Genomic DNA, 72089 nt, shown 5'->3' with positions numbered 1-72089 from the left:
TTCAATGTACTTCAACAGATACAATCAATTCAACATCAAACAACTATGGATTGAAGGGCTAAGAACATCAAAGAGGGATTCAGAAAACCAGAAATTATTAGGTTTAGGGAGAATTGGGGGGGAAATAGGATTCGAGGTTATTTAGAGAGGTAAAAGGAGAGTGAATTTAACCAAGTCCTAATCTCAGAGAAGGAAATGGATTAGACAGAATGATAGGAGAGAGATTTAGAAAACAAGAAAAATGGAAAAACAAACATTTAAATTTAAAAAATTAAACACTTAAAATTCTGTAAGTATAATGAAATGATATTGAGAGAACAAACGGATAGGATGAAAGGAGGGGAGAGATAAAAAGGAAACGAAAAATAATAAATAAGAATTCTTAAAATTGGAATACTTGAAAATTATATAGGTATAAAGAGATAATACTACTATTAAAGAAGTTAAGTCTAAGAGGTTATGAATTAAGTAATAAATTTCAGGATTAAGTATGTACACAATGGGGGATAAGGTCTAATAATTGACAACAGGTATATATCTGGAGATGAGCATACCAGCTATTAAGTCATGCAAAAAGAAAGAAAAAGAGAAAAAAGAAAAGAAAGAGAAGAAGAAAAGAAAAAAAAGGACCAAAAGGTCAAACGAGATTTTTTTTAAAAAAACAAAGGACACACACATACACATATACACCTAAAATAAGAAGTATAAGAAAAAAGTATAAGAAAAAATTTTTAAAAATAAAAATTTTTGGAGGGGGATCTTCTATCTCTCCTGTGTCCGTAACCAGTTTTTTGGTGGAGATTCTGGTCTGCTTGTGGTGTTTGGTTTTCCTGGGACTTGACTAGTTTCTTAAGAGTTTGTTTGAGCAGGCAGACACCTCTCCCTTACCCAGGACTTTGTGATCCTCCTCCTAGGCTAGTTCAGTGGGAGGGCGATCTCCTTTGAGTATCACAAATGAAGGAGATGGTTGTTTCCTCTAGTTTGGTGTTGCTGTGAAGAGTCTAAGTTCTGGGTAGGATTGAGGCCTATCAGCAATCAGTAGCTTTTCCCTGAGGGGCTAGCTCCTGAAACACTGAAAAAGCTCAGCCTGGAGCCATTCTCAGGGTTTATTTTTACTGAGTTTGAATCCTTTGTCTAGGCTGCAGTGGGGAAGGGCAGCCTCTGGCTCTGTTTACTCAGTGAAGATAGTCACTCCTCCTGGGGTGGAGCTTGTGCTGCCTGGGCAGGGTGACTTCACCTAGGTGTTGCTGAGCCTGGCAGGTCAGGTCAGGTTCCTGTTACCTGCTAATGACTCTAAATATTTTCTTCCAAGGACTGGGTTGGAGCTAGCTGCTCCGCCCGGCCTTTGTCAGTATTAAAGATGGAGATCTTCTCCAGTAATGGGGGAGGAGCTGCCTTCCCACAATGCTCTGTGAGAAGGAGTAACAAGGTCTTGGTTCCTGGGCCATCCCTGGTCTGCGATTAGCAGGATGAAGATTTCTGCTCTTTGTCAGTTCTTGCTGGTAATGAGTATAATCCACTCACATGCCACGTCTGGTGCCTTTGTCCCAGACTTTCTCTGTTGGTATGGCAGCCATTGCTGCCTCCACAGCCACCTCAGCCATGGCTGCTGGCAAGTGCTCCGATCTGTCTCTTTGACTGGATCTTCCTTCTCTGGCCAAACTCTCTGTACTTTGATGGCACACTTGGTGTGATTCTCTAGCTTAGGACTGTTCACTGGAACACTAAAACTGCTATCTATGTAAGAGCTTGTTTAGCCTCTAGCTTCTCCTCCACCATCTTCCTCCAGACTCTGTTTCATTTTATTTTAGTATTTTTAATAAGTTTTTTATTGTGAAAACACTGTACAGAGGAGTTACAATTATAGGAGCAAGGTAATGAGTACATTTCTTATTAGGTTTAAAAGCATTTTTATATACAACCTGATCAAGTTTGGCATCTATATATTACCTTTATATGTTATAGTCAAATTTTCATGATTCCTCTACTAGTTTTTGTCCTTTCATTCCACCAAGACAACTCTCCTTAGCATCTCTTTAAATCATGTCTAATGAACCAGCTACTATAATCATTGGGAAAGACTTGTCATGAATATCTCAGGGTTGCTGGGATATGATTATTATTCTTTGATACCTGTTCTCAGTTATCATCATTTCCTTGTTTTTATATTTATGTTTTTATTGCTAACTTTCCTTATTACAATTAATTGTTTAAAAGTAGTATATAATCTTATTCATCACAAACCTTATTGCCTGGCTTTGATTTGGAACAACATTAAGCAATAATGGTTATATCATATTATATATTATATGTAATAGAGTATTAATATATACATGAATTTACATGTTATATATCAATATATTATTAATACTAACACATATAATATACTATATAACATAATGATATATTGTAATATATAATATTAAATGTAATATATGTCATTACATAGCATTTTAATAATTATAAAATAATAAAGAATTTCTTATGTATATGTGTCAACTTTAGAAGCTACTGGTCTACTCTGCAGATCTCAAACTTGGCAGATATTGCCTGAGCACATTTCTTTATCTCTGTTCCTCTGCATCCCTCTTTGTAATTATCTACCTGGTCTGTCACTTACTCATTACCTAAGTATATATACTATATGTAGTATATGAATATTGAATATGAAATGTATATGTAATATGTATATAATATAAAAAGTTCATCACTTTAAATTTTGTTTGTACATTATAAATGCATATAATCAATTTTATATAAGCATAAATATATGGCTACATAGTGTTAAGTATATTAACATACATGTAATGTGTTTAACATGTTGTACTAGATAATTTTCTCTGCATTCTTTGGACCAATTCAGCTAACTCACCACATCAAATGATTGGTTATAAAAAATTAATTTAATCTTCAGTGATGTAATGAAATTCAGCTGCCTGATATGGTTGTGGAAATTTATAAGCCATGCCTACAATCAGAATCTTAAACTGTCTTTTTTCTTTACAAGCTTATAAGTCAAACATCTGGCATGTTAAAAATATACAGGGATCCCAGGAAGAAATACTTTGCTGACACATGAAAACAAATTATATTAAACAAGGAAATGTTCAGTTAGTTAGCAAGTATTGTAACCTTCTCCATCCTTCTGTTTTCCAGATGACCAAAATTTTCAGAGCATGGTCAATGTCAGCCTAGTGACTGAATTTCTTCTGGAAGGCTTTGCTGAGATGTGGGAGCTCAGGCTCCTGCTTTCCATGTTCCTCCTGATGATGTACCTGGCCACCCTTTTAGGAAATTTTATCATCATCACTGTCACTACCATTGACGAGAACCTTCACACACCCATGTACTTCTTTCTTAGAAATCTGTCCATCACAGACATATGTTACATTTCCATCACTGTCCCCAATGCCTGTGTCAATACTCTCACTGACAACAGGGCCATTTCTGTGGTGGGCTGTGCAACTCAGGTCTTTCTGGTTGTTTTTTGTGCATGTGTGGAGATTCTGTTCCTCATCATCATGGCGCATGACCGCTATGTGGCTATCTGTCAGCCTCTCCATTACCCTGTTATCATGAGCCACCAGTTTTGTGTTAAGTCCACACTGGTTTCTCTACTCTGTGGTCTCACATATGCAGCTCTTCACACTGGCAACACATTCAGGCTGTCTTTCTGTCAGTCTAATGTGGTCCATCAGTTTTTTTGTGATATCCCTTCTCTGCTGAAGCTGTCTTGCTCAGACACCTTTAGCAACAAACTGCTCAATCTCCTTTGTGTCATGGGGATGGGTGGCAGTAGCTTTATCTTCATTGTCACATCATATGTTCGTATATTTTCAACTGTGTTGAAGTTCCCAGTCAAAGAAGAGCGTGGGAAAGCCTTTTCCACCTGTGTACCACACATTATTGTAGTGTCTGTTTTCCTTATTTCTGGTTCAATTGTGTACCTAAGACCTCCAGTAATATCTGAAATGTTCCAGGACATGATTTTGTCTGTACTTTACACAATAGTCCCACCCTTCTTAAATCCTGTCATTTACAGTCTAAGAAACAAACAGGTAAAGGAAGCTGCAGGGAAAGTAATATTAGGAATGTTGTATTTAGGAAAATTATAACAATGTATTCTAGATTTATCTTGTGATGTCATTGAGTAAGATAGAATTTTTAAATATTGTGTTTGGGTTCTGTGTGTGATGGTCTACTCTCCATCCCAATATCATTCTACTAAGTCCTGTGCAATCAACCTTATGATTATTTTCTACTAAACTTTTCATTTGTCATCCAAAAACTAAATACATATGCTTAAAAATAATTATTTAATTGTGCATTATATGTCATATAATATGACAATCTGACACATCATATAAAGTGTAATGGTAGAATTAAATAAAGTAATATTTTTATTTGATAAACTAAAATATAATTTAAGGATTTAACCCTATTCAGATATGAATGGCTAGATATACTTATTTCAAATAAGTATTGATAAATATGCTTATGATTCATGCAATATTTAACTATTGACAACACAGATATTCAAAGATCAATCCCTAAACTTTATGGTCCTTTGTTAACTGGGTAGAAATTATTATATACAACAATCACTGCAACTACATCTAGACAAAATGTACATTAATCTACTCACATTGTTCTCTTTTCTAATTATTCTTAGATATAAATATTATACATCTACATATGTTCCCTAAATGTGGTTTATGAGCACAATATATTGTTTCAGAAAAATTACTTAATTAAACTTAATTTAAATTCTATTCTGTGTGTGAAATATTTGGAGCAGGAACAATTGGGAAGGAACCAGTTTGAAATACTGCTTGGTATCTGGCCCTGCTCATGATTGTTCCATTCTGCAAGTGATCACTCCTATTGCACACAATGTATGATCACTGATTTGTTTTATAGCAAAGAGGGTTCCAAAACTATTTTGTACCACTTGCAATTATTGAGGAACCATCCTAAAAATGACATTTCAAGCAACAACTCCTTATTGTTTCATACATATGAACAACTTATGATGTATGTTTAAAAACCTGGGAATTGGCATTTAGCACAAACACCAACTTCAGAAAGGAGTCTCTGTAAGTCAAGAGTCATTCCTAATTCAGGCATGCCTCACTTATCCATGTATAGCTAATTCTGGCCTAAATGTAGACCTTATCAAAGGCCACATCAGGACCCTTAAGTCATCTTACTCATAAGGTCTGTTGCTTTGATGTAATGTACCCTACTTTCATTTTAATAAATTCATCTTCATTTGTAACTATTACTTTGTGCTTGCTCAATCTTTTGTGTGACACACGAAAAGACCCAGATCCATCTCGTGGAAAAATGGCTTTCATTCCTGAAAACCACTATTCTGTCACATCATTAAAACTCCAAAGTACTTGACCTATATGTGTTATTACTTCCATAGTTGCATGAACCTTCAACCAGTCAAAAGTAACTCCAAAAATAACAAATGTTTGTCTCTCCTTTCTACACCACACTCATCCATCTAGATGCTCAGAAACAAGGAAGTGAAATATTCATTGAGGGCAATGATAATAAAAAACATTTGGAGAGAAAAAATTTATAAGCTATAGCTTTCATCTTAGATATTATTAGCTCATGGATTATTTGCTCTTTAAAGGCCATGAAATTTTCCATAAGATAGGTACTTGCAAGAGGATAGGGTGTGGTAGAGGCACTTGCAAGAGGGTAGGAGAGAGGTAGAAGAATAAAGTGGAGAAGAGGGAACAATGCGAGCAAGAGTTCATTGCAGGCAAGAATTCATTGTATATTCTACCATAGAATTCAGCAATTTAAGGGAAGAGGTCTGCTGAAGGAGGTGAAGACGTTGAAGTTATGATGACACAGATCAAGATGCATTGTACACATAAACTGCTTTGTTAAAAGGCAAATGAATATATAAACTAAAATTAAGTAAGGCAAGGCCTTGGTTGGGAGGGGTGGGTGAGAATATTGAAAAGGGTGACAGTGCTCAAGATGGACTGTATTCCTAAACTGCTTCAATGTACAACTACTTATATCAAATATTCAAAAAACATCTAAAAATCTAAACTACTGAAATCACAAGGATGTTTCCTTGTTCCCAGAATTCTGATGCATCTCAAGATTCTATGCTCTACAGAAAACATGTTCTTTCACAACAATGGCATTATGTTCCTGTTACTGAGGTCTAATGTTCTGGTTCACTTGATAATCTCTTGCTTATTCCTTTAAGCACAGATGCCCTCTATCTTTTTCTAAGCACCATTCTATTTCTAAATTGGGCACAAAGTCTTTGCCACAGAGGAAAGTTGAAGGTGCTTATAGCTCAATTACATGTGGCAAGCTAAAGTCACAACTAGAGAAAAATGTAGCACATCTGTGATAGTGTGAGGAGGGATACTGGGATGGAGAAATGCATAGTCAAGGTACACGGGACTGCTCAGCACTGCTTGTCTTGCTCTGTTCATACAAACTCAGTTGGTCTCATTGCATGATATATTCTTGGAGGGCCAGAGAAAATTGGTGAATTTATTCTGAATCATATTTCATTTTCAACAGAAAATCTTCTGGCACAGTGCCTCTGGTGCCAATGAACATCCAACTGAGAGGACATAGAGTCATTAGGGGAACCACTGTAATACCTTTCTTGGTTGGCAACTTTGTATAAAAAAATACAGACAAGAATTCAACTAAACAAATTTGCTTGATCAACGGGTTACTTTCGAAGTTGTTTTGGAAAGAATATTTATGTATAGGTAAAAGTATGTGCATAATATTGTTATTCACGATTTGTGTGCTATATGAATAATGAATGTTTTCATTGTTTTTATCCATATTCTGAAATTTACGTGAACATTAAATCCTATGACAAAAACTTTATATATATTTTTATTTCAGTTTTGTAGACTATCTTAAAATATATGGGGAAAACTTGGCAAAAGATCATTCATGTTGATATGTACTTTTTTATTTGCATATTGAAATTTTACACACTAATATAAAAATTAAATGCAGTAAAACTTTTAATAGTTTATCCCTGTTAAAGTTACACTGAAAATATTGGGGGTTTTTCTTTTCTCAGACTGTGGACATATTGTCGGGTAGGATGAATTATATTTTCCTTGTTATAAATATGACAGAATATTAAAATAAAGGAAAAATGGTAATAATTTTGTCAAAATTTGAGATCATGAATTTCAGTTATTCTTTACATAACAATGGTAAATTTCACAATTGCTATTAACACTGGTAATATCAATACGAAAATAACCCTCCAAAGAAAAAATTCATTGGATATAAAAACTACCTAAAATTGGACCTAAATATTTGTACTTCTAAGTCTGTGTCTGATAACAATGCTCATCAGAACTCTTGTTCCATTATGCAATATACTTAATTTGAACCCATACTAATTAGGTAATTGTTTTAGTTCAGATATCTATAATACCCACATAAGTAATTGCTAAAACTGCACTTGTCAGTAAAGGGAAGATTAGAGCTTAGTAAATTCAAGAAGAATATTATGCATTCATTTTTATGATACAGCAATAGATTAATGGGTGTTCTAATAACCAGAACAGCAGTGATATTCAAACAGGAATGTACACCTTGTTAGATCAACAATTCTGCTCAGCCAAGTATTCTTCCTATGTGAGGAAATTTCCTTTACCAGTCTCATTCTTGTCATTCAATTCACAGTATTTCAAAGAATGGAATACTGAAATTAGGCATAGTGATAATTCATTAGGTAGCTGTATTGCCTTTACTTATATCATCTAATACAAAACTCTTCATGTCATTTTAACTCTGCTCATTTCTTAATCAGTATGCTTTTTTCTTTTTTTGGGTGGGTGGCGTCCAGTAGTGGGGCCTGAACTCTGGGCCTGGGCGCTATCCCTCAGCTCTTCAGCAGAAGGCTAGCGCTCTACCACTTGAGCCACAATGCCACTTCCAGCTTTTTTTTTTTCTGTTTATGTGGTGCTGAGGAATCGAACCCAGGGCCTCAGACATGCAAGGCAAGCTCTCTACCACTGAGCCACCTTCCCAGCCCCCAGTTTGCTTTTTTCTATGCTTACATTTCACTTTAATTCATTAGCATAAAATTTATTACAAACCTTTATTTATTAGATACTGTATAAGATATGTGCCCTAATTTTTATTTTAAAAAACTATTTTGAAAACAAGTTTTTCTGAACAATTGATGTAGACAGTGTTAAGAAATATGATGACTCTTCTCAGATTCTGTTTATTCTTTCAAAAATATCTCCTTCACTTGAAACCTTGGTAAGCATACCAGTGGTTCAGTATTAACCTTAACGAGATGAAAAAGATAGCTTATTATCACTAAGTTCTATAATTGTTTCAGATAAATTTTATAAACAATCACTTAACTTTTACTGTATAACTACAGTATAATACTGTGGGGAATAATAGGGAAAAGGAAATCTTGAAATCATTTATTTTATCTCTTCAGCTATGAAACATTTATCAGGAATTAAAGCAGATTGCCAGTATCATTAATAAGTAATTCTTTATCAGATACAAAAATCTTTTACTCCTTTTAGCTTATTCTAGCAAAGTCATAGAAAATAGTCATTAACGGAAAAGTTATATATTAAGGTTATTTCATGAAATTATTAGTTTCAATTAATCGCAGACTGCTCTTACTAACTCACAAAAATGACATAGATTCAAAAATATAATTTGCAAGATGTGATATACTAGCTTATTTCATAGAAATTTCCTTGAAATATCCTTAGAATTAATCAATATGACCAAGGAAAAAATTCAAACTCTAAATGAAACAATGATAATTTTCCCTGTATTCTCACAGACAAGAATCAAAATGATGGAGGCTTTAACCAATATGACCACCGTAACTGAATTCTTGCTCGTGGGATTCCCAGATGACCAAGTACTGCAGAGTGTGTGTGTCACCCTCTTCTTCCTCGTTTACTTGGTTGCATTGATGGGGAACCTTCTCATCATCGCCCTCACCTCCATAGACCAGCGTCTCCAGTCCCCCATGTACTTTTTCTTGAAGAACTTATCCTTGATTGACATCTGCTATATCTCAGTCACTGTCCCTAAATTTATTATGAACTCTCTATCCAATACTCATTCAATTTCCTTTTGGGGATGTGTCTCACAAGTCTTCCTTGTTATATTTTTGGCGGGTACTGAGTTTGCCCTTCTCCTAGTGATGTCCTATGACCGCTATGCTGCCATTTGTCATCCCCTGCACTATGAGGTCATCATGAACAGAGGCACCTGTATGCAGATGCTGACGGCTGCATGGCTCAGTGGGTGCCTATATGGATCCCTTCATACTGCAGGTACTTTCTCTGTCCACTTCTGTGGTCCCAATATAGTGCATCAGTTTTTCTGTGATATTCCTTCATTACTTACGCTTTCTTGTCCTGGGGAGCAAATTCTAGAATATATATTCATCATTGTTAGCTGTTGCTTTGCTTTCATATGCTTTGTTTTAATGATTGTTTCCTATATCCACATTTTTGCCATCATTCTAAGAATTCCTTCTGCCCAAGGCAGACTCAAAACCTTCTCCACCTGCATGCCCCATCTCACTGTGGTAAGCTTGTTTCTTTCTTCTGGGTTTATTTCATATTTAGGTTCAACATCTCCATCCTCATCATCACTGAACCTCTTCATTTCTGTCTTCTATTCTTTGTTACCTCCCAGCCTGAATCCTGTCATTTACAGTCTGAGAAACCGAGACATGAAAGTGGCTCTGGGCAATATTCTTGGTGGAAAAATGTATAGCAAATAAATGACATTGCTACTTAAGATAGTATGTCAAAACTAGGGTTATAGGAATTATTAAAATTATCAGATGCTTGCTACATCATTTTGTTGCTGATAAACAAAATGAAACATTTTATTTTTTGTGAAATTAAATATAAGCAAGGTCTTGAAAGTTTCCACTCTAATAAAAAATCCTATACTTTTTAAATCTATCTCACTTCAAATTTAGAACAGTATTTTTAATTTTATAGTCAAGTTGACTAAGAGCAGACACAATTTGTTCAATAGTTGTAGTACAACTTGAATTTTCTCTTTCTTTCCAATTTTGGTAAGTCATGTAATTTTTTTTGGGGGGGAAGAGAAAATACCATTTAATATTAATATTATAATGCATCAACATATTTTTTATTTTCCTTAAATAGTTGCACCAAGCAGTTGTCATCCAAAAAATGACCAGCATAACTTTTATAACATCCTCTTCTATATTTTCCAGCTTGTATTGCTTCTTTATCTTTAGTACCAGCACTGCTGTTCACAATTTTATTTTAAAGGCTGATTTGCTTTCAATAATAAGAATGGCACTTTCAAGAAATATTTGGCTTTGTTTATTCTATAGATAGTGTGTTTGTTTCCCTATTTATTATCATTATTCGCATTGTTTTAGTATTTAGCTTGGATTATTCTTAAATCATGGATATTCAAAATAGTCTTGATATGTTTCAAGTCAGTAATTATCTGGGCCCTATAATTTAGTATGTTTCTTATCACTTCAGATCAATATATGGTATTTTTGTGGTATCTTTTTTTATCATTTATAGAAAATGTGCTTCAATTCTACATGATATATATGTACATACATGATACATGTATAAATACATAAATGCATATATATAAATGCATGCAAGCATGATGTCTTTATTATTTGGGCTTCCCTAAATTGTGCAAAATATTCCACTTTTGGGCATTTACCCAAACAATCACAAACAGGGCTATACTAAAGCTGTCAGCACAACTATATTTATTGCAGCATTATTTACCATAGCTAAGATATGGAACCAACCCAGAAGTCTCTCAGTAGATGAATGGATCAAGAAAATGTGACACACACACACACACACACACACACACACACACTGGAATTCTATGCCTCCATCAGAAAGAACTCACATCACCCCATTTGTTAGGAAATGGAAAGACTTGGAAAAAATTATATTAAGTGAAGGACGCTAGACCCAAAGAAACGTAAGTCCCATGGTTTGCCTTATTTGCAATAACTAGTACATGTGTAGGACAAGCAGAAAAGATCAAAAGCTATGTACATATGACCATATAAGATGATGTTAAGCGAAATGAACCCCAAGACAGGAACACAAGTGTTTTAATTTCTTTCTTGCTATTGTTTATAATGTACCTATAATGTACTATGTGATTTTTTTGTTTCTTTGGTATGTTCCTCCCCCACAGTATAAACCCTTTTGTCACTGTATTTGATTTGGTGCCCTGCATCTTGTATATACAGTTTTCTAATTTGGGGAGGGGAAGGGGAAAAACAAAATGCTTAAAAAGGGATACAGGTCGATCCATTGTAACAATGAGCTGTACAAGACACTATGTTATAACTTTGCTGGGGGTGGGGGAGTGAGGGGAGGAGGAGTGGGAGGAGAAGTTGGGGAGGTGGGAAGGAAGGGATGATAGGGCAAAAACAAAGGAAGAGGCAACAATGTTCAATAGGAAATGTACTCATTACCTTACTTGTCTAACTGTAACCCCTCTGTACAGTATTTTTACAATAAAAAAAGTATTAAAAAAGAAAGAACAGAAAAGCAGCATAAAGGAAGTGATAGTAGAAAGAAGCAAAGGAGGGGCTAACAATGTTGGACAAGAAATGTACTCATTACTCATGTAATTGTAACCTCTCTGTACAGCATCTTTACAATAAAATACAATTTTAAAGAGGAAAAACATGAAAACAAAATATGGTGTGTTTTAAATTACAACACATGATAAATAGTTGAAAAAATAAAGAATCTTTAGTTTGGGGCAATGATGCTAATACATTTCCTAGAGAATCTATCATTCCACAGTTTTAGCCTTTCTCCATAAGTTAAGACTTTTCTTTACTTTTTCTCTCAAAATTGAGAGAGGCATATTCCTTTCTGCATTAAGAAGATAACTTTTTCCAACTTTGTAGCATAAATCTTCACTTGTTCACTGTTTACCTAAGTGTTAGTTACATTTTGAAATAACAAAAGAGTAGAGGGTAATAAGATTTATTTTTTTTAGTAGAAAAAATTATTCCAGGTGCTCCTTAGAATAGAATGAAGATTACTCAGTAAAAGTAGAATCTCAGTAATATTCACCTCCTCACTTTTTGGTGTATATCCAAGGAAAATGATGTTGATGCATCAAAGTGAAGCCTGCACATCATATTTACAGTAGCGCTCTCCTTAACTTAGTAACCAGCAATAATTTAATGGATAAAAATATGGAGTTTGATTGTGTCATTCAAAGAATGGCATCCAAACATTCTACAGAAAATAAGTGGGACTAGAGAACAGTTATTGTGTTTAGTGAAATAAGCCAAAGGAAGAGAGAAAGCCAAGCACCAGTGGCTCACATCTGAAATCCTAGCTACTTAGGAGGCTGAGATCAGAGGATTGTGGTTTGAAGTCAGCCTGGCAGAAAAGTCCCCATGAGAGTCTTCTCTCCAATTAACCACTCAACAACCAGAAATGAAGCAGTGGCTCCAAGTGGCAGAGTACTAGCAAAGATCACAAGGACAGCCTTGAAAGCCCCAGGAGTGAAGAAAACAATAAAATAAAAAATATAAAAGAAAGGGTGCACTTTTCTCTACCATTCCTTTTTCTTTCTTTCTTTTTCTTTTCTTTATTTCTTTTTTTTTTTTCTTTTTTTTTTTTTTGGTCATGGGGCCTGAACTCTGGATCTGTGCGCTGTCCCTCATCTCTTCAGCTCAAGGCTATTACTCTACCACTTGAGCCATAGCACCATATCCAGCTTTTTCTGCTTATATGGTGCTCAGAAATTGAACTCAGGGCCTCATGCATGCAAGGCAAACACTCTACCACTGAGCTACCTTCCCAGCCCCTCATTCCAAATTTTAATGTCTATCCAAATGTATTTCTACAACGACTTGGAGTTGGAAAGCATGTTGGCCAGCTGTCCATAGTACAGGAGCTTGAACCCTAGATATAAAAATATAGTTTTATAGTAGAAAATTTGATAGAATAAGGATGTGACTATAGCTTATCATCCTCTAATACACACATATACTATATATACATATATATATGAAACCTCCAAAGACAAAATAATGATAAATGAAAATCTCAGTTACCTTGATTTGACAAATACATACTACATATACATACTACACATACATAATGAAATTAACCACACTTTATGTGGTGCATATATAGGTACTACATATATAAGAATATTTAAATTCACAAATGCATATTTTTATCATATATCCAATAATAAATATTTAGGAGATGGAAATGTTAAATATCTTGACATTATCATTATAAACTTAGAGATTATAATTATTGTGTTGGTATTCCATAATTTTGTATAGTATAAATAATTAAAATGATTAAATGCTTCCATTGTTTAAAATTGCATTTATATTTCTTTCAATTAGTGAATGAATTGGGAACTTTGATAAATTTAAATTGATTTTAGGAGACATTTTGCAGAATCATATTGCCCTACTAATATTGTTTATTCGTTCTGTTGAAGTTTGTTTTTAGCTCAGTGAGAATTAGTGTTCTATAACATTTTCTACCACTATTATTGTGTGAAGGTATGTGTTTATATTAAATGTTTAAATTTGTTTCATTGCTTCAAATCATACATATGAGGTTTTTTTGGGGGGTGGAGGGGTCCAGTCGTGGGGCCTGAACTCTGGGCCTGGGCGCTATCCCTCAACTCTTCAGCTCAAGGCTAGCACTCTACCACTTGAGCCACAGCACCACTTCTGGCTTTTTTTTCTTTTTGCTTATGTGGTGATGAGGAATCAAACCCAGGGCCTCATGCAAGCAAGGCTAGTGCTCTACCACTGAGCCACCTTCCCAGCCTCCATATAAGGATTTATGACAGTGTTGACATGTGATTAAGGAAAACCTTCAGCTCAACCTCTAATAAAAAGTTAACCACAGGGCTGGGAAGGTAGCTCAGTGGTAGAGCGCTTGCCTTGCATGCATGAGGCCCTGGGTTCGATTCCTCAGTACCACATAAGCAGAAAAAAAAGCCAGAAGTGGAGCTGTGGCTCAAGTGGTAGAGCGCTAGCCTTGAGCTGAAGAGCTGAGGGACAGCGCCCAGGCCCAGAGTTCAGGCCCACGACTGGAAAAAAAAAAAAAGTTAACCACAAAAGTATATTTTCAATGAGCTCTCAGTAATGACATCTGTTTCATTCTTTTTAGAATTTTTTAAATTTATTTATACTTACTATTTCAATAAGTTTAAGTACTTAAGATGAATGCTGACTTTTATAGAGAGGGATTTTTTTATTTCATTACAATGATAATTTTCTCTTAAAATATTTTATCTTTTTTTGGGGGGGGGGTCCGGTTGTGGGGCCTGAACTCTGGGCCTGGGCGCTGTCCCTCAGCTCTTCAGCTCAAGGCTAGCGCTCTACCACTTGAGCCACAGCCCCACTTCCTGCTTTTTTCTTTTTGCGTATGTGGTGCTGGGGAATCGAACCCAGGGCCTCAGGCATGCAAGGCAAGCGCTCTACCACTGAGTCACCTTCCCAGCCCAAAAATATTTTATCTTATAGAATTGTATTACCCACCTGTTCTAATGCTAAGCAATCTTTTATAATTCTGTATGCAGTAGACATAGGGATTTCTGAAATTTGTATTTGACTTAGTTTTTAGGACCTTTCATTAGCTAGTGTACCTTAATTCATCAAACACATTCACACACACATACTTACATGCACATGCATATACAGAATTTTCTCATTCTGTAACAAGGTTGTAAGTATATTGTTATACTGAATATGGCAAATTAACATTTACTGAGGTTTAAAAGTTTGTATTATAGGAGATAATCACTTTGATACTGTATTCAATTTTTACATACACACTTGAGAATCAAGAACACAGAAATCATACCATGTTCTTAATCCACTTCTGCATAGATTCATCTTTAAGTATTTGGATATTCAAATAGCTTATATATCTTAATATTACATATGTTTTTCCTTCTGTTGTTTACTTAACATTATGGTAATATTTGACCAAATGTATCTTGCAACCTTGTTTGTACTTAATTACTTTCTAAAAGTATTTATTGACAAATACATACATAATTATGTTAGGTTTATTAGGCAAATTTTGAAGAACATGACTTCATTCTGTACTGTAAGATACTTTTCTATTTGGTGTCATATTGTGTTTACAAGAAAATATTCTTCAGGTCATTTACAGCTTTACATACCTTATTTTTAGTTAATTTTAAAGTATTTGTTAATTTTAAAGTTAATCTGGAAGTGGCACTGTGGCTCAGGCGGTAGAGCGCTTGCCTTGAGCTGCAGAGTCCAAGGACAGTGCCCAAGCCCAGAGTTCAAGTCCCACGACTGACCAAAAAAATAAATAAATAAATAAGAAATAAAGTTAATCTGGCTGAACTTCTTGGAATTAGTTATGCACTAGATAGCTGTTGTTATGATGATCAAATTTAAGCTATTTCAGATCTTTATAATGATAGACCAAATTTCAATTATAGTTCTTTATAACTAAAAGTCATACATTCATGGTCTTTTTCTTTACATATGAAGTGAAAAAAAAACTAACTATAGATACACCTTCATATTGTGAGATTCTTATATTACAATGGTAATATTCTAATCTAAAAGAAAGTATAATAATATATACAATATGATTCTTTAATTAAAGTAGTTAAAACACTTAAGAGATACAAATGAGCTCCAACTTTGTCACAGAATTTAGAACATGCGAATGGACCCATTGGATTACAGTAATGTACTGGGCACCCTTTGATGAGTCTCCAGTCAGAAGTCAAGTGAAACTTTCTGGGGCCCTAGAGAAAAACAAAAACACAAAAACCCCACAGCAGTAGCAAAGATGACAGGCATGCAGGTCAGGCCTAGCTGCACTCACTGCACTCACTCTTGGTAGTGAATGAGGCTCCATAAAGAACGTGCATCATGGCCCCCATGAGAACTGTTTGTTCTCATTCCTTTGTGTTCCCAAACGGTGATGCAAAATGAACTAAAAATTATGTCACACCAATTAAAAAGGGACAGCATAACACTCGCTCATATTCCCCCTCATGCCATGGATTGTAGAAGAGTTCTAACATTATCACCTTGAATCGTAACAGGTGAGTCTGAATACAACAACTGCATATGATGGTTGAAAAGCCAGTGGGAAAAGGAGTCTCGATCAATGCATAAAAAAGTACAGGCAAAAAAACAAAAACCTTTTTCTGTGTGTACAAACCGTCAATCAAAGAGCTGGGCTATATAAAATCTAAATGTCTTTTCAGCTGTTTCCTTTAGTTAATGCAAGATTTTTAAATTAATTTTATACATTATAGTTAATAGGTATGGGATATAGGTAGATAATTTCATGCTGTGGACATATGAAATAACAAATTTTCTTGGAACATGAATCTTTGTGTTAGGAATTTTTCAAACCCCTTTCCATTTCCCCCATGTTCTCCTAAGACTCAATGCCATATTGTTAAATTTGTCTACCTTTAATCTATAAAAGCTCATCAAGGTGACTTTAGGAATGATGGTGTGCATTGTTTTAATATAACACAGAGTGCCACGCCGACTCCAGTGGAGTCTGCTTAGCATGGGAAACCATCTATCAGACCAAGATAGGGGCTTCAGAGACCTATCTCTGAGTTCTGGGACTTCACTGAAGTCTACCTCAGAGAATGGAGCTTTACAGAAACCTATCTCCAAGTTTTGGGACTTCACCGAAGTCTACCTTGGAGAATAAGGCTTCTAAGAGGCCTACTCCTGGAAAAAGGCTGGCAAGCCCCTGGGAAAGATGTGTTTCTGCCTTTCTTTTCCTCATAAGAGTGCCTATTAATCTTTTACTGTTTCTGCTGTTCATTGTACTTGCTCATTGTCAACGTTCCCTTATTCAAAGTTCTTTCTTAAGAGTGTTGACGACTCCAAAATCTGATGAGTGTCTTAAAAATATGACTAACTCACCAGAGTTAAGTGCTACCCTGCAACCCCTCTTATGAAGGCTAGTAGACAAGTTATAAGCAAATATAAAAGTATTGGGGGTTTCACAAAGTCACTCCAGCAGAAGGAATTGTAAGAAATTTACAAGAAGCTGTAGGCGCGGCTAGAACAGAAGGAATGTATGGCACTTGCTGAGATAACTACTTAGGAGAAAGAACTTCCTGGTACTCTCATTTTCTGAGACTTGCTAGATCTAGGCCTCCGTGACCTTACTATTAAAGAAGGAACAGGAAAAATCTTGTGGGATAATTAAGGCCTCTAAAGAAATAAGGTAATGGTTAGTTGGTGACAAACGTCGAAACCCATTATATTTCTTAGAGCTAAGCCGGAAACAAGTGCCTTTCAGGCGACCAGCTGGTGACCATCCAAGAACGGAGCCTTGCAGCAAGATTGTATAACCTTTTGCCCCTTTCTTATGGAGACTTTTTGCTATAAAAGTTTGTTATCCTCTGCATTAAATCGCACTCAGCACTCAGCATCCACTCCTAATGTGTGTGAGTTGTCTGTTTGCCATCTCCCCATCCTATTCCAGGTTCCTCCCCTAGGTATCCTCCGTCGTCCCGACAGAACCAGGTCCGCGGCAGGTGGCGCCCAACGTGGGGCTGAGGCTCGGAGCGGGGCACGAAGCAGTCTCTTCAGTCAAGGAACCTTGGGAGGTAAGCATTTCTCTCATTTCTTTTCACCTGGAATAGTAGTCAGAAGCTCGTTGGGGTGCTGCAGGCCCCTCAGTTGTGGCTGAGAAAGATAACGAGTAAATCATGGGGAGTTCATCTAAGAATAAGGATAGTTTGTCTCTATTTTAAAACATAAGCTAAAAGCACGAGGCACAAAAGCCTCCACAGCAGCAGTGGGAGAACAAACTAATCCTTGGTTCCCGCAGGAAAAAGGGAACCATTGAAAAAGTGAATGTAAATCTAAGTTCCATAAAGACGGAACTCCTCTTCAAGAGGAAACAAAAGGACAGAGGGGCAACCAGCCCCTCCCCAAGAGAATAAGAAGCAATTAGATCATTTGATACAATTTTCATATTTCAGGAATGGTGAAAGCCTGCAGGTGGTCTTGGGGTTGGCGGAGAGTCTTGGCGGACGTGCTATAAGACTGCCAGCGGGGCCAGTGGGAGACGTCCCCTGGACCCCTGGGTGGGGCTGTCCTCGAGATTGGGTAGAGGGGGTTCGAGTCCCCCTGACTGGCCGATTCTCTCTGATTGGAAGCCCTTCTGGACAGACTGTCGGACCAGCAGTCTGACGCCCTTGCTGTCTGTCTTGAGTGTGTGTATATGTCTTCTGTTAACTCTAATTTGAATCTTAGGCACGCAGCCATGGGGCCGGTGGATGAGGGGCTTACTGATCCCCTAGACAGGAGGAAGAGTGCGCATTTCCCACTTAATTGCCCCATCCACCTTTTTAGAATTCCAGGAGTGCCCGGACCAGATCGCCCCCCTCCCCAGAGAAAGCGTGACCAAGTGCGCGGACATTACCAACCCCCCGTATGCGGCATGAGTGTGTGTGTGTGTAATTTTAACTTCTCTTTCTTATCTCGGTTTTATTAATTTGGACACTCCTTGTCGCAGAGATGGGGCAAGGACAAAGCAAGCTTACTCCTCTCAACCTCCTGCTCAGTCATTTCAAAGAGGTAAAAGAGAGGGGGTATAATTTGAGTATAATTGGAAATCTCAGAAGAATCTAAAAAGAAAAATTCTCTAGAATAAGTAGAGGGGGTTCGAGTCCCCTGGTAGGTGGTGAGATGTCACCCCATTCACTGAGACCTGATTTTGTCTTTGTGGCCACTTGTTTGTCTTGTTTAGTGTGTGTGTTCGTTTTATGTTTTCTGAGGTAGGGAAGTTTTGGGTGAGTGTGGCAGGCTCACTCAGCAGACTCTGGATTCAGCTTGCTGAATGAGAACAGCACAGAGATTCAAAAGACTAATTAGTGAATTGCCTTGCTAGACAAGCAAGCTCTGGGAAAATGAAGCCCAACAAAGGTACCTAGTTAAAAAAAAAAAAATACTGTCTTAAATTTTTGTTTAAAAACTTTAAATAATGTACGTACAACTGATTTTGATTTTTGCGCGCTTTAAGATCTGTGTGTTTTGTGTGTGTCTGTGAATGTGTTCAAAGATAAAAATTGTCAGCATGCTGTAACAATTGGGTGAGTTTAAATTTAAAAATTCAAAAGGTTATGAGGTTTGGACATTACCAAAGATTTAAAAAAATCTTCACATTGTTTTAAATGGCTTTGTAAAGATTCTTTAACTTGCAAATTAGAAAATCTGGTATTTTAAAAACTAATATTTTAAAATGCATGAGACTGTTTATACTGTAATCAAGTTATCTGGCTTAACAAAAATGCATTGGCTGTTTGGGATCTAGTTCCCTTGGCAAAAATTTGGGGATATATATTAGAAATTAAAATGTAAAGGTTAGTTTAACACGGTCAAAGATGTTACTTGTTCTGTCTGTCTAAAAACTGTGTACTTCATTCAAGAACCAAGAGAAAAAAAAAAAAACTTAGAAACCAACAGAAGACCTTTAGGGGTAAGGGGTGAACAAGCAGAAGTGCAGTTCAGCTGGACAGGCCCTGGGAGGAGTCCATGCATGGTGAGGCAAGCTGGCTCAAACGCAGTTCATCTAGCCCTAAAGAGTCGGATTGGGTGTGTGCCCATTCCATAGAAATTAAAAAAAAAAAAAAGGCATAAAGAATAGTGTTAACAGTTGTCGGTGTGCAAGTATAAAAACTGCATCTGTCAGAGATGGCTACAAGACTAAGCCTTCTGAGCCTTCTGTGTCTATTAAAAAAAATATCTGGTTAGTAAAAAAAAAGTTATTTTGGTAAATTGTCCTGGGCTATTGTTTGAAAATCTTAAAACCCAGCTGACAACTAGATGTCATCAGTCATTTAAATATATTTGTGTTACCCCATTGCCTTATAATGAGAGCTTAGATTGGGAAGCTACCAAAGTGCATTTACAAGGAATCTGGAGGGACAATAGCTTAACTCATGATATAGGACAGCTACAGGAAGGCATCTCAGCCCTTAGTCAAGCTCATTTGGAAACCGCAGGGATAAATTCTTTAGCAGAAGACTTACAGAAAGGATTAAAAAGTCTTAATCCTTTAGATTGGTGGCACTGTTTAGTTACATTTGGAGTCATAACACTAATTGTTATATGTATTCTTGTTGTCTTTCCAGTCCTCTTCAAACTAGTCTTCCGCTCCATCTCCTCTATACGAGAAGAAATTTCTCTGGCACATCTAAAAAATAAAAAAGGGGCAAATGCCACTCCGACTCCAGTGGAGTCTGCTTAGCATGGGAAACCATCTATCAGACCAAGATAGGGGCTTCAGAGACCTATCTCCAAGTTTTGGGACTTCACCGAAGTCTACCTTGGAGAATAAGGCTTCTAAGAGGCCTACTCCTGGAAAAAGGCTGGCAAGCCCCTGGGAAAGATGTGTTTCTGCCTTTCTTTTCCTCATAAGAGTGCCTATTAATCTTTTACTGTTTCTGCTGTTCATTGTACTTGCTCATTGTCAACGTTCCCTTATTCAAAGTTCTTTCTTAAGGGTGTTGACGACTCCAAAATCTGATGAGTGTCTTAAAAATATGACTAACTCACCAGAGTTAAGTGCTACCCTGCAACCCCTCTTATGAAGGCTAGTAGACAAGTTATAAGCAAATATAAAAGTATTGGGGGTTTCACAAAGTCACTCCAGCAGAAGGAATTGTAAGAAATTTACAAGAAGCTGTAGGCGCGGCTAGAACAGAAGGAATGTATGGCACTTGCTGAGATAACTACTTAGGAGAAAGAACTTCCTGGTACTCTCATTTTCTGAGACTTGCTAGATCTAGGCCTCCGTGACCTTACTATTAAAGAAGGAACAGGAAAAATCTTGTGGGATAATTAAGGCCTCTAAAGAAATAAGGTAATGGTTAGTTGGTGACAAACATCGAAACCCATTATATTTCTTAGAGATAAGCCGGAAACAAGTGCCTTTCAGGCGACCAGCTGGTGACCACCTAAGAATGAAGCCCTGCAGCAAGATTGTGTAAGCTTTTGCCCTTTCAGGCGACCAGCTGGTGACCATCCAAGAACGAAGCCTTGCAGCAAGATTGTGTAACCTTTTGCCCCTTTCTTATGAAGACTTCTGTTATAAAAGTTTGTTATCCTCTGCATTAAATCACACTCAGCACTCAGCATCCACTCCTAATGTGTGTGAGTTGTCTGTTTGCCATCTCCCCATCCTATTCCAGGTTCCTCCCTTAGGTGTCCTCCGTCGTCCCGACAGAACACAGTCCTCGGCAACAGAGGTAAATTAAATCATATTGACAAAGAAAAGAAAAACTCATTAAATATCCCTACTATTTGCATATAGAATAATTTCATAACCAAATAAAGTAGAAACAGATGAAAGTGACATACTTTTGTGTTATTTATGTGCATGAAGATAATTTTTTAAAACTTGACTTAACTTCATTTACTACACATAATATGTCAATGCTTTTTGTATTTCTGAATGGATTTGCTATGGGTTTAGAAAATTCTGAAACACAATAACTCAATAAAATGCTATGTATAGGAACTAAATTCCATAAATATTATAATGTATATGAAACAATGAGCCTTTTTTTAGAGATAGAAGTATCTTGGAAATTATAGAATCTAAGCGTTTCACTTCATTAGACTCAAAGAATGAAAGAAAATCTCTTACTATTAGAAAACATTAATGTTTCAGAAAGATAGTATTAAATTTCATTGCGGTTACAAGATTTAGGTTCCATATTTGCCTTTAACCATTTCGTGTGGATTTATTTCTTAAGATTTTCAATTTGTAACAGATAAGGCATTGGAGGAAGCAAAATCAGTCCTTGGTCTTGTTGAAATGTAGCTACTCAAGGCAAAGATCAGGAAGAGGTAAATTCAAGAAAAGCACAAGGAAAAAATGAGACCCCTCCATCTCAACAAATAATCTGGGCATGGAGTCAAACACTAGAAATCTTCAATAAGCAAGAAGTGTGGGTAAGAAGCTGCATCTTGGACAAAATGTAAAACCCTTTCCAAAAAAGGATGAAGTGAAAAATAAAGGAGGCTGAAAGTGTGTCTCAAGTGGTAAAATAACTACCTAGCAAGAAGACCGTGAGTTCAATCTCCATTCCTGGCAAAGACAGAAAGAAAAAGAAAAGGGTTATTTGAATTTTTTTTACAATATCATCACCATCTAGGTAGAAATAATTCCTAAATATAAGCCCATGGAAAATATAATTGAAGATACCATAAAGATCCTGAAAACAAAATTAAATCTTATTTGGATTTAATATATATTAATACATATATATTACAGTTGGAGAAATATCTATAGGGATATGTACTATTAGAAATCGGAGGGCCAACAGAGAAGGTGAATGAGGGTATATTCAAGTATGTTAAACACATGTGTTCTTTTGAAATTGTAAGAAGGAAAGATAATGGATGGGGAATTTGATGAGTTCATTCTATGTATGAATGGAAGAGACTCTCCTTTACAGCAAACACATGCTATAAACGCTTTTTTAAAAAGTGTTATAATTTATATCAACTTCTGCAGGAATGTAAAGATTTCATCCTCAAAACAGCCTGACCCAGGGACTATCCCTACTCACTCTGCTTGCAAAGAAAAGAGAGTTTTCAGCTTCAGGAAAATCAACTATCATCAGCGTCAATTTGCTTAGTCCTTAGATAAGTGATAAGGTTCAATCAATAGTCCTGGTGCTTTAGGTTGGAAAAGAGAAACTTATTGACATTCACCTGTATGCCATACTTGAAATTTAGGACTCATGAAGCTCTGTTTTCTCACCTAGAAACTGAGAAGATTTGACAAGTTGGAAAGCTATCAGTTGAGGTAATTAGTAAATTATCACTTGGGGATTTTTTAAAGAAAATAAATGGCCTATGGAAAAATATTCAATTGCAACTACAATTGTCCTGTTTCCCTAAATACATTTTTTCATACATGTGACTTTCTGAAACACTGAAGTGTTCATTTATATTGAAAGATAAATGTCTACTTTGAGACACTGCCCACCATCACCAAGATTCTTTTTACTAGAACTACTTTTATTAGCACCTGGGTTTATTTATAATATATACATCCATCTTTATTCTAATAAAACTGGATGTATTATGGTTTATTTGTATTGGTATGTGTATATGAAAGAGAAATAGCATGTATATTAGAACATTTACAACATTTACAAAAGCGCTCTGTTGGGAATGGTTAATATGATTTATAATTTCAGCCTATTTCATAAGTTTTTCATCAGTCAAAAATAATATTAAGGGGCTGGGAAGGTGGCTCAGTGGTAGAGCACTTGCCTTGCATGCATGAGGCCCTGGGTTCCATTCCTCAACACCACATAAGCAAAAAGAGAAAAGCCAGAAGTGGCGCTGTGGCTCAAGTGGTAGAGCACTAGGCTTGAGCTGAAGAGCTGAACGATAGTGCCCGTGCCTAGAGTTCAGGCCCCATGACCAGACCCCCCCCAAAAAAAAACAAAAAAAACAATATTAACACTAAAATGGTATATTCAAATGATTATGTCTGTATATATGTGTATATGCATATATGTATACATACACATATGGAATAGAGAATGAGATATCTTTTTCACCTTTCACCCTTAGCATTTTAATGCATTTGTATGTAAAATATGAAATTACTTTTTGAAATGTTTTTTATTCATTTTTACATAGTTTTAAAGCTTACCTTTACATAGTTATACAAGGAAGTTTATGAATACTTGATCAGAGAAGGGAGGGGTCAACGTGAGTGAGAACATTGATAGGGGTAGCATTGCTCAAGAAAATAACTTTATTCTCTATAAAATTATTGGTAAGTGTTAAATACAGAACTAAGTGTACAGTTGTTTTACTAAGGATAAACGAATGATACAGGAGAAACCTGATGAAGAAATATAAAACTTTGTCAAATCCAATGTAAGATAATTTTTCAAATACTCTAATTGGCACATTCACCATTGGTTATTCTAACACATGTAGAAATAGCACCTTCATATTTTTAAAATGTTGCATATATTTTTTAAAGTATGGAAGTGCTATAAACATTATGTTCCTGGACTATTGCAGGAATGAAAATGTTCTGCTAGAGAGGAGGAATGTCATCAGCCTAATGCTGTGATCTTTCTTCCTTTGCAGTGACTATCATGTTCAACTACTCAGTGGAAGTGAACTTCCTTCTCATGCAATTCTCTGACAGTAAGCAGCTCCAGATCGTCCATGGTTTTCTCTTCCTGCTGATCTACTTGGAGGCTCTCATGGGGAATCTCCTCATCTTCATCCTTGTCACCATGGACAGGTGTCTTCACACCCCCATGTACTTCTTCCTGAAGAATTTGTCCTGCCTTGATGCAGGCCTCATTTCAGTCACAGTCCCTAACCTCATTCTGAACTCTTTGACCCACAGGAGCCTCATCTCTTTCCCAGGGTGTGTGTGTCAGGTCTTGTTGGTAATTCACTTTGTTGGGTCTGAGCTTTTCCTACTGACCACTATGTCTTATGACCGCTACGTGGCCATCTGTCACCCACTACACTATGATGTCATCATGAATAAGGGGATTTGTATGCAGATGGTAGCCACTTCTTGGATATTTGGGAGTATCTTTGGAGTGCTGTACTCAGCTGGAACCTTTTCTTTATCTTTCTGTGGCTCCAGAAAAGTCCCACAGTTTTTCTGTGATGTCCCCTCTTTGCTGAAGATTTCTTGCTCTGAGAAACATGTTACAATTGATGTTAGTGTGACCATTGGGGTTATATGGGGGCTTTTCTGCTTGGTGGGCATTGGGATTTCATATGCTTACATCTTCAGTACAGTGCTGAGAATGCCATCATTTCAAGGTCGGTCCAAAGCCTTCTCCACCTGCATGCCTCATCTCATAGTTGTCACCACATTTTTGGTGACAGGTGCCACTGCCTATTTGAAGCCAGTCCCTGATTCTCCACATCTTATAGATTTTTTAGTGTCTGTTTTCTACTCTGTGATGCCTCCATCTTTGAACCCTATAATATACAGTCTGAGAAACAAAGAAATCAAAGCTTCTCTGTGGAAGCTTCTGTGGAAACTACATCACTATAAGTGTTATGAGTGAAACAAGATTTTACTATCTGGAAAGGCTGAATGACATGTATTTGTGGGCATTGCTTATACTTGAGTAGGTTTTGTGGTGTAATATAAATTGTATATTGTTATTTTAAACAAATGCTTTATTTTAAAAATCTAGAATGAGATTCAGATGTGCACCACTATGAAACAATTATCTCAGGGCCTACCAGACTGTCTCGAGTAGTCCATATAATTCAGACTTCAGGGGTCATATGGAAGATTCTCATGCAAGAACGCTTTCCAAATTCTTGGAGCCTAGGAATATATTGCTTCACATTCAAAGGAAACTTACAGATGTAATTAGAATGAAGTGATTGTGATTGGTACATTATCTAACAAGTCACAATACATAGAATAAGAAGACTTTGCTCAGAGTGAGAAATGTATCTGTAGGAGGGTGGACTTACACTGCTGGCATTGAAGTGTGATAATTGTCATAAGGAACAGAGGAAGGATAATCTCTAGGTCTAAAAGAGGTAAGAAATACTCTCCACTAGAATCCTCTGAAAGGCAATCCTGCCATCTGTTCAGGACTTAAAACATATTGTGTGCTATATTCAAAATTAGAGAATGAGAAAGTAATGTATGTTTAAGACAAAGTAGATTATGACAATAGCAGCATAGACAATTACATAAAAAGCTTAGATCATAAGTGATTTTCAGTGTCTGTTTTCTACTCTATGATGCCTCCATCTTTCAACCTTATAATATATAATCTGAGAAACAAGGAATCAAAGCTTCTCTGTGGAAGCTTCTGTGGAAACTACATTACTATAAGTGTTATGAGTGAAACAATATTTTACAATCTGGAAAAGCTGAATGACATGTGGGTAGGCACATGCAGAAAACTAAAAGTGGACCCCAGCCTGTCACCGTGCACTAACATCAACTCAAAATGGATTAAAGACCTAAACATCAAACCTGAATCTCTGAAACTACTGCAGGACAGAGTAGGACAGACACCTGAACTTATAAGCACAGGAAGGAACTTCCTGAACAGAGTTCCAGGGTCACAACAAATTGGAGAGAGACTCGACCAATGGGACTACTTTAAATAAAAAAGTTTCTGCATAGCTAAAATTATAGCAACCAAGCTAGAAATACAATCACCTAACTGGGAAAAATATTTACCAGCAAAATATCAGACAAGGGGTTAATATACAGTATATACAGGGCACTCAAGAAAATAATCCCTTCCAAACCTAACAAACCAATTACTAAATGGGCAAGGGAACTAAAGAGGGACTTCTCAAATGAAGAGATTAAAAATGGCAAGGGACCCAGCCATACCACTTCTAGGCATCTATCCTGAACAACAAGAGCCAGTATACAAGAACACATGCACTTCGATGCTTATTGCAGCACTGTTCACAATAGCTAGGATATGGAAACAACCCAGGTGTTCCACCACAAATGAATGCATCCAAAAATTGTGGTATCTATACACAATGGAATATTATGCAGCCATTAGAAAGGACAAAATAATGGCATTTGCAGGGAAATGGATGGAGCTAGAAGAAATCATCTTGAGCGAGGTAAGACAAGTACAAAGAGACCAACAGCACATAGTCTCCCTGATAAGTGGATGTTAAATCCAAAATGTAAGATGATGCAACAAAATTAACAAGGCTTAAGAAACAAAGGACTTCCACTCATCTGGTCGAATCACTACTGAATAACCCATCACATATATGGTATAAATGTGCACACCAGAGGGAAACCAGGAAGATGGCACAGAACTAGACGGAATCAGGGAAAAACATACAATAGTGGGACCCATCAGCTGCACTGGACATTGATCAAAATAAACTAAGCAACTCAATGGCAGTGATGGGAGGGAAGGAACGAGTGGGAAAGAGGGAACAGCTGATGCTATGCAAAACAAAAGAAATGTACATGTCACCCAATGTGGAGAAAATGACTATATTGTCAAAGCTCATAGAACTCATAAATGTTACAGATCACAATAAAAAAAAGAAAAACATAGTTATAATGAAAGAATAAAAACTACTTTTCAAGAACACAGAACCCTAAATTAAGGAAGAATATCTCTCTTTATAGCTTGATGTAGACTTGAAATTTTTTTACAAAGGGAAAAAAGTCAATTTTAACTGACAAAGAAACATTCCTTCTGACATACACCAAACATGGATGGATCCAATCTCATAAAGTAAGTACATAAATAGACCCCAACATGAAAATAGTGGGTTACTTTAACTATGAATCCTTACTCACAAACAGATACGTCACTTGGGACAAAAATTTAACAAGGAAACCTCACAAATAATACTATAGATGAAATGGAGTTAATAATTATCCACAGAATATTTAACCCAAATACATTCCAGGGTAAAATTCTCTAAAATAGATTTTATGTCTTAGAACACAAATCGTATCTTTATACAATGAAACATAATAATTTCCTGGATTTTATGAGAGCATAATGGAATAAAACAAATCCAAAAAACAGACTTTACATGAAATATCTAAACAAATACAGACTAAAATTTTCAATGGTAAATTATCAGTAAGTCATTGAAAAAAAAAGAAACTAAAATAATCGTAAAATCAATTTAAAGTGTTAGCTTATGTTAACAAAACCATTTGAACACAACAGAATCAGTGTTAAGAGGAAATATACCTGTTATCTCTAAAAAATCAGAAACTCCAAATGATGTAACTCAAGTATGTAGAAAAATAAGAGTAAGCCAAACCTAATATAGTAAACAAGAAAAAAAGGACTGAAATTTTGAAATGAAAACTAAATATGTTTTTAATTAAGACAAAAGATTGGTTCTTTGAGAACAACCAACAGATTGGCAAATCCTTAGATAAATCAAAGGAAGATAGATAATCGAGCTAATAAAATTAAAGGTTGTTTTTTAAAAAATGATCTCTCTTGTGTAGCCATATTTGTCTTTGCAGGCAAATTAAAATATTGAAAAAATTTTAAAGTTGGAGAAAGACATTGCAAATACAGGGTATCTTGGACTAAGAAGGTGAAAGAAAATTCACATGTAGCATAAACACAGGAAGCCTCGGATAACAAAAGGCAAAGACTAAGATGAGATACACATGGGAGGCAGATTCAGCCTCCGTCCTTAGGCATCATAGTGGGTACACCTAATATCACCAATTCTAGCTGGTGACCTGAGATGCTATCACTGTTCTAAGGGGAACATCCAGACACAGCGAGAGTCTCATCAAAGTGAGCTCCATAGTTGCTCATAACACTGGCTTCCTCCATTAGAATTTTCCTAATCTAGCTTCCACTTAAATTTTTCTTTGGTTAGTCACTAAACAAATGAAAAACAGTTCACAGTGTACCCACTGCACATATCCTCACTGATTTATTTCCAGGAAATTGAAAAAACCCAAAAGGTGTGAATTTTATACTCTTATGTGGAAAGTGCTTTACTAGATTCAAATATGTGCTGTCTGTTTTGGTTAAAATTATGGTGTTAGGACCATAGGCTTTGGAAATTATCACTTGCTTTTACTTCTTTTAGTAACTTCAAAATTGTGCATATATCCATCTCTCTATATTTCTATTTCCCGATTTCCTAATCAGTCAAAATAACCTTTATATTCATTTACCATTTAAACCATTTTTCACTCCTTCTATAGTATGAGTATAAAATAATTCATAATCAGAAGAGCTATTTGGGAGTTGATAGATGAGAAAAAGCTGTAAAGTTCTTAGAGGACTTATTCTGTGTTGTCAGTGATGAATAAACATGACAAAATCCCCCACAGGGAGGAAAAACACTATTTTGTGTATATTCCTCCTGGATGGTCATTACACAATACAAATAGAATATGAGTGATACATGTTATTAGAAATAGGTGAAATTCAGTGACAGAAGAGAGACAGCTGACTTCAGAGGAGAGATCCCAGGCCTAAAGACAAAAACCAATGCATTCCTTGGCTCATAAATTAGCTTTCTGGAAACTACAATTAATTTTCAAGAGGAAGTCACAGAGACCTAAAATTTTTGGACTTTTATCATAGGTTCGTTCAAATAAAGAGTTTCTATAGTAAGAAATATATTTCCTTTTAAAACGTTTTTTATTCTATTAAGTATTGTTTAAAAATTGCCCATGTATTTGAGAACATAGATATTAGCTTTTAGCTAGTATATATTTAATAAATATTATGAATAAATAAAAAAAAGAAATAGGTGAAATTATTTCTGGTGACAGAGTTTAACCAACTGTACCTAAAATATCATTTAAACTTGTAATAACTATAAAATTATGAATATAACTATTTAGTTTATGTCAAACATAAAATCTACACAGCAAATATACATGATTAAGTCTTCCCGCAATGAGGTGTCTTCCCTCAATACTAAGAGAAATGAAAATCAGATTGAGAATGAGGAAAGGAGCAGAGCTTCTTGCCCAGGGCACTTAGTGCCCTGAGGCCCCAAGTGGAAGGGTGGCTGGGTGGGGGCAGGGCACTCCAGGCTTTGACGGTCAGACACAGGCCCTTGGTGATGACTGGTTGGCCTGTCCAAGTGCTGGCTCCACCTTGCCTGGCCTAGATGAAGCCCCTCCTCCCTACCCCCCCACGATCCCCAGGCTGCCAAAGTCAGCGGTAACTTGAGTGGTGCCTGGCATAAGCGAAACAAGGCGAGAATCACAGAGGCTTTCAAGGGATGGAGGACAGAGAAGGCCCAGAGGCCTTAGCAGCTCTCCAGCTTTCTAGATGGTGAAGCCCGCCAATCTGGAGGTTGGGGTGACTTCCCAGACGTGGAAATTTCACCCCAACGAGGGACAAAGGTCTTGTCCTGGAATGTGACACAGGCAGGTGCAACGGTTGGCGGCCGGGCGGTTGGTCTGGTGCTGGCAGAGAAGCGGTAGCGCGACCCCCACGAGTGCCCACTGGAGTCCCCCAAGATTTACTGGCCGCTTGCAAGCCTGTGGATATAAAATAAAAAGCTGCTCTCAACGTCCCCCAGCCTTTCAAAAGGCGAATTTTGATTCATCCGGTCATTCCAGATGGGAAGATGTTGCCAAAGAAAGATAGATGTAGAAAGTCACACTTGTCGGTGTCCATTTGTTTATGAAAAACGTAGAAATGTCTTCTGGAAGTGACTTTGAATGACCATGTTAGACACCTCCAGGCCGGCAGCCAGAGCGACACTTGTCGCCTTCTGTTCTGGTAGGTTGGAGGTCGTGGAACAGAAGACCCCCATGACAGAGAGGAGGGACTGGCAAAGACATTTTCCAGCGACAGTCATTGATCTGCGTGCATCTCATCCCCCTCGCCGTGTACAGAAGTGATGTGCTAAGTACCTGGGATGCTCTAAAGTAGGAGCAGGAAAATAACACATTTTGAAAAGTCTTTTCTTAAAATTATGATGAAATGTATGGGGGAGCAGTCAACCCTTTGAGTTGTAGTTATGGAGCTTGTGCCCTGGTTACCAGAAGAAAGTAATGTAAAGAAGGGTCATTTGGGAAACCATGAGACCTATGTTTCTTTGGGCCTGGCTTACTTCACTTAATATAATTTTTTCCAAGTTTTTCCATTTCCTAACAAATGGGGCAATATCATTCTTTCTGGTGGAGATATAGAAGTCCAATATATATATATATATATACACACACACACACACACATATATATATATGATGTATAAGACACTATGTTGAAAACAAACTTTCCAACTTGGTAGGGAGGGGGAGGAATTGGGGAGGGAGGTGGGGAGGAAAGGGATAGTAGGGGAAAAACGAAGGAGGTAACAATGCTCAATAGGAAATGTACTCATTACCTTATTCATGTAACTGTAACCCCTCTGTACACTACTTTTACAACAATTTTTTTAAAAAAGAGTAATTTGATGCTAATAGGTATAAATAGTATTCACTGGAGAAAATAAAAATGGAAAAAATTAGTCTTCCCAATTTAGCATTTGTAATATTTAAGATACAATCTAAAAATTATCCACTATGTTAAGAACTAGAAAGCTGAACACATTATGCTGTGCAGAAAATCAATGAAGGCTGGTCTCAAGATAAAACAGATGAAAAACCAGAGAAAATATTTAAATTCTCCTTTTATTTTGAAAGAAAAGAAAATGTTGATAATGTATGTAAATTCTCAGCAAATAAATGAGATGCCTCAGCAAATGTATGTAAACTTTTTAAAGAACCAAGTAAAGAAATTAATTTAAATTATATCTTTGAAACTAAATTTTACTTAAAAATTGAAGTTAGAGTGATAAGACATCCTAAGATGATCAGCATAATAAAAATGTTGTAAGTAGTGAAAATAGTCTCATATTTAATGGAATATATAAGTTGGTAGGTTAAAGCTGAGCAAGGTGGTGTATGGCTATAACCCAACAATCCAGACAGTGGTTTTATTTTGAATTCCATGCTACCTAGTACAACATAGTGAGATAAGAAAGAGGAAGAGAAAGAGAAAAAAGAGAGGAGGAAAAGAAGGAGAAGAAGAAAAAGTGAAGGAAAAAAAGTAAGGGTGGGAGAGGGAGGAAAGGAGAAAAGGAAAAAACAAAGGAAGAAAAGATGTTTAGATAGAAGTGTTAAACACTATATACAACAAACAGATCAAAGTGTTAAAATTACTTCAAGCAAAATATAAACAAAAATATCTTTTATTGTGAAGATACTGTCCAGAGGGGTTACAGTTACATGAGTAAGATAATGAGTATATTTTCTATCAAGCATTGTTACTTCCCCCTTGTTTTTCTCCTATTATCCCTTCTCCCCAACCTTCCCAACTCCTTCCTCCCCCACCCCCTTGCAAGTTGTAAAGTTAGTTTTCAACATAGTGTCTTGTATGTCTCATTGTTACAATGGATCAACCTATATCCTTGTTTCAGCATTTTGTTATTTCCCTTCCCCTCCCCAAATTAGAAAAATGTATATGCAAGATGCACGGCACCAGAATCAAATACAGTGAAAACAGAAGAACACAAGAAGAATGACTTTACCAAAAAGATTAAAAAAAGAAAAAAAGAAAACACTGACAAAAGGATGAACAAAATGAACCTCTTATACACTAGTGTTGGAAGTTAAAATTTTACAACAAAGGAGGAGGCTACAATGCTTGATAAGAAATGTACTCATTATCTTGCCCATGTAATTGTAACCCCTCTGTACAGTATTTTCACAATAAAAAATAAAAATTAAAAAAATTTTACAACCATTATGGGGAAGAATACAGAATTTTTTCAAAAAAATAAGTGTTTTGAAGTGGCGCTGTGGCTCAAGCAGTAGAGCGCTTGCCTTGATCTGAAGAGCTCAGGGACAGCACCCAAGCCCAGAGTTCAAGCCCTACAACTGACCAAAAAAAATATATTTTATATAATATGAACCAACAGAGTAAAACAAAGCCAATATAAACTACATATACTATGCAAATAGTATATGTATAATTTACAATATAATTGGAAAGACATAATGAAAGAATAAAAATACTGATATGTTAACTCTAAAGAAATAAATTCTCATGAGCCTAAAAGAAAAAAGGGAAGAAGATGACACAAGTAGCAGTCTCTTGCATTCCCATGAATCTGAAACACCTAAGATTCGTGGCTCTAGGAAGAGACTAGTGACATGGAAAGGGAAGAATCAAAATCAGAAATAAAAAACTATAAACTATAATAACAAACTACAAATGAACACTGGACCCAAGTATAATATTGAAGCAAAATTGGGGATTGAAAGAAGAGTTCGTCCCATTAGGACTACAAGCAAAAGAGAAAAGGCCCCCTGTAGAGACCTGAAGGAGTCAATGGAGGTACAAACACATGGAACTCTTTAAAACCTAAAGAGATGGGAGATCTGCGTCCTATAAGCAAACGGAAGCCAGAGAAGAGACCTGGACACTTCTGTGCTTGCTCACTGACTACCATTAGAAGTCTGAACGAACTCTTAGCCTTAGAGAGCAGAAGTCCCTGCAGTTTTTTATCTTCAAACCCCCAACTCCACTCTTGCACTGACTAAGCAAACAAACTCCCTGCTCATCTATGAACACTAGTTGAACCTGGGACTCAAATTCATGAACGCAAAAACTACCTTGATGGAGAGGGTAAAGCCCAAGTCAGAGATGCCACTCCAGCACTGACTGCCAGTGCTCTGTGTGCCTCCAAGTTCAACTTAGTATAAAGTGAGAGTGAGCTGAGCGAGCTGGGAGTCACTACAAGGCCGTGTGAACTGAGAATCCAGAGTCCAATAAAGAGTCAGTTGTGGGTCTGCCTGAGTCTGCAGGCATCTGGAATCCTGGAAATAAAGTAGCGATCGAGTTTGGAGTTGGTGCAAACCTAGGAATCAGTATGTGATAAGCATGGAGCAAATTGGAATTGGGTGCAAGCCTGTGAAAACTGGGAGGTACTTAAAATTGAGTGGGAAGTCAGTCAGGAATTGACAAGTATTTGGCAAAAAGCCAGGAGATGGAAGTCTGGAAGTCACTGTCAGCTGATAGAATCTACAGTCAATTTACAAACATATTCTGCCTCTCCTTGTGGTAATGTGGATATGTTCAGGATCCTCTGCTTGGTGGATGTTCTGCTACCATTGAGGTATCTCTCTAAGCTTTTAATAAAAATAGATTTTGAAAAAGCCAAGCACCAGTGGCTCATGCCTGTAATCCTAGCTACTGAGGAGGCTGAGGTCTGAGGATCATGGTTCAAAGCCAGCCTGGGCAGGAAAGTCCAGTGAGACACTTATCTCCAATAAACCACTAGAAAACCGGAAGTGATGCTGTGGCTCAAGCTGTAGAACGATCACCTTGAGGAGAAGAGCTAAGGGATAGCGCCCAAGCCCAGAGTTCAAGCCCCACGACTGACAAAAAAAAAAAAGATAAAAAGAAAATTACTGGAGGAAAGAGGACACAATCTACTCTTCAACCAGGAAGAAATATTAACTGAGTTGTTGCATTATTTCTAGTTATTTTATATAATTTTATTGTTCTATTTTTTCTTTCCCCTTTATTTCGTAATTACTAATGCCCTATATTTTTAAAACTTGTTAAATTACTAGTTTATCCTTAAGTATCACAAATCCTTTCATTTCTAAACATATTGGGGTAGTAGTCAATGTTTACAATTTTACTGCCATTAAATAGTTAATATGCTTTTTTAAATTAATGATTTTGTTATTACTGCCTACTTTCTCTCCTCTGAATGGCAAGGAAAAACATATCCAGTTTGACAGATACACAAACTGCAAGGCAGAAATAAAAGAAATATGAAAATGCAAGGCATGTGACACTCCAAAAACTCAGAATCCTTCAAAACCCTGAGCAGAACGATACTGCAATGCCAAGTTCTATCAACTCATGTGTGTAACCCTAGCTTATCAGAAATATAAGATTCAGAGGTCCCTGGTTTAAAGCCAGCCAAGTTATAAAAGTCCATGGGTGCTATCTACAAAATAACCAGCAAAATGCCAGGCACAAGACATGGTACAAGAGGAATGCCAACCTAGTAAGTGCAAGAGTCTGAGTTCAAACACTTGTACTGACAAAAAAGATACTGTCATGATTGAGAGAATTTCAAAGTTAAATGTATAAAATGTGTTTGCTATTTAAAATGAGAAATGATCTCAAAGACGATTCAAACAGGTAAAGAAAATGAATTCAATGCCAGCAAAGAAAGTCAACAATACAAATGAGAACTTCAACAAGAAAGTAGACATGGTGAATTTTTTAAAAATAAAAAATACAATAGAAAGCAACAGCATATGTCTAGAAGAAGAAAAAGAAATTGGAACACAAAAATTAATGAAATAATATACTTAGACATTAGAAGAGAAAATAGCTTTAAAGAACTCTCTGACAAGATCAAGAAACCGAACCTATAATCCATAGGGTTAAAAATAGCTATAATCTAGGACAAAGGACTGGATAAACCCATTCAGTAAAAATATAGCAGATTTTTTTTCTCAAAATTTGAGAAAGACATGGGCACACAAGTATGCAAGGATAATTTAGAATCTACAAAATCATAATTATAAAAGCATCTATTACATATAGTAAAATGTCTTTAGAGCAAAGAATATTGAAAGTGCCAAATGAAAAATGCCAATTCACATATAAAGGCAAATATATCAGACTTATCTAACATCTTTCAAGACAAGCTCTGAAAGCTAGAAAAACATTTTTAATGATACACTGCATGCTTGCAGCTCAGGAAACAGTAAATTTTATGGCAAGAATAGACGAACACTAGCAGTGTCAAGAATCAAATATAGTCAACCGATAAAAATGCTAAGATAAACAAAGGCACAAGAAGTTGAATACAGACAATATTTAAATTTACTAGGAATAGCTATCAACAAAATCACCTCTCAATCAGTAACACTTCTCAATAATATCCACAAATAGCCTTAAGTCTCCAATCTCAAAGATAAAACTTTCCACAGACAAGGCCACTTCCCATTCCTATCTTTCCAGCTCCTGTCATTCAGCCAGGGACACAGTGGCAGGAAAGACTCCTGCATTACTACACCTGACAAGAAACCTCTATAAACCCACTGGTTCAGAACTTTATTGTGCACCTCCAACAACCAAGATGATGAGCTTGCCAACAACAGTCACAAAATACTGATTCCATTCAGCCCAATTAACACTGCAAAACAGTAATTTAGACACAGCTACTGAAATATCTACTATGCAATGGATATTTTATATGCAGGACCTCATTTGCTGTAACAACTTTAGAAAGTATTATTCATCCCCCATCATTCACTGAAGCAAAGTAGCTCAAAGGGATGATGTGGCCAAGCTCAAATATTACTCCTCAGGATGGTGTGTCTGCAAATTCTATGTGTTGTGTGCTGTACCAATACAACACAGGAAACAAATCTGAAGAGCAGTGAATACAAAGCTTCAAAAGATTTAAGGTATACCCAGGAAGGTGGGAATCAGAAGACTTTAAGGAGGTTAAGGCAAGTGTGATCAATGAGTGTATGTGAAAAATAAAAATAAAACTTCATACTGCATCAGATACACCAAGCCCATTGGGGAAGCACACAAGGGAGGTGAGATCCTTAAATCTCTTGAACCTCTTTCCTGACTTTTAGGTGCACTGTTGTGAAAAAAGTCTTTTCTATCAAAGTGTTATCACTTCCTTTCAATCTTGTGAAAATTGTCTTTCTGGAAAGGTTTCTGCTTTGGTTAGGTGGCTTGGCCTGGTCAATTGTATTTGTTAAGTCCTATTTCTGTGACACTTTATACAATAAATAGTTTATAATAATCTACTTATTTTTCTTTTAATTTGTGCTACCTTGGTAGTTATCATGATTTCCTATTCATTTATAGTAGGAACTTTTAAGATCCCTCCTTTTTCCATGGCAAATGTGACCAAAAACTTACTCATTCCTCAAAATAAATATCTTTGACTTTGTTACTTTTCTATCAATATCAATTATTTTATTTCACTGACTTCTCTTTACATTGCTATGCTTTTCAATGTGTGTGTGTGTTTGTGTGTGTGTGTGTGTTGGTACTTAACTGGAAAGAGTCTTATGAACATTTCTCCCTAGGCTGGCTTTGAATTACTATCTTAAGATCTCAGCCTCCTGAGTAGCTAGGATTATAGATACAACAGTAACTGCTTTTACCTAGCATTGGCCAATTGAAGTGTAGTGGCCCTTGGAAGAGCTGTGGCAGTTGGCTGTGTTCCAATACAGCTGACACTGGTTACCCACCATGTTCTACTTCTCACCAGAATCATTCATCAAGAGAAAGCTAATGAAACTTACTAGAGAACTATGGCTCCATGTATGAGCTTGCCCTAGACCTTCACAGGGGCTTCAATCATCACTTTGATACAAGGATTGAATCACAGAAGGCTGAATGGTAGATGTGATTCTTTTTTTATTGTGAAAATACTGTACAGAGGGGTTACAATTACATGGGCAAGATAATGAGTACATTTCTTATCAAGCATTGTAGCCTCCTCCTTTGTTTCCCACGTGATTCTTTTCTCTGGGCTCACCTGCTTATTCTAAGGTATCAGCTGTCAACACACAGAAGTCTTGGTCAAACTGTTGGAAAAAAATCAGAAGCTCTTGGTTCATTGTCCCAGAGTCTGAAGCAAAGATCTCAAGTTTTCATTTAGCTCAGCCCCCAAGGAAAGAACTCCTGTCCCAGAGCTATTATTTGTCACTGTTGTCAAAGCCATGTCATTTGCTTTCTCTAAATGTCAGTGTCCTCAACTGTAAAATACCCTTACTCAGACCACCCACAGGGATGTCTTGGTAGGGGAGAGGATACCAAATATTATCCAGTCACATACAGGGAAATAATGAAATACAGAGCTATCCTTCCTGTCCTGCAGCCACCAACCTCCCCAGTAGAGGGGAGCCATAAGCAAATATATAGAGTATGCTCCCAGATATTTAAAACTGAAACGTTACTGGATGTTGATGATGAACTAGTCATTATATCCCAAAGCTTCATCTTCACGATTATATCCAGGGGGCCCAATAAACATGTTCAAGTGACAGTCCAGAGAACAAGCTCTAACTGAGATCTGAGCCCCGCCAATGGCACTGGTGCCCATGCTTTCTGTCACTCTGCTCTTCTGAATTCCTATATTTCTCACCTACATGCAGTCACTTTCAATATCAGCTATCTTTGGGTAGATGCTGACACCAAACTCTGATTTATGTGGCAATGCTTGGCCAGGCCATTCATAATGGAAACAGAAAAAAATTAGATCAAGAATATGTACATTTCAAGCCAAATTAAGAGAGATAATTCCTCCAAGAATTAGTAGTAGCATTAAGTCTGGTGCCATTTGTAGAGTGAGCAGTTTGTGCTGACATTCCTGTCCTTAAGCTCCACAGTTAAGTCTGGAAAGATCCTCTCTTTCCAGGTTTCCTCTGTTCAGGATGATGCACCAGCAGTAGTTCAGTCCAGGCTGGTGAAACAAAATTTTCCATCCCCATCATACTGCATCACAGAAAAAGATGAAGAGTACCACCAATGAGCTCATAGTTATTTCTGTCTCCTGATCTCCACGAAGCTCTTTTAGAGGAAGATGCTTCTCCGGCGCATCTTCATCAGTCATTGGAATATATACGGCAGTTTGCTGGTTGGTTTTAAGATTGATTTCTGTATGAAAATATTACAACATACATTATAGATATTGTAAGCAGTTTCCGTGGTGTGGAAAGGATGGATTGCAAGTCCCTCACCAGGGAATACTTGGCTCAAGAGGACACTTAAAGTGGTAATAGGCCAAGCATACCTCTACAGACTTAGAGATAAATTCTATCAACTACAAATACAAAGGCCTCTAAAGAAATACTTGTCTTAGACATATACTAGTTGATAAGGACACAAGTGGTTTTTTTATCTTTCTTGCTATTGTTTCTAATATATTTATAAGATGATTTCTTTGTTGCATTGTATGTCCCTCCCCCACAGTATAACCCCTGTTTTCATTGTATTTCATGTTGGTATACTTTGTGGAGGGGAAGGGAAAAAACAAATTGTTTAAATAGGGATACAGGTGGACCCATTGCAACAATGAGATGTACAAGACGTTATGTCGAAAAATGAACTTTACAACTTTGGCAGGGTTGGGGGGGGTGTAGTTGTAGAGATTAGAGGGCAGGGATGGTAGGGGGAAAACAAAGGAGGAGGCAACGATGCTTGATAAGAAATGTACTCATTACCTTGCCCATGTAATTACAACCCCTCTGTAAGGTCTTTCACAATAAAAAACTTATTTAAAAAAAGAAATAATGTACAAAATTGAAATGAGAAGAACTTCGTTTGATGTTAAATGATACTTCTGACCAGGTGGCCCAACTCTTACCACTCTGACGTTGGATCATAACCAAATGAAGAACAGCCACTCTGGCTCTATTTCTTATACAAAGAAACAAAGCTTGAAGAGCTGGAAAGAACTGTGCCACTCACACAACCTGTTTAGGCGGAAGTACGATACAGTTTAGATCTATACATCCAAATCACCTACTATCTCATGGCCATACTGCCGGGGATGACTTGAAACTGCTTCTGTAGGCCCCGAATCAACAGCATGCCCGCTCATGTTCTTGAGCCTCCTGTGTGAGGTACCCGTCAGGACTGACTGCAAGGATCTGAATATCTTTGCTCTTTCAAATAATGCAATCAAGTGATAGGCTCTCCCTGAGGTGTCAGTACCTCATTCCTCTTCCTTCTTTTAACAAACATTTTTTACAGGGGGATAAGAATCACCTCAACACATTCTAAAATGCTTCAACTTCAGGGAAGAGCTCTCTTTGCAGTCAGATCCCAGTATACCCACCTACCAGCTCATCACTTTAGGAAGGGCTGGAAGAATCTCACTGCAGGTTACATAAATTGTTTTTTTTTAAATTTCAGGTAATTTTAACAAACACAGGAAGCATTTTTAAGTCATCTCTAGTGTCTTCTACATATATGGAGAATTCTGGGTACATAACAAAGACTAAAATGAAGACAGGTCAATGTCAGGGACTGAACATCAGGATGTGGATGTGGCTTCTAGATGAGGAGGAGGAAAGGGCCTTCAGTTTGTTGAGAAGGGGAAAGATAAGCTAATCTTTGAGGCAGAGAATCCCTTTAATATACCTATTCCCAATGGGAACTAGTTCTCAATGGTAACGACCTGGAGTCGATATTGAAGTGAATATAAACACAAATTGTACCCTGATAGCCTTTTGGATTATGAATCCTGTTAGAAGTACATTGTAGTTTAATAGCACTTGATTGTCTGAAGTAAATATTTTTACCTACAAAACCAACAGATATGTGTACCTGGAGCTGGTGCCTCGCATCTTGATCTTAGCTACCCAGGATGCTGAGACCTGAAGATCACAGTTCGAAGGCAGCCCAGGCAGAAAAGTTCATTTGACTCATCTCCAGTTAGCCAACAGAAAGCTATGAGTGGAGCTGTGCCTCCAGTGCTACCATGCCTCACCTTGAGCAAAAATCCCAAGCAAGAGCAGGAGGCCTTGAGTTCAAGCCTCACTACTGTCACCAAAGCAAACAAAAAACTATGTAAATTGCTTGTATAACTTGTTCATTCAATTCCAAGTCTCTATCCAAATAGCCAAAGTGCTCCCGAAATCCTTTGCTTTTTAGATCATTACTTTCACAGTGGCATCAAGGGGACCATTTCTGTGCATGACCTCAAACAAAAGGGAGGCACGTTTAACATTTAAGAAATTACTTACATTTCAATGACATCATCAAAAGGGCTATTATGTCTCCGTAATTTGAAGTGTATTACTAGCAATCATTTTATATTGCTTTGCTAGTCAAGGATTACCTTTATTTGCCAAGATTCACTATTTCCTGGTTCTGAAGTTCTGGATTTCAACCAAATCATCTCAAGAATTGAGCACTAGAGCATTTGCATTTGACTTTGATATTCACCTACAGTGCAGGATATTGGACACACAAAGCTTTCTTAAGTATTCCCAGACACTTGAGTCTGCAAACAGTGATATCCCAATGTCTGACAGGTGTGCTTTTTAAGATTTTATGTTTCTCCCCTCGCTGTTACTCCTGGTCGGATGGTATTTTCGTGGTCTGATAAATTATGAATCCTTTCGACTGTGTTTCATTTATAACATGTCCTGCCACTTGTATGGTGAGTTCTAGAGATGGTATGGTCCTTTAAGAGTCTTGAAGTGTTGAGAATTCAAAAGTATCATAACTATGCACAACTCAGACATCAAATACAGGAAGCCAAAAACAGCTTCTTGAACATGATGGGCAAATGTTAGACTGGAAAGCCTTATGCTCAGTAAAATGATATACAAAACCCAGCCACTCCTGAGTTCTAAACATTTGAACAATTGAACTGAAAATTTCAACCACAGATGTGGCAAAAAATGCATTGCAATATCTCCCTGTATTTTATCAGACCACAATGAAATAAAACTATTAATAAACAGAAGCTAGACAAAATATTCAAAATACATGGAGATTGAACAATACACAATACCTGGTTGAACGAGAACTGAGTTTTCAAAAATAGGAATTTAAAATATTCTTAAAATCAAGTGAAAATTTTAAAAATTGCCCATATTTTTGGGGATGCAGTAAATGAAGTGCTAAGAAGGGAGTTTATAGCTATGAAAAGCTAAACTTATAAAGCAGCACACTTGTCAAATACATAACAATACACCACAAGAAAACAAGAGCAAGTCAAAGCCTTGCAGATACTGCTGATGCTTATACTTGCTGCTGCCAACCACGGCCAATCCAACCATGTTCTTCACTGCTAAGCCTACAGAAGTTCCAAAGACAACAGAACACTTTCAGGCTCTGAGCCCAGCAGAGAAAGGATTTGGATATAAAGGTTCCTTCGTACACAGGATTATCCTAGGAATCATATGCCAAGATGGTGAGGCCACATGCCACCCTGGCATTGTTGGCAAGACCATCTATAGAGAGAGATTTGAGCTAATGCCAGTGGTCCTCAAACAATTCTATAAAATGCAAAGGAAAAGAATGGAACCAAATGCATTCTATATACCCAGTATTACCTTGACTTAAATTAAAAACAAAAACTAGGAGCTTGTCAAAAATTTATGGACCAATTCTTCGTGACTATAGAGGCAAATATGTGACTCTTGCACTTTCTGTCCCATAAACTGAGGAAATGATATAAGATTGGAAACCCATATGTTAGGGTGGTATCTGACACAAATCAAGTATGGTATTATTATAATTTTTAATTGAGTCATAGGGGAGCTCTATGTGGAGTCTTTTGAGGAACCTCCATACTACTTTCCAAAGTGGTTGAACAAGTTTACACTCCCACCAACAATGCAGTAAGGTTTTGGGCATTTACCCAAATGTTTACAAACAAGACCACACTAAAGCTACCAGCACGACTATGTTTATTGCAGCGCTATTTACTATAGCTAAGATATGGAATCAACCCAGATGCCCCCTCAGTAGATGAATGGATCAAGAAAATGTGGTATATAAACACAACGGAATTCTATGCCTCCATCAGAAAGAATGACATTGCCCCATTTGTTAGGAAATGGAAAGACTTGGAAAAAAATTATATTAAGTGCAGTAAGCCAGGCCCGAAGAAACATAGGTCCCATGGTTTCCCTTATTTGCAATATCTAGTATATGTCTGAGTCAAGCAGAAAAGGTCAGATAAGGTGATATTAGGGAAATGAACCCTAAGATATGTACTCAAATGTTTTTTTTCTTTCATGTGATTGTTTCTAACACATTTATAAGATTATTTCTTCGTTGCTTTGTATGTCCCTCCCCCACAGTATAACCCCTGCTTTCACTGTATTTGATGTCGGTATAATTTGTGGAGAGGAAGGGGAAAAACAAATCGTTTAAATAGGGATACAAGTGGACTCATTGCAACAATGAGATGTACAAGTCGTTATGTCGAAAACGAACTTTACAACTTTGGTGCCGGGGAGGGGTGGAGCGGGAGAATTGGGTGGGGGGATGGGGTGGGGGGAGGGGGGAGGATGGGAAGGGGAAACAAAAGAGGAGGCTACAATGCTTGATAAGAAATGAACCCATGTAATTGTAACCCCTCTGTACACTATTTTCACGATAAAAAAAAATTTTAATTGATGTAAAAAATGTGTGGTTGGCACATACTGTTGGATTCTAATGAATTTTCCTCTACAAGTCAAGGAGAAATTTTACAGCATAAACATAACTAAAGCCCTGAATAATTTTATTTTCTGTTTTATCTTAATCATGATTTTGACCAATTTCTCCCCAAGTAGCTTTCGTTGTGACCAAAGGTGACTCTCCAGCCCAGCTCACTAGTTCTGACAGCCTTCTTGGTCATATTCTTCACACTAGTTTATAGCCATCTTCTGTAGCCTCATTTTGCTTCACAGAGCCGAAATTCCATGAAAGTTGAAATTCCCACAAGCTGTAGCATAATAATTAATCTACAGGATCATGGGACAGCCACTGTATCTCTGTAAGGACGAAGATACTCATCACCACTGTGTTAACTCAAGCCTGAAAACAACTCTGGCACAGTGCATCTATGGATTCAGGCCACGCTGATGACCTGGTACACTGGCAATCACTGGGTGGAGGAGCTGGGGTGGTGATACTATAGTAATGTCCGCCCCCCTAAGCATCCTGTCATGTCTAGGAGCACAATGGTGGGTCTGGGAGACAGGAGTTTTGAAAATCTTACTGGCCAGAGATGCTGGCAGACAATGGGCAATGACAGCAGCATAGAGCAAGTCCATAAAGAGCCTGTGGCAGTGACATCTCATTAACTTATAGATCATTGTGAGGGGGGAAGGGTAAGGATCTGGAAATTATAGGCTCTTTGAATCACAGATATTTATAAAGCATTTGCTGTGCCGCCAGCCTCTCAAAACCCCAAATTGTCATTTTCTTTTTTTTTTATTTTTAACTGAACTGAAAAGTGTACCATTGGAAAATATTGTAGATACTTAGGTTCTATCATATGGACATTCACATGGCTAAATTGAGATAATTATATATCACCTTATATGTTCATTTTTCATTCTATGTAGTAAGAAGGCTTAACTCTATACCCATAGTGACTGTCAAGTGTCTAATATATTGTACCTAAAGATAGCATACTCCTCAATAGATCTCTCTAATTTGTTCTCATGTACAATTGAATTGTTGTGCCTTTGCTCTCAGAGCTTCTGATAATAACTTGGTAGTTCTGTTTCTATGTATCTGACTCCTTTTAACTTCTACATTCAATTGAGATGTGGTGGTAATTTGTTTTTCTGAGCAGCGTAACAACTGGTGTTACACGTCTCAATGAATACTAGCTTAGGATAAATGGCAAAAGAAAAACAAAAGAAATCAAAGTAAAAGAAGTTCAATAATAATTTGCTTTTTTCCTTGACAGTATTGGTGTTCAAACTCAGGGCCTTTGGTGAGTTATATTTTAGTTTTATTTTAGACATATTTTATTGTAGCTATAGTTTGTTTTAGTTATATTTTTTAGATAGGACATCACATGTTTTACCCAGGCTAGCCTCAGACTGATCCTTCCAGTCTTCAGCTTCCAAGTAGCATGTATCACTCTGTCTGACCAATAAATTTTCATTTTCATACTCCTTTGATGATTATTTCTTGACAGTTGTTAACCAAATATGTGAATAGTATGTTGGTGGAAGTGAATAGCATCTGCTTATGAGTAGGGACACATCTCAGGAACATGAACCCTCACTGAACTTAATACCTGTTAATTGTATAATAGAACATTATGAAATAACTGAAATTTAATTTTATTCAATCCCTAGATTCCCTCGAAGGCATGCACAAATAATTTTTAAGAAGTCAGGAAATAAGATGCATATATCTAGTACAAGAATTTTAGCAGTTAGAATTCAAAACTTGAATATAAGCTTTAAAAATTGATCTTATTAATCAATTTAAGTGACTATTCAAATTATTATTGAATTTCCATTTCCTTCTTTTTTTTCAGAGCTGGCCAACACTTCCATAGCAACGACTTTAATGATTTTATTATGGCAGCATTAAACATGGCTTTTACTGGATATGTTTTGCATTGGCTAATAACATCACCTGGTGCATGAGACACTTGAACTACTGCTTTGACCTCATTATCACTGTTCTACATCTTTATTCCCTATGTGCCCTAATGGACAGTAATTTTGAATAGTTATAAGTAGATTTAAATTTCTAAATTGTCCCAACATTGTGTCACTGACAGACATTTTATTCTCCTGGGAGACTTAGAAAAAATCTGACCTTACTGAATTTTTTCATTTCCAGAATCATGAAAATAACTTGCACTCAGAGTATGCATCTCCCTTTCCCCACTGGGCATACTTAAAGCTCCACACAGATTAGTGGCTTGATAATGAAAGAGGAGATGAAGAGAAATTAATGGCTGAATAATGAGTAATGATTTTTGCAGAACTTTTTGTCAGTGAAGTATTTGAATAATAGTCATGGGGCTCATTAAGCTAATCAGATGACTGATAATCTATTCGAGCTCATCTTGAATTGTCTCCTGGGCATCTCTTCCCACAATAATCATGTTGAGTCCTGTAACACCCAGAAGGCAAACAGTTGATAAGTAGGAGTCTCTTGTGTATTAGGAGGCAATGTATGAGACTCAGACTTGAAAAACAACAGTGATTCCCAAGAATAGTTCGTTAGTAGGAATATTCCAAGAAAGAAGAAAGAAGACTCAGATAGAGGATGCTGGGTGCATTGTAAGACCAAAGGTAGAAACTGTATCATGTTGGACTAGGTACAAGTTCTAATGCTTTGATTATATTATTCTGTTTACCTTTCTATACATCAGTATTTCAACTAATATGAAAATAAAACAAGATCTAATTTTTAATGCTGCATTTGGAAAATGTTCACTTAATTATATTAGGGTTCACTTAAGTATTAGGGTTCATTATGGCTTCACTAGAGAATTATATGAAATATTTTTCACACTTTTTTGAAGAGTTGAAGAAGTTATAAAACCCCCAAACTCATTTCACGATGCCAGTCATCACCACAAACCACAAGTAAAGACAAAGAAATTAGAAAAAATAGAGAAAATGCTATAAGTGAATAGAATACAGAAATATTAAAGTGCTAGAAAATTGAATTTGACAGTAAATTTTAAAAGTTGCTCTCATGATGAAGTATCATGTCTCAGAAATGAAATGTAAGCATGATTCCATCTATGAAATTGAATCAATGTTTTATCATGCTAACAAAATGAAGAAAATCATCATGACCAATGTAGAAAAGGTTGACAGAATGCAACACTCATTCAAGATAAAAAACATTGAACAAATCAGTAATACATATATATATATTACATATATATTACATATATATGTAATAATATATAATATATTTAAATATATTATATATAATACAAATTTACATTTAAAAGCCCACAGATATCACAATACTCAGTAAGGAAATAATAAAATATGTCCATCTAAGAACCAGAAAATATATAACACTAGAAATTCTATCCAGAGCAATTAAGCATTAGTATAAATAATGGAAATATATACTCATTGACATAACCACTACTTCATGGTATTTGTAACTGTAGAGGCAGTATTTAAGATCTACATTCACCAACTTTCAAGAACATAACACAATAATCAAATAATTGTGTTGTACCATTGTGCTGTATCTGTTCAATATAGATAGAGATCAAGATTCAACAATGGAGAAATAAGTCCATCACTGTATGGAAGACTACAGACTACAGAAGTAATTTTATACTAGCCTCTTTTCCATTTTGACAATACTTTGTCCATTAGGCCTCAATAAAAATGAAAAATTAATAATGAAATAACTATCACTCTGGGGATTCTCTTTTACAATTGTGCCCTTAAAGTGGTTTAACTAATTCATATTTTTCATAGTCATTGCATTCTATAACGTTCTGTGAACACTGAATTAGCATTTCTAACCATTTCTTTATCCTTTACTCTCCCCCCCCCTCTCTCTCCAGTCTCTTTGGAAATAAGGTCAACTACATAGCGCAGACTGGACTGACTCACTATATAACTTTCATGCTTCTGCCTCCAAAGTGCTAGCATTATAGACATGCACCACAAAACCCCACTAAAAACTCAATTCTTGTAGGAAATATGGAACTGAACTAATGAAAGCTCTGGGTCATGGTCTTTTCATCAACTGATGAATGACCATACATATGTTTCTAACTAAAGGATTGTTAAGTAATTCTTATTTCCATATTGTGACCTCATTGACATTGAACTTTGTGATTCATATTCATCAGCCTTATAATGTATCTCAGAAAAAATTTTATTGCATACATGTGTTTTCTTGATTACACCAAAATTTATGGTGTTTAGGAACACTAGACCTAGTTGAGAACTATATTTGGGGAACATTTTAAAAGCACATTACCAAAAGAGAAGATATTTTTATTCACCCTATGTTGACAGAGAAACAGCTACACATGTGGAAAGATGGGTAGGGGACATCAAGAACAGTGATAAATGAGTATGTAAAAATATTAAGATTTATTACAAATGTGGAAATTCCTAAAAGTTAAACATGTTCAAAAATAATACTATTAAATAGTGAACTTAGTTGTAGTGTAAATATTTTTAGGTGAGTTTCTTTGGGAACTGACTCCAGATGAAATGTAAAAGCAAATTTCTGCATAGTACTATAGAAACCAAACCAGAAAAAAAAATATTAATTTGTCATTCTTTTGGTGATACTGGAGTTTTGAACTCAAGTCTTTGAACTTGCTAGGCTGATTGCTCTACAACTTGAGCCACAGCTCCAGACTTTTTTGAAAATTTAAATTTAGAACAACATATTACAATAAATAAATATTTAACGTACAATATGCAATATGTAATTGTTTATCTTATTAACAATCCTTCATCATTTTATCTGTATTGTCTATTACAGCCTCACTTTTTTGGTTGTTATTTTGGAGATGGAATCTAATGAACTTTTCTACCCAGCCTGTTCTTGCAGTGTGATCTTCCACACTCTAACCTCCTGTATAGCTAGGATTACCAGTGTAAACCACTAGTACCCAGCACACACATACACACACACACACACACACACACACACACACACACACACACACACACACACACACAGCTTAAAGCTATCCACTGTAAATACTTATGGAAGTGAAATATATTCACTAATTAGGAAATACATGTTTTTAAATGTATATAGACTTCTAGGGAATTAAAGAAGTAAAACTATATGCTAACATATTGTAGATATTTATATCTAGCTATAATGATGAAACAATGAAATTAGAAGAAATGAAGTTTCAGTCCACCTCATTAATAGACACAAGTTTCAATGCAATATAACACTGCATTAAGTAGTCATGGCTAAAGCCACGTGCTTGTGGCTAATCCTGTAATCCTAGCTAACCGGGATGTTGAGATCTGAGGATGGTAGTTTGAAACTAGCCTGGTCAGGAAAGTCTGTGAGACTCCTATCTAATAAACCACTCGGAGAAAACCCCGGAAGTAGTACTGTGGCAGAGTGCTAGCCATGAGCAAAGTAAGCTCAGGGAAAGTACCTAAGCCCTGAGTTCAAGCAACAGGACCAGCAAATAAAGAAAAAATAATCATGGACAAGATTGAGTAAGTCTTATTGTGCAAAGTAACGCCAGCATTATAAAATACAGCAAGCCAAAATAATAATAATAATAATATGATAAAGGTATCACATTATAAAAATCCTATTCAACATAGTTACCATTTAAAGCAAAAGGAATCTCCTAGACACTAAGAGGAAAAATGTCATGTGCACTGAGTTAAATCAAGATAATGCTAAAAGATTTCTTCTAGTGTGACTAATTCAAAAACTAGTATTTATTGCCATAGGGTAATTTATAAACATCATTTTTAGAGTTGAAAAGAGAAATTAGCAAGAATTCTTAATAAGAGATGAGGATAAAAAATCATATATACTTTTAGATACTCCATAAGCTAAGATGTTATAATTTTATTATTAGACTTGATAAAGCAACAAAATATAAAGTTTTAGGCAGAAGACATAAGATGTGAATAACACACTAAATAAGGAGCCTGATTCATACATGAACTTGCATTGACATATGATGTGCTACCCAATAAATATGTACATGTTTTCAATATTTTACTTTTTAACATGTATTACTTGTAGTTATTATTTTGAGGCATTTCAATATATTTTGGTACATCTCTTTATTTTAGGTTTTTGTAATCTCCTTATGTGTTTTGAATATTATTCTTTGTCAAATTAAGAGGTAGGAAATAATTACTTACCTTGCAGATTTTTTGTTTATAGTTATAACTGTTACTCTATAGAAGCTTTTAACTTGATAAAATCTTATCTATTGGTACTTGTGCTTTAAGGGTCTTATTCAAGTAATCAGTTTCTGTACCAATATCTTAGTGCTTTGCCTAAGATTTCTTCCAGGGGTTTCATAGCTTCATACCTTACAGTTAAGTCTTTGATACATTGATTTGATTTTCGAAGCATGTGAGATAGGCATCTAGTCTTTTGTATATGCATATCCAGTTTTTCTTACATATCTTATTGAACAGTATGTCTTTTATAAAATATATGGTTTAGTCATGTTCATCAAGAGTCAGTTGTCTATAGATGTGTAGTTTTTGTTTGTAATACCTGTCATCTGTTCCGTTCATCCATGCCATGTTACTGTAAATCAGCAGTATGTCTTAAAATTAGGTATTGTGATACCTCTAGCTTCTGTTTTAATTCAAGATGACTTTAGCTATTCAGGGTCTTTTGTGGCTCCATAAACATCTTATGACTTTTTTCTAGCTGTATGAAAAAAGGTTATCAAATTTTATATGGATTTCATTTAGCCTGTAAATTGTTTGAATATCACGGATATTTCAATAGCATTTTTAATCTATGAATATAACAGGCATTGTCTTTATTATGTCTTTTTGAATTATTTTTTTCACAAGTGTTTTGTAGTTTTTACACAGAAGTCATTCATCTCCTTGGTTATGCTTATTCCTAAGTATTTTTGTTATTTTAAATGGGGATACCTTCATGATTTCTTTCTCAAAAGGTTTATTGCTGATGTACAGAAATACTACCTATTGTATGTAAAGTTTGTTTCCTGTCCTGCAACATTACTGAATATATTTTTCTGTATGAAAAGCCCTTTGCTGGTGCCTTCAGGCTTTTTTTTTGTCAGTCGTGGGGCTTGAACTCTGGGCCTGGGTGCTGTCCCTCAGCTCTTCAGCTCAAAGTTAGCACTCTACCACTTGAGGCACAGTGCCACTTCCAGCTTTTTCTATTTATGTGATGCTGTGGAATAGATCCCAGGGCCTCATGCATGCTAGACAAGCACTCTACCACTGAGCCACATTCCTAGCCCACCTTCAGGCTTTTCTACTATTAGAATGAAATTATCTTCAAATGGGGATAATTTGACCACCTCCTTTTCTGTTTGTATGCCTTTTGTTTTTGTTCCTAATGGCTCTAGAAAAAAACTTTCCATTCTAAATTGAAAAAGTGAGAAGTAAATGTAAACCTAAAACTCTCTCAGAATTTGGTGTTTTCTGTGCCTCCTCTCATCTGATCATATTGTCACTTCTGCTGCTTTAATACCAAGTGGTTCTCATCAGTCTTATTTTTTTAATTTTCTAGTGATAAATAATAACAATAAAATAAATTTATATATATATATTAATTTGGTGATATACTTGGGTTTGAACTCAAAGCTTCACACTTGCTTTTTGGCCTTGAATTCAGCTCTACGTTTTGCTGGTTAGTTTTGAAACAGCATCTCAAGCCCTACTCAGGGGCATGCTTTGCCACAGCCTACCTACATTAGATTCTGTCAAGCTAAGAAACACAGAATGGCCACATCTAGATCTTGGGGGTCCTAATTTCCAGAGCAACCACCCGTGAGCACCTTGAGAGTCACTTCAGACTCTAACCACCACCCCTCACCTCAGCCCATTCCGCAGGAAGTAGGAAAGCGATCAACTCTGCCCCATTTCCCTACAAAATAAGGAATCAGAAGTGATGGGAAGAGTAAGCAACTTCCGCCATTAGGCTTCACCATCTTAAGCCCGATGGGGATGTCCATCATAGCAGCTCCACCTTGGTTTCATGGCCTACAACTGACGCCCAGACAAGCCAATCAGTAACAGCTCCTCCAACAGTCTCTCCCCGCCCCTCTGTTCCTCCCCTTAAAAGAGGTGGACTTGCTCGGGCTCTTCTCTCCCCTCCTCTTCACCCTGACTCTGAAAGGCCCTCTCACATTTTCCCTAATGAAACTTGCCTGTTGTAAATGTAAAATAAATGCAAAATTCAACAACAAAAACAAGAAACAAAAAGGGGTCTCAACTTTGCTGCTTGGACTGGCCTGGAGACATAACTCTCCCAATCACTCTCCCAAGTAGCTAGGCTTATAAGAACGTAGCAAAATAATTTAAAATTTTTACCGCCATAAATTGATTTTATAAAGAGGTTTTATTTTATTGACAACTTGTGTATAATGTACTTTGATCAAATACAGCCTATTTATGTTTCTCTTTCTTAATGACCTTCTGTCCTCCACCTTCCTTTTACTCAATTTTTGTTATTTCACTGTACTATTTTGATATATATATATAACAAGCTTCTACAATATTCACACCCTCTCTTTTCTACTATTTCTCACCAATTGATCTCCCCCAAACAATCCCTATTTTACAGTCATGTCCTTTTTGGAGTGAGTATGTTAGTTATTTATAGATACAGGCACACGTGTATATATATATATATATATATATATATATATATACACATATATATATATATGTGTGTGTGTGTGTATATAAATATATAGATAGATATTTCTGCTTTGTCTTGTCTCATTTAATTTAACGGTCTATTTCATCCATTTTCCTACAAATAAGATTCTCTCTCTCTCTCTCTCTCTCTCTCTCTCTGCCAGTACTGGGGCTTATGACTCATTTTTCTTTGTTACTTATAAGAATCCATGTATATATATATACATATATATATATATAAGTATATGTATGCTTCATTATGTACTCCTCAGTTGTTTGGCTGTTGGAAATAGTTATGTTATGAATATGTACTTGCAAGTATCTCTTGTATACTGATTTAAATTACCTTGGGTATCTGTCCAAGATTGATACAGCAGGATCATATGGTAGCCTAGTTTTAGTTTCTTGAAGAACCTCCATAATGATTTCCATAGCAGTTGGACTAATTTCCATTTCCACCATAGACTGGGTGCCTTGAGAACAGAAATTTGTTTCAAGTTTTGGAAACTGGAAGTCCAAAGTCAAGGACCAAATGTGTTAGATTTCTAACACGGGTTTTTCTCTTCTGGCTCATGTATGGAGAGCTGCCTTGTCACCATGCCGTTATACTGTGCCTCTGGACATGTGGACTGGAGATATGCACAAATCTTAGACCATATCACTGACAGAAAAAGAGCATTCTGAAACACTGAGCAGTCATCTGTAAAGCACTCACAAATCTGAAGATCTTCTCACTGTCTTATTTATTTATGCTAGAATCACTGACATGCTCATTGATCATTGGGAAATGATTTAGTTCAGAATGCTCTGCCTTGAAACTTGAAAATAATTGAACCAGCTGATTGATGTTGCCAACATCACCCTTACTGTGAATACTCTGGGAAGTGTATCACTGAGCTTGAAGCTTTGGGTATCAGGGAAGCTTGGGCAAAGTCAGTAAGTATAGGTTATATAATGTCCAAAAATATTCATTCTAGTTGTAATTGGGTTTTATGACCTTCACTGAAATCTTTATTTGCATTCTATGTCTTGGACTAATGCATAAGAACTATGAGACATTCCTGCTTTCATATTGCCCATATATTCCTGTGAAAGAAAGGAAATGCACACTCTATTACAAGAAGGTAGGGGATTACAACACTGGAGGATGATATTTGGAACAGATAAAACTAATATTCCCATTTAACACCATCTTGTAGACATATTTATACTCCATGAACCTTAAGTAAAACTCCTTTGGGAATCCAAGCAGCCAAAAGAAACTCCAATCCTGCAGGTATACGTGATCTTGGACATATTTTTTTTCTTTTATGATTTTTTTCCAAGTCCTCCATTTCCTTACAAATGGGGCCGTGTCATTCTTTCTGATGGAGGCATAGAATTCCATTGTGTATATATACTACATTTTCTTGATCCATTCATCTACTGAGGGGCATCTGGGTTGGTTCCATATCTTAGTTATGGTAAATAATGCTGCAATAAACATACTTGTGCTGGTAGCTTTAGTATGGCCTTGTTTGTGGTCATCTGGGTAAATGCCCAGAAGTGGGATTGCTGGGTCATAGGGAAAATCTATGTGTAGTATTTTGAGGAACCTCCATACTGCTCTATATCATGTGTGAGCTGTTGAGAGTTTATTGTAGTATAGTGAAGTCACATTTCTAATAATATTGAATAAAATGTTTCTAAATGTAATAAATGAGTAGAGTGATAAAACAAAATTTACTCTGAAAGATACCAACGACTTCTATAATCAAAACTAAAAAGCACGTTATTGATGTAAACAATAGATTTTTAAAAACAGTAAAAATCAAGAGAAGGAACAATTACCATATGTATAAACAAATGATTTTTATCTGGATACAAAAATAATTCAGTGAGAAATTGTAGTCTTTTATAGAAAGAATGGGATGGGAATTATATTGTAAATATGAATCTTTGAACTAAGTTTTGCACATTGGAGCCCAAAATTCATAGAAAAAATAATACAGAAGAAAACTCATGATTGGTTTAACAAAGACCTCTTAAATAGCTCATAAGTATGTAAATTGATAAATTAATATTCTCTCAGAAATGCAGCTATAAAATTCAATATATAACCTACAAAATTAAGAACGTTAAGGATATGTGTGGTGTTGGGAGTAATGGGAGGAAATGATGGGAGGGGTGACACTGATCAAAATACATTATGTTTATAAACTGCTTTATATGACTACCTAAAGATAATAAAATAAAATGTTTCCAACATTTTATTCCCAAAAGGAATGTAATGGTAAGCCTACTGTGTGAGAAAATAGTTTAAATCATCCATCTGATGGTGAGTATTAAAAAAACAACAGCTCTTAGCTTTCAATAAGAAAAGTCACTACCCTACAGAAAAAATAATAACCAAATGATTTACAGATACTTCATAAAATAAAATATATACAGAAGGAAATTAAACACATGAAAGAGTGTTCAACATCACCGGCCATTCAGCAAAGGCAAAGTAAATCAAAATGAGATACAACTCTAAACTAATTGTCATTAAAAAGACAGAAGGAAGTGGCGCTGTAGCTCAAGTGGTAGAGCGCTCGCCTTGAGCTGAAGAGCTGAGGGACAGCTCCCAGGCCCAGAGTTCAAGCCCCACGACCGACAAAAAAAAAAAATGTTTACTAAAAAGACAGAACACATCCAGGTGTTGGTGTCTCCTGCCTGTAATCCTAGCTACTCAGCAGGCTGGGGTCTGAGGATCACAGTTAGAAGCCGACTGGAACAGGAAAGTCTGTGAGACTATATCTCCAATTAATCACAGAAAAGGCCAGAAATGATGCTGTATCTCAAGTGGTAGAGCAAATAGAGCTTAGGGATAGCACTGAGGCCCAGAGTTCAAGACCAGAACTAGAAAAAAAAGACACAAAACACCATAATGAAGATGCTGAAGATCTGAAACTCTCAACATGATTGTGAAAAGTGTAAAAAAAAGTACATGCACTTTAGAAAAATTGACAGCTTTTAAAACATTAATAGGCACACACACACTATTGTTCAGACATTCCATTCCAGATATTTACTTAGGAAAAACTAAAATATATTCCATATAAAGATTTGTATACAGATAATGTTTTTGTAATCATCTCAAGCCAAAAGTAATTCAACACATGAATGACTTATACAAAACCATAACATAGGTAGATGATTTTAGATAAGAGTCTTAAGGACTTTCCTGCTCAGGCTTGCTTTGAACTGTGATCCTCATATTTCAGCCTAAAACACGATATCTTAATGATATGCATCCCAACTGTCTTTTTATTAATCTAGTTAATAGATAATTCATCCTCAAAACTCACTCATTAATTTTAATATGAAAATACTAATTCTGAATTTATACATTCCTAAATATTTTAGGTGGAATATTGAGGCATTTTGCTTTTCTTTATATTTGTAGAGATCTTTATTTGTACTTAGTAAGCTGATTTCAATTTACTGATTTTGGGAAAGTATTAAATTTTACAGTTATTTTGGATGTACTTTAAAGAAGATAGTCTATAATGTATGAGGTAAACACGTATGCACACACACACACACACACACACACACACACACACACACAAATATACACTTCAATCCATCTGTTTTGTCAGTCATCATTCCCCCAGTTTTCAAGATTTTATGTTTTGAAAGCCTTGATTTTTATCCAAAGAAGTGTATCTCCTAGAACACAGATTTCAACAAACAAACTGTATTCGTCCAGTATAGTCCGAATGTGTGGCAGTGAGTCAGAGTGAATTCCAGATTGGTTTATGAAATACACATCAAAGAAGAGGTCACAAAGAAAGCTTCTGTTTGCTCCTCCTCAGAGCTTGTTTGACGTCCTTGTTCCTCAGGCTGTATATGAGGGGATTCAACATGGGGATGACAATTGTGTAAAATATGGACACTATTTTACTCTGTTCCATGGAAGAGGCAGCACTTGGCTGTGCATACATGAAGAAAACGGTACCAAAAAACAGGCACACTCCAGTTAGGTGAGAAGCACATGTAGAGAAGGCTTTCTGGCGACCCTGAACTGTGCGGATCTTCAAGATGGCAGAGATGATATAGATGTATGAGACCAAAACAATCAGGAAGGTACTGACAATAATGGAGCCACATAAGCCAAGAAGAACCAACTGGTTTATAAAGGTATCTGAACATGAGAGGGACAAGAGTGGAGGGACATCACAGAAAAAATCATTGATCTCATTGGACCCACAAAAGGACAACCTGAAGGTCATTGTTGTTTGAGTGACAGCATTCACTATACCCCATGAGTAGGACCCTGACACTAACAGCCCACACACCCGGTGTGACATATTCACCGAGTATAGAAGAGGGTTACAGATTGCAACAAAGCGGTCATAGGCCATGGCAGCTAGAAGGAAAGCCTCTGTGGTACCAAAGAGGGACAAGAAAAAGAATTGAGCAGCACACCCACCAAAGGACACTGTATGATCCTGTTTCAGGCAGTTCACCAAAGCCCTAGGTGCAATTGTAGAAGAATAGCAAATATCCAATAAGGAGAGGCTCTGTAGGAAAGCATACATTGGGGTGTGGAGGTGTACATCTACCCTTATAATCACAATCATGCCAAAATTTCCCACTACGGAGATAACATACAGGACTAAAAAAATCAAAAATAGAATGATCTGCATTTCTGCACCTCCTCTAAATCCAAGTAGAACAAACTCTGAGACATGTGTAAAATTTGCCATTGTTCTTATAAGTGGAGCCAGAGAAAGATAAAAGATAGCTAAAAATGTTCAAGCCTGATGTAATTCCTACATAATAAAATTAATGTTGAGACTTTCATGAGGCATTAACAGTGTTCTGTTCATGATCTTAGCTATATATCTTGGTCTACAATATTCCAAGTGCCATGAAAAGAGCAAAAGTTCTTCTGTTGGGGAAAGGAATCAAAAATAAATAAGCATTAACATACAGTCACCATCTATGAATACATTGACATATTAATCAATTCATCTTATCAATAATACATGGGCTTCTGTAATGGCAGCTCTTTGGGAGGTAGGAAGGTTGAGCTAGGAAGACCACTATTGGAGGTTAGCCCAGGCAAAAAAAAAATTACTAAACTCTATCTCAAAGAACAAAGCATACTTATAATTGTAGCTACACAGGAGATGTAATAGGAGATCATGGTCACAGTTTTTCTCAGATAGAGCACAAGACTCTCTCTGAAAAATAATGAAAAAAATCAGACTGAAAGATCACTCAAGTGGTAGAACAAAACAAGACAAAAACAAGACTCTGAATTTAATTCCCAGTACTGCCAATATTAATAATTATCACTATATACTTAGAAATTGATCTCTGATCTATCTCAAATCATTTCTATATTTTACATCACCAATGTTTAATAATAACTTGTCAAAGCAAAAAGACCCAGCATGTTGTTCAGTGGTATTTGCCTGGTATATGAACAGCTGTAGAATAAATTTTTATCACTACATAAAAGCACAAAATTAGACATGAAGACAACATGAGATATAACTATGGAGTTAATTTTGTTTTATATGAACAGTCATCTGTACAGAGGTAAGAATGTTGGCAAGTAACACGATCTATGAAATCAAGTTATGATCCTGAGCCCAAATTCTGTATATATCTCCTGTTCTATGCAATTATCTCAAATTTAACAAGTAATCTTTAGACTTAAAACAAGCATTGGCTATATTATAGTTCTATAGAACATAAATGCAAAGTAAATATTTGTGGACCACAGTATATCAGCCAATGTCTTTTTGATATATTTAATAGAGAATTCCTTTACATTTTCAGCTCCTAAATGCCACTTGCATTCTTTGGCCTATGTTCCCTTCTGTTTTTAAAGCCTGTAGCATGGCATCTTCTCTTCTGTAACCGCTGATTTTAGCCTCTCTGCTTCTTCTATATGAGCATCTTACCTTCCTCTTAGATTCCTGTGATAACATTGGATCTTTGCAGATAAATCATGATAATCTCATCTTCTCATACGTAATGATCATGTCTACAGATTCTCCTTTAAATATAAGCAAAAATAATAATAATAAGCTAGGCACTGGTGGCTCATGCTTACAATCTAGCTACTCAGGAGACTAAGATCTGAGGACTGCGGTTCAAAGCCAGCCAGAGCAGAGAACTGGAAAGTCCTTGGGACCCTTATCTCCAATCAACCAACAGAAAACCAGAAGTGGCGTTGTGGCTTAAAGTGGTAGAGCACTAGTCTTGAGCAAAAAGAGCTCAGAAACAGTACCCAGGCCCCGAGTTCAAGCCCCATGATGGACAAAAAAGTAAATATATACTATATAAGGAATATATATAATAAATAAGGAAATATATTCAAATGTTTCTTAAATTACTGTATGAACACCCTGGAGTAATTTGAAATGAATTGAGGGAACTTTGGTTAAAATATAGAAGGAACCCAGTAATATAAAATAAGGTTTTAAACCATATTAGACTTTATATTCTACTACTAGAACCCATCATTATCAAACTATTTTTTTTTTTTTGATCTGGTCATGGGGCCTGAACTCTGGGCCTGTGCGCTGTCCCTCAGCTCTTCAGCTCAACGCTAGCGCTCTACCACTTGAGCCACAGCGCCACTTCCGCCTTTTTTCTTTTTGCTTATGTGGTGCTGAGGAATCGAACCCAGGGCCTCATGCATGCAAGGCAAGCGCTCTACCACTGAGCCACCTTCCCAGGCCCTATCAAACTATTTTTAAGTTCCTGTCTTCACAAAATATTATTTACAAAATAACCATGATGTAATTAAGCCGCTCATCCTTAAACTACTTGAAGTTGAATAAGATAGGATGTTGTTTTAGGGTGAAACTTCTACTGTCAGATATGAAGTATAGGATGAAGTACAGTCACATTCTTGTAAGTGCATATATGTATGGGCATGTATGTCTGTGCATTGCATGTGTATTTGTGCATGTATGTGCATATATGTGTATGTGTGAATTTTGCGCACATTAATATTTGCTATTTGGAAAATTGCTCACCCAGTTTTGTAACCTATACAAAATAGAAATAAACACACCTACCCTGGGAAATGTAAATGTCATTTTACATGGCATTATTTAAAACAAATGAAAATTAACATGAATATCCTATTAACTATACCATGGTAAGTAAAAATCATATTACCAGTTCAATAGTTCTTCATTTATTTTCTCAGTGAAGAAGTATAAAAACAAAAGTTTGAGTCATGGAATTTTCAAACACATGGCCAGACCTCCTTGTGGTTGTTATGTACCCTGCTGTAATTGGGTAGAATAAACCTGAGATCAATGGCATGTTTTTGTCTTAAAATTAGATAGTAGACAACACATAAATCAGATAGATAACTCCCACAGAATCAATGAATGTTCCTGTCTCATCAAAAAGCCATTCATTTTCCTGGAAGAGTTAATGCCACAAATTCTCACAAAAGGAAGAAAATCTTACCAACAACTGGAGGAAAAAGTGCATCTGATTTTTTTTGACACACTAAAGAGTTGACATTCATGGAAACAGAGTTCCAGTTTTAAATGTTTTTTGGATATTTACAATTGTGCTATAAGGAATTAATTTAATAATAATCTAGCTACTCAGGAATTGATTTAAGAAATGAAGATCATAAAATTCTGCAATAAACCTAGCATTTATTGGACAATTGTTATGAACTAATCCGTAGAATAAAATCTGTATTATATTCTTAGTACCCACAAAAAAATCCTAAGGGCCATAGTCTAATATTAGTAACTTTCACAAATGACTTTGAGAGCTGCATACCTGTGGCAATTCAGGAGGCAAAATCTGAGCATCGATGTTTGAAGCCAGTGAAGCCAGCCCTGTTAAGTCTGCATGATTCTTTTCTCCAATTAACCAGCAGAAAGCTGGAACTGGAGCTATGGCGCAAATGAGAAAGCACAAGCTGAAATCAATCAATCAATAAATGACAAAATAAACACGACAGTGCTGAGAATGCGAGGCCATGAGTTCAAGCCCCAGCACCAGCAATACAAAGGGCATGTAGAAATGTGTCAAACTCCTGTGGTTCCAGACCTGTTCTCTTGTCTCTAACTTTCCCTTTGCCATTTTTTAAATACATTGAGCTTTAGATTGGTAACACTAGTATTGCTTTATGTTTTCTATATTAATTTTTGCTGGATTATTGTCTGTTGTGACACATTTACCTTACTCATTAGAATTTCACTGTCTTAGAAGGTAACACAATGGAGAAACTTCTCAAACATATGGTAGGCCAATAATGAATTTTGTCATGGAAATATATGCATATCATTTTGTGATATGAAAGCCTTAGAATATTCATATCCATTCATTAGGCTCATTCATTAACTCATTGTTAAGAGAATTATCTTTATCCAATGTGTCTATTCTATTACTTATATATGTGGAGATAAGGGAAAAGATCTAATAACACATTATCCTCAGATATGACAATACTTGTACTTGTTTTTAGATGAATAACACCAAAAAGCATACTCTTCAAATGGTTATGTGAAAAATTAATGTAATTTTACAAAATGTACACTGGATTCTAAATCAAGAAATTTATTTCTAGCCCTATTCTGTCAATAGATCAACAAGAAATTTGACCAGTGTGTTTTTTGAGTCCATATTTTGGACTGATAGGTCTCACATTAAAACGGTCCTAAGTACCACACAGCTTTTGTTTCATTTGATCTCTATGCAAACTATGTAAAGAATATGCTATAATGATTCACATTTTACAGAAAGTACACCTAGGAGAGCTAGATAATTTGTCAAAATCCATACCACTGAACAAAACCTGGCCAAATTTCTAGCTTGAGCTATTAAGCTCCAGAATTCAAATTGACTATACTGACTAAGAAATAATAAAATATTCATACTTCTGAATGCTGGTTTTATGTTCAGAAATAAAATATTCTGTTTGGAGGTTTGCAAAACCAAACATTTTTTTCAATGGCATTTGTAAATTTTGTATCAATGAATAGAGTTAAATATTGATGTAGATATTATTGAGTGCCCCTGACAGCCAATGTTATAGAAATATGGCAATGACTCATATCAGTGATATGCCACAGTCAGAGCAGTTTAGTGCTTAATATTGGGAATGTTACTGCCAGAGTCCTGGGTTAAAATACTTAGTAGCTATGCCCTCTAGAACCAATGTCTTACATTTCCCATATTTTAGAAGTCTAATCTGTCAAATGTGGGTGATTACAGAGTGTGTGTTCTGAGGACTGACACATTTCATAGTAAAAGTATTTTGGAAAGCTCCTGGCATAGAATCATGAAAATCCTGTCTTGTTAGTACTGTGACTTGGAGTCCTTTATTGCCCAGTGCTATTTCTTTTTCATTTGCTCATAACAAGGGCCTCATGCTCAGCTTGCTTGTTCAACTGGCATTCTACCACTTGATCTATACCTCCAACCCAGCTTTTTGCTAGTTACTTCTGGAGTTCACATCTCAAAGATTTTTCTGCCCAGACTGCAATCCTTTCTACCTCAGCTTTCTTAGTAGCTAGGATGATCTGGATGCCAGTGCTATTTTAACTGAGCTTTATCATATTTAGAGATATAATGGGAGTTCTTCAGATTGATTTATGTTTTCTACCTACCTAGAATTTCTACCTAGAATTTAAATCAAGTTTATCAAATTGTTTACAGGGTCTTGGAAGAAGCAGTTATGTTCACAAATGGAAACCTCACCTACATGTTTTGCACACCTTCCTTCCCTTCCAGGTGGCTCTCGGGTGCTTCCGCAACTCTGCGGTACTCATGCAAAGTCTCCACAGCACAAATTTGTAAGAGACAATAGTGAGAATTATAGCAGTTCCTTTAGTGTTGGTCATCTGAGATTTATCCCCCAAGGCTCTCCTTTAACAAGAATAGTTTGACTTATTTGGTACTACAAATTGGTCAGGAGACACAATAAAGTCCCAGAGAAAATATCTGAGAGCAAACAAAACTAAACTCAAAATTGTAATACCTACTCTTAAAAAAATAAGGAGATGCTGATTGCAGGTTTTGAGTATACAGATCTTTTTTCAAGAAAGAAAATGTTTTAATGATCTAGAAAAATACTTTTTAAAACAGATTTTAGTTTATCATTTCAAATAAACATGGAATCTGTAAATCAAGAGATAAAGGGAGTAGGGAATCTGGTTAAGAGAAAAAATATAGAAGGATTAACAAATTATATTTAAAATATCTGTGTACCTGTGCCAGTCCTGGGACTTGAACTGATGACCTGTCCCTGAGCTTCTTTTGCTTAAGGCTTACACTCTACAACTTGAGCCACAGCTAGCCTTCTGGCTTATTTTTTAATTATATATATTTTTATTGTAAAAATATTGTACAGAGGGGTTATGAGTACATTTTGTAGTGAGCATTGTTATCTTCTCCTTTGTTCTCCCCCTACCATCACTTCCCTCCCCACCTCCCCAACTCCTCCTGACCACACACACACACACTGTAAAGTTTGTTATCAACATAGTGTCCTGTACATTTCGTCATCATAATGTACATAATGTCCTGTACATTTCGTCAACCTGCATCACCATTTAAGCATTCTGCTATAACCCTTCCCCTTCCCAACTTACAAAAATGTATATACAAGATGGAGAACACCAGCATCAAATCCATTGAAAACAGGGGTTATGCTATGGAGGAAGAACATACAAAAGAAACAAAAGGATCACATGCATTATAAGTACAATAAAAACAGTAGCAAGAAAGAAAAAAAACACTTGTGTCCCTGTCTTGGGGTACATTTTGCTTAACATTATCTCATGTGGTCATGTGTACATGGCCTTTGACCTTCTCTGCTTGTCCTAGATATGTCCTAGTCATTGCAAACAAGGGAAACCATGGGACCTATGTTTCTTTGGGCTTGGCTTACTTCACTTAATATAAATTTTTCCAAATCTTTCCATTTCCTAACAAATGGGGCAATGTCATTCTTTCTGATGGAGGCATAGAATTCCATTGTTTATATATACATATATGTATATATATATATATATATATGTATATATATTACATATCACATTTTCTTGATCCAGTCATCTACCGAAGGGCATCTGAGTTGGTTCCATATCTTAGCTATGCTAAATAATGCTGCGATAAACATGGTTGTGCTGGAAGCTTTGGTATGACCTTGTTTGTGATCATTTGGGTAAATGCCCAAAAGTGGGATTGCTGGGTCATAGGGGAGCTCTATATGGAGTCTTTTGAGGAACCTCCATACTACTTTCCAAAGTGGTTGAACAAGTTTACACTCCCACCAACAATGAAGTAAGGTTCCCTCCTGTCCACATCCCCTGTTGTTACTAGATTTCTTGATTATAGCCATTCTGACTGGGGTGAGGTGGAATCTCAACATTGTCTTGATTTGCATTTCTTTTATGGCTAGAGAAGTCGAGGATTTCTTCATGTGTCTATTGGTCATTCTTATTTCCAGCAAGAAGTCATTGGCCTATTTATTAATTGGGCAGTTGATTCTTTGAGGATTTGTTGTTGGGGGATTTAGTTTTTTGAGTTCTAAGTATATTTTAGATATAAGACCCTTGTCCGTTGTAGGGCTAGTGAAGATCTTCTCCCAATCCGTGGGCTTTCTATTGATTTTGCTAGCTATGTCTGCCTTGCAAAAGCTCTGCAATTTCATGCAATCCCATTTGTCCAACCTTTCTTTGATTTGCTGTGCTTCTGGATCTCTATTAAGAAAATTTCAGCCTGTGCCAAGGAGCCCTAGAGTTTCTCCTATTCCTTCCTGTAATGTTTTCATGGAGTTTTATTTCGAGGTCTTAGATCCACTGGAGTTGATTCTAGTACAGGGTGATATATACAGGCCTAGATTTATTTTTCTACGAGTGTTTAACCAATTTTGCCAGCACCATTTACCGAAGAGCCTCTTCCATTCTATTTCTTTAGCTCCCTTGTCAAAGATTAGGTGGCTACCATTTGTTAGGAAATGGAAAAACTTGGAAAAAATTATATTAAGTGAAGTAAGCCAGGCCCAAAGAAACGTAGGTCCCATGGTTTCCCTTATTTGTAATATCTAGTATATGTATGAGTCAAGCGGAAAAGGTCAGATAATGTGATGTCAGGAAAATGAACCCTTAGATGTGTATTTTAATGTTTTTTTTCTTTCATGCATGTGTTTCTAACACATTTATAAGATTATCTCTTTGTTGCTTTGTATGTCCCTCCTCCACAGTATAACCCCTGCTTTCACTATATTTGATGTCAGTATAACTTGTGGAGGAGATGGGGAAAAACCAGTTGTTTAAGGATACAGGTGGACCTGTTGCAACAATGAGAAGTACAAGTTGTCATGTCCAAAACGAGCTTTACAACGTTGGTGCGGGGGGGGGGGGGGGGGGGGGGGGGGGGGGAAGGAGAAGGATTGGGATTAGGGGGGGAGGGGAGAGGCTGGGAAGGGATGTGAAGGATAAACAAAGGAGGAGGCTGCAATGCTTGGTAAGAAATGTACGCATTATCCTGCCCATGTAACTGTAACTCCTCTGTACAGTATGTTCACAAATAAAATTAAATTAAATTTAAAAAAAAAAAAAAAAAAAGAACTAGAAAAAAAAAAAAAAAGATTAGGTGGCTATAGGTCTGTGGGTTCATTTCTGGGTCTTCAGTCCTATTGCATTGGTCCTCAGGTCTGTTCTTGTGCCAGTACCAAGCTGCTTTGTAGTAGAGTTTGAAATTTGGAATTGATATTCCTCCAGCGCTATTCTTTCTACGAAGGATTGTTTTTGCTATTTGGGGTCTTTCATTGTTCCAGAGTATACAGATTTTTTGGGGGGGGATCTGGTCATGGGGCCTGAATTCTGGGCTTGGGCTCTGTCCCTCAGCTCTTCAGCTCAAGGCTAGCACTCTACCACTTGAGCCACAGCACCAGTTCTGGCTTTTTTCCTTTTGCTTATGTGGTGCTGAGGAATCAAACCCAGGGCCTTATGCATGCAAGCCAAGCACTCTACCACTGAGCCACCTTCCCAGCCGCAGTATACAGATTTTTAATGGAATTTATCAGCATGCATTACAGACAGGCCCATGGTCATTGATTAAGAATAGTTTTGACAGATATCAATCAAACCTAACCAATATTAGTCAGGTTGATTTTTCTGGTGACTTAATAAAACCAAAGGTAGAAATATATACCTACATACATTTTGTGATACAATTTAGATTGTTTTTATTAAACCAATGTAAAAAATATGAAGTGGAAAAATACATAGGATTTGCCTTGTATGTTTCTGATCATGACAAACCATTCATAATCATTGCTGCTAACATGACATTCATTAGCCCAGATAATTTACCAGAAAATGTTTGCTATATGATCTTAGAAATATTCCTGGAAGTCTTAACAGTTCTCAAATTATGTATAAAAAAACAAACTAATGAATCATTTGCCAAGCATTTCATGCATTAACAAATCAACCTTATTTCCTAAGATCAAATAATGAAGAATACTTTAAACTTTGTATTTAAATGTAAAATTCTATGGATTGTACAGTTAAGCATGTCATTAAATTTTGATTACTTATAGTATATACACAAACACCTATCTAAGACAAGAATATCATCCAATACACATAAGGTACTTTCAAGGTGCTTCATCAAGGCTAATGTATATATTAACATATATTAATATATGTTATATTATATATTAACATATATTAACATATATATTAAATCCTCCAGATTTTTGCTGTATATTTTACATGCATTTTGCAGACATTTAAACTGAGTATACCCAAGTTCAGACAGAAACAAATAATTATAGAGCCATCTTTGCAATTGAGACAGTTGAGCAAAACAATTTCAAGAGAGTGTGTATCAGATCCTCTTATACCAACTGTAAATTTGTTAACTGAATTAAAATTACATACATAAAAAGCTAAGTGACAGCATCCAAGCTCTGAGTTCAAGCTCTAATACCAGAATACATGCAAAAGAATCTTTAAACAAAATCACAAGTCCCAACACAAAAGTCAGTAACAGTTTTCATTCTCCTCATCTGATAGACCCTTCAGACAAAAAAAAATCAGTAAATAATCCAGAATTGAATGAGACAAGATGAAATGGACAGAACAGAATTCTTCAGGATATTCCACTTGACAACCAGAAAAAACATATTCTTCTCAGCAGCCCTGAGAACTTTCTCCAAGTTAGATCATACTTTAGTATATAAAGCAAGTCCTCACAAATACAGGAAAATTGAAAGACTGTTCTGTATTTTATCAGGTCAGAACAGAATAAAACTAAAAATCAATAACCAGAAAAACTATAGAAATTACCAAAACTTACGTCCCTTCATTTTTTCACTCAAGACTAGTCCTATAGCACTTGAATTATAGCTCCAATTCAGTGGTTTTGTTGTTGTTGTTGTTTGTGCTTGTGGCAATTAGGGATAATAATCTCATAAACTTTCCTGATCAGCTGGCTTTGAACCTCAATCTTCAGCTCTCAGCCCCCTGAATAGCTAAGCCTGTATGTGTGAGCCACAAAAGTTGGTAACATTAATTCCACACTAGCCCAATAGTATGTTCAGGGGCAAAAAAATACCCAAGCTTAAGGGCATCCCCAAACGTATTGAAGCTTAAGGAACAAACTGAGAAACTGTCTGCCTGCTGATCTCATGGCTATCAGATCCTTCTTTGAGGTAAACTTCCCCATAGAGAGGAGAAGGCTATTGGAATCACATGGCTCAGGGAGCACTATGTCAAACTTTCACTCCTGCTAAACAATAAAACATGTTAGGCTTGAGTAGCAGAGGCAATTATCAATGCTTTCAAACCACTCTAGTCGTTCATCTCCCTCCAACAGAAAGGAGTCTGGAAATCATGATTTGGGAGGCATGGGCTTTTTCTCAGACCCACCTGCTAGCCAACACACACAGCCAGGAGGTCCTAGAGAACTCTGTCAGCCACAGACTTGGTATTGTTTCTATAGTAATCCTCCAGCAATGGGACACACTCCTTTTGAAGGAGGACTCGGTCTCCAACCAGGATGCCTTTCATTGTTGGAGCTCTCTGGTACTTATTTCTCAGCAAAACCATGCAGCATGCTACCTCTCCATGACCCACTCTCGTGGCCATATTCCACTGCAGAGTTTGATAGAATGTGGTTAGGTTTCTAGAGACTTAATTGTTCCTTGATTTCATCTCCAAGCTAGCATAGTCTTAATAGGCCCCAGCTAAAGACAATGCCTTTCTGTGTCTCTCTGGGCTATGACAAAATATCTTCTTTTTATCACCACAGCCTTCCACACCGGATTAGTCACTCGCAAAATCCTACACTTGTCCATGGCTTTCACAAAGTATAGGAGTATCCTGGTGGCCAGTCTGTCACAAGGCCACCCAGTTTACCTTGTGATTGTGTCTTCAGCTTCCCCTACCCTCAGAGACCAAGTTGTGAAGCTTAGTTTTTTCAGCTTTACCCTTTCTACTTTTTGTTTCTCCATGTCTTAGTAGTCCTGTTAACTTCTTCATGATTCTTTATGTTTCTCCTCTCTCACATTTTTTTTCAGAATATAATCTCTGTGTTATTTCCTCTTTTCATTCACAAGGTCAGAATGGAGGATACTTCTAATCTACCGTCTTGTCCTGCCCATCCCTGGATGAGCTAAGACAGAGATGGGAAAACTACAGTTTATCTGTTGAGTGAAGGTTAGAGTTTACTTTATTAGGACACAATTGTCCTAATTGGAATTGAATAAGAGGTTAGCTTTTGTGATTGGTTGAAGCTTTGTTGCTTAGCAATAAGGGTGTGCTCAAGTTAGGTTACAACATGCATGCAAACTTGGTTGTACTTCACTTTTCAGCAAGAACCCTATGTGACAAATCATTCATGTAAGGCTATATTGTTTAGTCTTATTTATCCTGGTCAAACAGGCAACTCCTTTGGTTCATCTTCTCAAATATTGATAGATAGAACAAAACTATGGACCTGAACAATGACAACTTTCTACCACCATCATGGACAATCTGCTTGATTACATAGAATTTGTAATTTCTCAATTGCAATTTATTTTGACAATTCATGTTCATATTTATTATTTTGCTTGTTAAATTATAACAATCAGACAATTTGACTACACACGGGTATTTAAAACTTTTTGGTAAGTACAAAAAATCAACACTATGATATCAATGAATAAAAATGGCTGTATCACCTTTATTAAGAAGAGTCTCCATGCAACTAAATCAAACAATTCAGACTTCAGGCATCAGAGATGATTCTGCAGACAACAAATTGTTGAAGGAGAACGGGGTTATTGAAGAAATAAAAAGGAAATATAAACATTTCTAGAATTCAATGAAAATGAAACAGCGTATCTTAGTTTTAGGGACACAGCAAAGGCAGTGCTAAGAGCAGAGTTTATAGCTATGAATGTCAATATAAAAAAAAGCAGTCAGAAATACATAGCTTAGTGATACACTTCAATCTAGAAAAACAAGAATAAGCCAAACTAAAACCTAGCAGATAGGAAGAAACTTAAAGATTAGGGCATAAATTGATGACATAGAAACTAAAAAACTCCACAACAAATCAGTGAAGACAGGCACTGGCAGCACATGCCTAGAATCCTACCTACTCAGAAGGCTGAGATCTGAGAATCCTAATTCAAAGGCAAATTTGTGTGACTCTTCAATTTACCAGCGAATATCTGGAAGTACAGGCAATGCTTAAGTTGTAAGGTGCCAGCTATGAGTGAAAAAGCCAAGCAAAACCATGAGGTCCTGAGTTTAAACTCCAGTAATCTCTCTCACACAGACACACACAAATAGACCAACATGATCTCCTGTGGAAGGTGACTAACATAGAATGGACAAAATACAGAAATGAACTGGGCTGTATTTTGTATCTAGAATGACAAACCAAATGTTAAAGCTTTGATGCTCCAAAGCAGCAGTAGCAAGAAATGGTAGATGCTATATAATAAAGATAGGGCTAGAGGAGACTTGAGGCCATTAGGAGTGTGCTCTCAAACAGGATTGTGGATTATTTTAACTGTCTCTACAGAACTGTATTTTTCAAGCAAAATGTAGTATTTTGCATTTGGCTTCTCTCACTTACATTTTTAAGATTGATCTACACAGTTTTGTGTCTTTTTATCATTGAATATTTATATGTTAAATATTACATCATATTCTCATTGATCTTCTTATATCCCATTGTATTGATGTAATCCAACTAACTTAGCCATTCAGATGTTGAAGACGTCATGGTTGCTCTCAGTTTTAAGCAAGCATGCATAAACTGACACAAACATTCTTCGGCAGAATTTTGTGTGCATACAAGTTGTCAAATCCATTGAGTAAACAAGGGCTGAGCTATGTGGTGAGCCTCTCCTTAACTTTATAAAAGATTGCCACACGCACTCTTATGTGTCCATACAACTCTGCATTCCTGTCAGCACTGAAGGAGAAACCTGTGTCTTGGCATGTTGTGTCAGCATTTGCTGCTGGCCATATTGTGGATTCCATCCATTCTGATAGACATGCGATAAAAATCTCACAGTCTTCAATTTGCATTTCCCTGATGAATAATGATGATAAGTATGTTGTCATATGCTGGTTTTCTTCCCATGTATCTTGTTAAGATGTCTGTCCAGATTTTGTTTTGTGTTTTATTTCCCTATGTTTAAATCGGGTTACTTTCTTATTTTGTTTAAAGAAACCTTTTTTTAATAGTTCTAAGATAAAAGTGCTTTATCACATGTATGTCTTGCATTTTATTCCCTGAGACTTGTCTTTTTGTAAATAAGAAAGAAAGGGCTTTTGTTTTTGTTTTGTTTATATCTGTTCTATGCCAGGGCCTCTTAAGTTTTGACAAGTCTTCTATCATCAAGCTCCTTTGTTTTCTTAGTCTTGCAGTATTGTGCTAAACACTAAGTCCATAATTCTTTTGTTGTTGTTGTTGTCTTGTTTGCTTTTCAGATTGAGTATCAAAACGTGGTTGACCTCATAGCACCTCGTGATCTTTCTGCCTGAGCCCCTGAGTGCTGGGATTACAGGAGTGTACAACCATACTCCATTCTATAACCAATTTTAAATAACTTTTGTGACAGGTGTAATAAGTTACCTAGATTATTTTCATATTTTTCTCACCAAAATTTATTGAAAAATCTATCTTTTCTTTATTACATTACTTTTTATCAAGTATCAGTTTCCTATATGGGTATGGTTCTGTTTCTGTTTCTGCAGTCTCTTTTCCATTCTTTATTTCTTTTTAACAATAGTAGGATCAAAATGAAAGCTTCGAGCATTCTAGGCAAGTGCTCTGGGGTACACACCCAGCCCTATATGTCTATCACTTTACCAATACTACAATATTTGAATACTGTCACGTTTTAGGAAGTCTTGGAATGTGGTAATAAGTCCTCAGATTTGTTCTTCGGTATTATGCTGACTTGTCCACATTTTTTCCTTCTCATATAAACTTTAAATTTAGTTGCTTGATAGATACAAAATAGCTTGCTGGGAGTTTGATTGGTCTGTTAAATATATAATACATGTTGGGAAGAGCTGACATCTTTAATACTGTCTTCCATGAATAAAGAGTCCTAGCAATTTCTATAAATCCCAGTAAGTCAAGCAATGAAGAGAATGCATTGCTTACATAATTGGAATCCTCATGGTAACAGCTTAAGGCATAGCTTCATGGAGAGGTCATGATTTATTTTAGAGCACATGTTGTCTCCACAGGGGACAGATGTAACCTCAGCTAGCTGTCCTTCCAGTGCTGAAGTGATCTTGAACCTATTAAGACTCTTGTCCATGCACTCAGAGCTTTCCTGAAAACTTTTCTGGCAAATGACCTTGATTCATTCTGACTTGACTGGTGGAAATCACATACCTCTCCTTAAAATAATATTTCTTGAGATCAATCATATATTCCACTCTTGATACTGGGCACAGATGGACTTGACTTCCAGGAAGTGCATGCATTTCCAAATGGAAATTCGATACTGCTGTAAATTTCTTGGAACACAATCATATGTGTGCCGCTTTAGCATGAGTCTGGAGAGTTAAATGCCAGATCTTTAAGGGCCTTACGTCTAAGCACAGAAAAAAGCAACAGATGTCTCACAGCTGAACATTAAGTGGAAAAACTTGCACATTAGAGTCTTCTTCTGTGTCAGGAACATATGCAGCAGTGCATGCCTCAAAGTAGGTTAATGAGGAAACTATGGCAGGGATCTTATGGGGAGATGACTCACCATGGGTGTGACCAGGGCAGAACAGATAAAAAGCAGAGTCCACATATGTTTAGGAATCCTAAAATAACAACAACAACAACAGCAACAAATTATTACTTTTTTGTTGTTCTCTAATTGATAATCCTATGGATGAGAAGTCAAAATGTCTGTACACAAAGCCTGAGTCAGGTTTTGGCCTAGCTGTAGGGTCAATTTGAGCATGCAGAATTACCTAGAGGAAATTCTAATTACTGAAGGCAGAAATAGTTATCATCATATAGGGATAAATTATAAACACAAATGAGATTAGAGGGACTTAGAATGTGGCTCAGTGGTAGAGTGCTTGCCTCACAGGGTTCAGTTCCTCAGTACCACATACACAGATTTTAAAAAAAAAAAGCCAGAAGTGGTGCTATGGCTCAAATGGTAGAGTGCTAGCCTTGAGCAAAAGAAGCTTAAAGACAGTGCCCTGGCTCAGCGTTCAAGCCCCAGGGCTGGCAAAAAAAAAAAAAAGAAAGAAAGAAAGAAAATGAGATTAGACTAGTCTGAATTTTTTTTGGGGGGGGGGGAGGTGGGGGTGGTGCTGGGCTTGAACTCTGGGCTTGCGTTCTTCAGCTCAAGGTGAGCACTCTACCTCTTGAGTCACAGCACCACTTCCGGTTTATTGGAGATAAGAACCTCATGGACTTTCCTGCCCGGGCTGACTTTGAACCATGATGCTCATATCTCAGCCTCCTAAGTAGCTAGGATTACAGGTGTGAGCCACTGGCACCCGGCTTGATATTTCTTATTTTATATATCTCTTTCTTCTTTTATTCCCATTTATTGTGACATCAAAAGTATTTCCAGACAAGGCAAAATATCCCATGGAGAGTAAAATCATCACCCATTGATGATAAAGGGAAAGTGCAGAGGGAAGTTGTAGGAGATGGTGGGAGGAAGCAAGGGAAGTGAACGTAAGGATGAGAAGTCACTGTGTTTAAGAGATAATAAAGATGAACGAACAATTTCTAGGCTGGCTATGGGGACTGAAGGAGAGGAAGGGATCAGCACCCACTGCTTGGGCAGCTGGAGTGATGGTGAATCTTTCAGCAAAAGAAAGTACAGGGGCTGAGATATAGCTCAGTAGCAAAGCACTTGCCTAGCAGGTGCAACGTCCTGGGTTTGATCCCCAGTACCAAAAAAGAAAAGATAAAAAATACAGGTTTTTTTTTAAAAAAGAAAGTACAGCAAAGAGAAATTTGTAAGAGAAAAAGAAATGTCCCATATGTGTTGGATCTTACTGGGTACAGAATGACCTCTAGTAAGTAGACCTAAAAGCAAAGTCAAGAATGGAAAGAAGTCTTGGAAGACCCAACAACAGCAGAAATCTGTCACTGATTAGGCTACATCAATCATTTAGCACAACAGTCCAAT

At 36.5% G+C, this 72089-nt stretch overlaps 4 protein-coding genes across 4 annotated transcripts; 3 read left to right on the top strand and 1 right to left on the bottom strand.

The window, feature by feature from the left end:
• The first annotated feature begins 3176 nt into the window (after positions 1 to 3176).
• On the top strand, positions 3177 to 4115 carry LOC122103871 (olfactory receptor 14C36-like). The gene has a single exon (XM_042674561.1). The coding sequence runs from the start codon at positions 3177 to 3179 to the stop codon at positions 4113 to 4115; it is 939 nt and encodes a 312-aa protein (XP_042530495.1).
• Positions 4116 to 8854: 4739 nt separating this feature from the next.
• LOC122103870 (olfactory receptor 14A16-like) lies at positions 8855 to 18271 on the top strand. The gene is made up of 2 exons (XM_042674560.1): positions 8855 to 9786; positions 18061 to 18271. Exons 1-2 carry the CDS (start codon positions 8855 to 8857, stop codon positions 18269 to 18271), a joined length of 1143 nt encoding a protein of 380 aa, XP_042530494.1.
• A 73-nt stretch (positions 18272 to 18344) lies between these two features.
• On the top strand, positions 18345 to 25158 carry LOC122103869 (olfactory receptor 14A2-like). Its single transcript, XM_042674559.1, has 2 exons — positions 18345 to 18525; positions 24209 to 25158. The coding sequence occupies exons 1-2, from the start codon at positions 18345 to 18347 to the stop codon at positions 25156 to 25158; spliced, it is 1131 nt and encodes a 376-aa protein (XP_042530493.1).
• A 30087-nt stretch (positions 25159 to 55245) lies between these two features.
• On the bottom strand, positions 55246 to 56172 carry LOC122103981 (olfactory receptor 12-like). The gene has a single exon (XM_042674667.1). The coding sequence runs from the start codon at positions 56170 to 56172 to the stop codon at positions 55246 to 55248; it is 927 nt and encodes a 308-aa protein (XP_042530601.1).
• Positions 56173 to 72089: the final 15917 nt, after the last annotated feature.

This window comes from Dipodomys spectabilis, unplaced genomic scaffold (genome assembly GCF_019054845.1).
Source record: "Dipodomys spectabilis isolate Male_0828 unplaced genomic scaffold, ASM1905484v1 ptg000019l, whole genome shotgun sequence".
Lineage (NCBI taxonomy): Eukaryota > Metazoa > Chordata > Mammalia > Rodentia > Heteromyidae > Dipodomys > Dipodomys spectabilis.
The sequence above is the reverse complement of the archived record's forward strand: the minus strand, read 5'-3'. Positions and strand labels throughout refer to the sequence as shown.

Coding starts and splice junctions, on each gene's coding strand:
- LOC122103981 (XM_042674667.1), bottom strand. CDS start 56,172: ATGGCAAATTTTACACATGTCTCAGAGTTTGTTCTACTTGGATTTAGA.
- LOC122103869 (XM_042674559.1), top strand. CDS start 18,345: ATGGGGCCGGTGGATGAGGGGCTTACTGATCCCCTAGACAGGAGGAAG. Junction 18,526..24,208: donor ACCCCCCGTATGCGGCATGA/GTGTGTGTGTGT, acceptor CTTCCTTTGCAG/TGACTATCATGTTCAACTAC.
- LOC122103871 (XM_042674561.1), top strand. CDS start 3,177: ATGGTCAATGTCAGCCTAGTGACTGAATTTCTTCTGGAAGGCTTTGCT.
- LOC122103870 (XM_042674560.1), top strand. CDS start 8,855: ATGATGGAGGCTTTAACCAATATGACCACCGTAACTGAATTCTTGCTC. Junction 9,787..18,060: donor AATATTCTTGGTGGAAAAAT/GTATAGCAAATA, acceptor TTCATATTTCAG/GAATGGTGAAAGCCTGCAGG.